The sequence below is a fragment of the Helianthus annuus genome, chromosome 7 (assembly GCF_002127325.2).
Source record: "Helianthus annuus cultivar XRQ/B chromosome 7, HanXRQr2.0-SUNRISE, whole genome shotgun sequence".
Classification (NCBI taxonomy): Eukaryota; Viridiplantae; Streptophyta; class Magnoliopsida; order Asterales; family Asteraceae; genus Helianthus; species Helianthus annuus.
The window spans coordinates 87,125,901-87,197,989 of record NC_035439.2 but is presented as its reverse complement, the minus strand read 5'-3'; the positions used below and the strand labels follow the sequence as shown (position 1 = coordinate 87,197,989).

Here is a 72,089-nt window from a genome sequence, read left to right as displayed (position 1 = left end):
AACCTGTTGTTTTTGTTTTTTCGCCCATGATACTACTTCATTTAAGATCAAAGGTATGTCCACTATATTGCAATTAGCAACGAAAGCAGACCGTTCATGGGAGATGATACTATTAAGAACCCCTTTCAATCGATTTGCCAAGATCTTTGAGATAATTTTGTTAATGACACCGATAAGCGATATGGGCCTATAATCTGATAATGTAACTGGATTACTTACTTTCGGAATCAATGAAATGAAGGAAGCACTACAAGATTTCTGAATAGATCCGTGTCGTGAAACTGCTCCATCATGTCCATCACGTTCCCTTCAAGCTCATTCCAGAATCTTTTGACAAAGGCAAAAGTGAAACCATCTGGACCCGGCGCCTTGTCTGAACCACACTCCCAGACTTCTGCTTTTACTTCTTCCCATGTGAACTTCTCAATTAACTGGTTTGCTTCGATCTCCGATATCTTCGAAAATCCATCTGGTGGCATCCGGGGTCTTGATTCCACAGGTTCCGTAAACTTCTTTCTCATGTTATCTTGAATATGTTTCATAATGGTTGGCGGATCCACAACCCATGAACCATCAATCCAAAGCCCATTAAGTTTATTCCTCGCCATATTGCAATTCATAACTGTATGGAAGTACCTGGAGTTCTCATCCCCCTCCGATATCCATTTTGCTCTTGCTTTTTGTTGGTAGTCTTTTGCTTTTCTTCGAAACCACTCTCTGACCTTTCTTTTACATTGTCTCCATGTTTCAACTTCATTTTCCTCCAACCCTCTTACTTCAGCGTCGGCGTCTAGATTTTTTAACCGATCGATGGCTTCCATGTAGTCTTTCTCTTCCGCCTCTTTATTTTCACTTCTCCATCTTTTAACTTCTTTCTTGACTCTTTTTAGTTTAGACCCCAACATCAGGTCTTTGAAGTTTTCTTCCACTTGATAATCAAGTCCTTTTTTCACCACCTCTATCAGGCCGGAGTATCCAGCCAGCTGTTAAAGAATCTGAACGGGATTGGGCCACAATCCGTCCTTCCGGTAGCTAATATCAGTGGGCTGTGGTCAGAGATTGTTCTGTCCAGTGCTCTAAGTGATGCATTCGGCCACTTTGACATAAAATCACTGCTTACTAGAGCTCTGTCTATCTTACTCAATTTTTTACCATCGCCCGACATAAACGTGTATCTCCTTCCCGACATTGGATATTCTAATAATCCAGTTGAACCAATGAAATTGTTGAAGTGTAATGCGTTGTTACTATCAAAGTTTGAGTTCCATCTATCCTCTGGTACGCGGACCTCATTGAAGTCGCCAATTAATAACCACAACCCTTGTACTGAGTTTCGAATAGCCAGCAAATTATTCCAGACCCGTCTTCTCTCCGTACCAATGTTTGGAGCGTATACATTCACCACTATTAGCTCTAGTCCCTCACCGATCAGTTCACTTTTCACTATTATGAAATTTTGATCCACCATTTCCATGTTTTTTCTTAATAGACCTGGGTTCCAAATCGATAATATTCCCCCTGATCTTCCCGCTGCATCCACCTAGACGAATTCCATAGTCGTTCCATTCCGTTCCAGAATTTTCGTATTCTAGCTTCCGACATATTACACAGCTGCGTTTCTTGTAATGCTAAAAACCCCACGTTGTTATCTTTCATAAGGCTCCTAACCAGAGGCACCTTTCCCGGACCTCCTGCTCCTTTCACATTCAGCGATGCCCAATTCATTTGGCCATGGCACCCACCTGTTCGTCATTGATAACCTTTTCGATTTAATCTTTTCTTCTGGCCAAATCAATACCTAGTACAACCCCAATTCTTCTGTACCCCTTAATTCATCTACTGCTGCATCCGCAGTGCCTGACTCCACATTATTCTCAGGGTTTGTATATGGTACGAGCGTCGAATCTGACTCTGCATCGTCTTCCCAGTCTGACTCATAATCATCCTCCAACGAGTCTCCTATGTCCTCCCATCGGTCCTCCATCTCTCGAATTTGTTTTCCACGCAACCTATTTTTTCTCATCTTGAATTTCATTCTAGTTGATTTCTTTCTAGGGTTCAATCTTGTTTCATCCGACAATTCCACATTTAGGTCAATGACTTTGTGTTTCCTGACCTGTGTATTGGGCTTGAGAGCATTACTCCTTACTTCAGCATTCAGGCTCCTCTTTCTTTTTTTTTTTTTTTGGGATTTTTCTCCTTGTACCTTCCAACCTTCCTGGGCCGGCCCACCAAACTCACTAGATTGCTTGTCGGATTCCATCACGTGCACATCAAAGTTCCTTCCTACATTTATACAATCTTCATAGGGATTCCCGCCATTATTAACTACCTTGGTCGACGTGGCTTCGGGAGTTGTAACTTCTTTTTCTAATCCATCTGTCTCCATTTTCTTTGATTTTTCCTCATCCCCGGGAGGCTCTTGGGCTGACTCCACACCCTCCGATCTTTCGTTTTCCCCTGGAGACTGTTGGGCTGACTCTCCTTCCTTCACCGGAGAGTTCACCGGAGTTGCTGGTGTGTCTGGGCCTTTTTGCTTTTCCGGCTCTTTTGAAGCTTGGTCCGCCGACGTTTCCCGGCACTTGGCTAACGTTTATTTTTGTAATGAAACTCGGTGTCCATGTTTCATCAATTTCGAAGATCCATACGTTGAATCTACATCCTTTCCATGTGATCCCAATTTTGTCTTCAATTTTTTCCCTTGGTTCACCAAGATACCAACGCCACTGATAAGTTTAGATCCCATGCATCCGCTGTGGACCTACTGATCACTCTCCCATACTTCCCTGCAATCTCGTTCATAACTGCGTTACTCCATAGTTGCATAGGCACACCTTTGATTGACAACCAAGCCAGTCGTTGATATGGTAACACTTGACCATCCCAAACTTGCAGGTTTTCCAGTTCTTTTTCCCACACCTTTCTCGCTCCTTCCAGAAATTCAAGCATTGTCTTTTCCTCATCAAACGTGGCAATGAAACTCAAACCACCTGTGAATCTTAAGAAACCTCCTTGACTTCTAACATGTGTCTTTAGGGTGTGAGCTTTCTTCATCCCTTCAAAGTTTTTGAAGCTGCCCACGAAAGATCTTCGTATCCACAGATTACACGTATCCGCGTCACGATTGAAATGTATCACCATGCTATCTTCCGGTGGCACATTATTCTTCTTAATGCCCAACAAAATGTCCTTCCAATGGCTTTGTCCACCCCCGTACCCCGATGTGTTCTGTGTCTGTCTTGCCTCTCCGTGTTGTCTTTGGTTGTCTTGACCCAGGCTATTTTCCACTGTTCCTGTGCCTTTGTTTCGCCAAACCCTTCCTTTACCGTTCTTCACTTTCCTGTTGTCATTATTGTATTTTGCTATGTTTTCCTTTAGTCTAACGTTGTTTATGTCCACCATGTTGATTGCTTTCACTAGCTTGTCAGCATCCCAGACAAAAGCATACCGTAGGAAACCAAACCTCCTTCCTAACGTGTCCTTCTTTTTGGCAATATAAGCATCAACCAGCCAACCTAAATTCCTGCACTCTGGCCACAAATCAGCATCCGACATCCACATTGGTATGTTAGTGACATAAAATGTAGTAGCATCCTCTCTCCTTGGTTTACCGTCTGCTACCCCACCTATGTTAGGGTTTTGTTCCATCGGTGGTAACTCCCCTTCTTCTATCTCCTCAGAATCTTTCTCCCTCGTCATCATATGTCCAGGACACAATCGGTCACAGACCCAGGGGAAAACAAAATCTCAGACGGCGAATGGAAGCGTCAGGATCTCAAGATAGAATGGAACAAGAGCTAGATCCACAAACAGTATGTGAATCAAAAGCAATCCTCACACGCTATCCCAAGAACCTCCACTTCGTCGAGCCACCTGCGATTTGTTTCCCGGTGATAACTGTTACCCTAAAGGACCAAATCCCAAACGACGAATGGAAGAATTGAAAGATCGAGTTAGAATGAAAGGTATAGCCGGATATCGGAGCAACCTCGCACGCTAACCCAAGATTCTCTTCGTCGTCGAGCCTCCGGCGATCGGTCGTCTATTAAAATACCAATGGATAATAACTTAAACTATTAGGTTACAACGTCGTATCCGGTGATATCCACACAAATATCTATATACTAAAAGTGGTATTTGTCTTTATATTTTTTAATACTTTATAATTTGGATTTAGTTCAATCAACTAAAACTTTTTAACTATAATATAAAATTCAAGAATTTTAGTATCTTTAGTCTAAGTATTTTTTTTATAAAACATTTTTTTACATGTTAATCACAATTACTCATAAACGTGGGTCTAGGGTATACAATTATAACGGTACCTCTAAACTAATTGTAAGGATGAACCCAATTTTATAATGATATGTCTTAATCAATTATAACAACACGTCTCAAACTACATGTAATTATCCCCTAAAATTCTTTGATGTGCACACGTAAATCTTTTGTGCCCTTCACACGACAAAAACTTTTTTATAAGAACCAACCCACAAATATACATACACCGGTATCTATGGATGTCTAACATCGAACCCTCTGGAAAGTTGAACCATCGCTAGTCCAAAAGTTACCAGTTTTAGCATCACCAAGTTACACCAAGAATGGAACCTGCAAAGGCCCACCAAGACACGATGAAACTAGAGCAAACAAGGGCGTAGGATAGTAGGGGCGGGAGGGGGCAGCCGACCCCCCGAAATTTTTGCTCATTAGTGAAGAATATGTAGATTTCGTATAGAAATTTTTGGGTATATACGTTTTCGACCCCCCGTTTTATAGAAATTTTTGGGTGTGTAAGTTTTCGACCCCCCGGTCGAAAATCTCAAGCTTCGCCACTGGGAGAAAAGAAGAATGACCATGCTTGATTAAGAAAGGTTTAACTAAGTAGGTCAGAGCCCAAGCGAACCCATACGTTGTTGCATGTATCTAAACCAATAGCTACACCAAACCACACCTCAAAAATCACATCCAGTGGTAACGAGCCACACAACATATACCTTATCAACAGGCGTAGATCTCAACATATGTGGGTTCGTACGAAGCTGTATATGTGTGGGTTCGTACGAATGCGGGTACTGTAGGTTCGAACGAGAGTATTACAATATGTGGGTTCGTACGAAGCCCCTTGTGACAACCCTCGTATTTGCATGTATCCGTACGATTATTTAATGATAATTAAAGTGCTTAGTGACTGTGTTGAATTACTTAACTGTTTCTTGTTACTGTGTCATACTTACATGTGCGTGTTAGCATACTAGTAGTATGCAGAAAACTTGGCTAAATAGTCCTGAATATTTTCCTAAGTGTTAGGAATTAATTATGTTACAAAAATATACCTATAAGACATCTTACGGAACAATTAAACAAATTAACGAAACAGTATCTGACCGAACAACCGGACATTACCTGGGACACCGAAATTTTGTCAGAAATATTATTTTATTATTCTTAAATAATTACGGTCACAAAAATCCCCATACACTATAGAAACATGGCATACACCCACTATTCTTGATAATACCCTTAACCTTCTAACTAAATACCTATTAGTTACCAAAATTTTTCATTTTACCCCCCCCCCCCAACAGAAAATCTGCCCATGATTACATATATATTTTGTTTAGATTATAGTTAATGAAATCTTGATTCTATTGGCCAAGTATCTAAGCAATGATCACAATAGGTCCTAGGGTGCACTTGGTTCCAAGAAACTCATCATAACTACAAAACCTACACTCAACCTCACCTCCCCTCCCCTTATTTTCGGCTCCCCCCTCCCCCATAACCGAAATCACCACCACCATCTCTCATAACTTCATCTTCTTCACTACAAGTCTCCTTTCCAAGCTTGAAGATCATTCAAAGTAGTTACAAGTTGAAGGGCTCTCAAAGAAGCTTTGTTCAAGTCTCTAGCACTATCATTTCTTCATCAACCTTACACTAAGATTGTTACCCTAGCCTTGTGCTAGTAGTAAGTCCCTTCACACCATTGTTACATCTTGTTCTTTGTTATGATATTTAGTAGGATGATGATAATCAAGTAACACAAGAAAATGAACACTAAAAAAAGATGAACATGAAATTCTGCATAAAAACCCTATATAAAAAGTTTGTATGAAGTTGAAATCTGGTTGGTTTAGGGTTGGTTAAAGCATGATTGAGGTTTGAACATTAAATCATCAATAAACCATGGTTAGGACCTTTGTTGATGCGTTTTTAGTAACTTCTACAATGTAAACAGCAAGCTGAGTTGTATTTCAAGCCAACTTCAACAGGCTGTAACTGGACCGTTTTAAATCGAAAAACTGATTTTCTAAAACCTAAAATGTGTATTTTTGAATAACCAAACAAATGGCACTAGAATCGTAATTTTTCGAGATCGTTTACTATTTTTAAGGGACTGTTTTTGGACAGCAGCTCAAGCTGCATTTTTACTGCAGAAAAAGTGTGTCGTATTCAAGGTCATAACATGAAACCTGAGTAAAATCGACTCATGGAATTTGTACAGTAGTTGGTCACCGTTGTCACGATGACCCTCCAACTGGAATTTCGTCAATCGGACTTACAAATAATTTTTAGTGAATTATTCCGTAAACTGCAATCAGAAAGTGACGAATCTGATTGCAGTGGGTAAAATGATTTTCTGTAAAACATTGGTAACGAACTGGACCCTGATATTTTTACATAATAAATTTTGGAACACATAGGACCTTCTGTAAAAATTTGACAATTTTTGAAACAAGTTAACTATTTTATTAAAATCCCCGAAAACAGCCCAGTTTTGAATATAAAAGCTGAAACGACATAAGTAGTGATTTTGCGTGTCTAAATGTCGGGTAGGCTATCTAAGAATAATCTAACATGTTATATGTCAATAAAAATGTTATGTGCAATGTCTTATGCTTGCTTATGAAAGGGAATAGATGGGAGGTTACATGGGCATAAACCGTTAAAGTAATGCATGTTATGTGTTAGATACGTGTAGGAACTTTGTGCTCTATTTGAAAACCACCAAATGACTAACTGGTGATCATATTAGGACGTGATTGACCGACCTTGACTGTTAGCTATATTTGAGAATCTAACCGAGCAAACCGAGGTGAGTTCACACACTTTCTAAGGCATGGGATTCCCGGTGGTTTGGGAATGGGTTAAAGAATTTAAAACTGAATCTACATATCCTCCTTGGGTAGGATATGTACGGCCATCCTCCTTGGGTAGGATGCCAATATTACTCCTGCGTATTCTCCTTGGGTAGAACTATGTACGTTCGTCCTCCTTGTGTAGGACAACAACCATAAAACTTACTAGACAAAACTCTATCATAAGTCCCTCATTTTTATATCGACTTAATCGCCGAGGCCAATGGCGAGCGGGTCATTAGTTAATAGCGCTATTAGGTTTAACAAACCTCACACCGTGCCAGTCGGACGGGCGTGTACTAATGGACTATGGCAAACCGTCAGTGATGATAGACACTGATGTAGGGCACAACTTATTTGCGTTAGTGGTCGATATGGTATAGTCTAGTGGTTCACATGGGGAAGCCCCCACTCATCATGGATATGGTTTGGGTAATAAAGAATGAACTGGTTAATCTTGCTTTTAACTACGGGGTAACCCCCACGGCAACTACGCCAACGAAAGTCAAACCACGTTTTCGGAAACAACTTAAAACTAAAACAACCAAACATGAACTCACTCAACTTTGTTGTTGACTCGTTGTTACATGCCTTACAGGTTGCTAGATGCTTATGGAGCTTGCACGAGGAGGAGGTTGTTGTGGGATACGGACTGTCATGTTCTGTAATAAACACTTAATCCTTATGAACTTATTAAATCTAAGTTTTGGATTTTTAAACTTATGGACTATGAACTTATATTTTGGTATCGCATATTATGCTTCCGCTGTTTATTTTGCACTTGATTAACTAGTTTTGGTCACCAATTGTATTGTGGTTGATTTTATTTACTTATTACCTTGTTCAATGTGATTGGTGGCTCGATCCTGGTCACGTCACGCCTCCAAGCGGTGGTACTCCGCATGGTGGATTTTGGGGGTGTGACACCCCTACTTGGTTCGTACGAAGCTGGTCTGTTTGGGTACTTAGACTATAGACTAGGTCAATTCTACACCAATCGACCTAATTCCCTATAGTTATGGCTTTGATACCAATCTGCCATACCCCAACCGATGGCGGAAACATCGGGGCGTGGCACTAGGCGAACCAGATTGCTCAAGAGTATCCATAACAACTATTAAATGACAATATTTAAAAGGTTCATTGTCCCATACCAATAAACAAATATATAAAAAACAGTCATCACAGAGTTTACATCTCTTAAACAAAACTAATCCAACAACCTAGATTTTTATTGACGAGTTTCTAGACTTCTTAATTCCATTGCAACAAACAGACCATCAACCGGTCACATACGTTAAAATAAAAGTCAATACATAAAGTAAAGGTAAGTACACAAGTTTTGCATAGATATAGCTTAAAAAGCGTTTACGCATAACCAGCATGTAACACGTAACGGGCGAAGCATGTAACTACCAACAATGATACCACCTAACCACGCGACTACGAAGTAGAGTATGCGCGACACATGTTCACCGAAGCGAACACATGAAGTAAAGTAATGTCATCCTTAGCAACCCCAGTTCACAACAGGTGTTGAGTCCAAACTATAGTACTATCGTTGCTAAAGGCGGTCTAGTGTAACACTGTGTAAGCATAGTAACAAGCATTCAACAAATCACGTATAGCATGCGGGAGCGGTTAGCGTTTAATAAGTGTTTGCGTTGTGTGTTGTGTTTTGATAGAGAACGTATGTAACACCCAAAAGTGCGTTAAACGAAAATGGGTTCGAGTATACTCACAGAACGTGTACTAATCAAGAAACACGATCCTCAATGGATTGAAGGGAGCGCCGGGTCAGCCTGCATACGGGAACAGAAGCATAAGTCCTCCAAAGTGCTGAAACGGTCGGAAATTGAAGTGTCGGTGGGGAAACAGAAGCTTCGTACGAAGCTGGTGCCTTCGTACGAAGGTGGGTCTTCGTACACGTGCTGCTTCCGTTGTCAAAAATCGAGTGTCTTCGCGTTGTCTTCGGAAAATCGAGTGTTCATCCCTTCAACCTTCAGCTACTAGTTAAACTTAAAGCCAGAGAGGTCTTTGATTGTGTCACGAATGGAAATTAGGTTGTGTTGTGTAAAACCAGGGCCTTCATACGAAGACAGTGCCTTCGTACGAAGCTGGCTTCGCACAGAACAGTCCAGTTCAAAAACGTGGCCAATGGCGAGCGGGTCATTAGTTAATAGCGCTATTAGGTTTAACAAACCTCACACCGTGCCAGTCGGACGGGCGTGTACTAATGGACTATGGCAAACCGTCAGTGATGATAGACACTGATGTAGGGCACAGCTTATTTGCGTTAGTGGTCGATATGGTACAGTCTAGTGGTTCACATGGGGAAGCCCCCACTCATCATGGATATGGTTAGGTAATAAAGAATGAACTGGTTAATCTTACTTTCAACTACGGGGTAACCCCCACGGCAACTACGCCAACGAAAGTCAAACCACGTTTTCGGAACAACTTAAAACTAAAACAACCAAACGTGAACTCACTCAACTTTGTTGTTGACTCGTTGTTACATGCCTTACAGGTCGCTAGATGCTTATGGAGCTTGCACGAGGAGGAGGTTGTTGTGGGATACGGATTGTCATGTTCCGTAATAAACACTTAATCCTTATGAACTTATTAAATCTACGTTTTGGATTTTTAAACTTATGAACTATGAACTTATATTTTGGTATCGCGTATTATGCTTCCGCTATTTATTTTGCACTTGGTTAACTAGTTTTGGTCACCAATTGTATTGTGGTTGATTTTATTTACTTATTACGTTGTTCAATATGATTGGTGGCTCGATCCTGGTCACGTCACGCCTCCAAGCGGTCGTACTCCGCATGGTGATTTTGGGGGTGTGACAGATTGGTATCAGAGCCATTGGTTATAGTGAACTTGGTTTTAAAAAGAGAAAAGCTTTTTGATAAAACCAGACTATAACCTGTACAGTGCTCAATGATCCACAACGACGCTTCGCTCCACGTGCAAGACTCGACATAATAGGTGGTATGGTTTATGTTATATTGTCGGTTAGATAGTTCACATTGTGCATTAGTTAACGTAATAACTGCCATTTGAACTTTGTGTGCTTGCTCTCTTCTGTCATCTCACTCTTACGCACTTTTACGACACTTCCCTCACTTATGTTGCTTCGTTTTGAAGATCATGAACGGACGCGGAGGACGTATCAACCTAACTCAGGCCCAGTTGACGGCTTTGGTCAACGAACGAGTTGCTGAGGCACTCGCAGCTGTTCCTGCAGGAGGTATAACCTGCTATTTCGACCTATCCTAGGATGTTTAGATCCTACTCTCGCGAACCAACTCTTGTGCTTAACCTTGTCTTTCATTCTCGCGCAATAGGTCAACATGCTCAGCCTCCTGTGTGTACGTTCAAAACATTCATGGACTGCCAACCTACTACTTTCAGCGGCACAGAAAGAGCTGTAGGTCTACTTCACTAGTTCGAGAAACTTGAGTCTGTATTTGAGATGTGTGAATGCCGTGAAGATCGTAGAGTGAAATATGCTATTGGAACACTCGAAGGAGCTGCATTAACCTGGTGGAAAGCACAGGTTCAATTGCTTGGGTTGGCGGTTGCTAATGCCACCCCATGGAACGGTTTCAAGGAACTGATTAGAGAAGAGTACTGCAGTCGTGACGACATCCATAAGTTGGAGGTAGAACTTTTCAATCTGAAGATGACGTGATCTGAAATTGAGGCATACACGAAGAGGTCAAACGAGCTGGCCATCCTGTGTCCCACTATGGTAGACCCTCCCATCAAGCGCATTGAGTTATACCTCAAGGGTCTTGTACCAGAGATTCAGAGTCACGTAACCTCAGCAAATCTTGGCTCCATTCAACAAATCGTCAAGTTGGCTCATCGTCTCACTGATCAGGCAGTTGAGCAGAACAGGCTGCCCAAGCGTATTAGCGCTACTACTTCGGATGCTCCCAATGATAATAAGCGCAAGTGGGATGGAAATTTGGGCAAGGGTTCTGCTTCAGCTCAATCCCAGCAAAGAAAGACAGACGAGTACAGGAGCCCCAGTCAGCAGTCATCTGGAATTCAAGGTCAGGGTAGGTACAAGGGAAATCACCCTAAGTGCAATCGATGTAATCTGCACCACAACGGCCAGTGCAACAAAGGTCGTTGTCAGAGATGTCACAAGCTAGGTCATGAAGCCAAAGATTGCAGGAGCCCCCATCCTGCGACTCAGAATCGTCAACAACAACAAGCCCCACAGAACTACCAGCAACAGCATCAGCAGGGCAATAAAGGATGCTTTCAGTGTGGCGCTGAAGGCCACTTTAAGAGGAACTGCCCCCAGCTGAACCAGAATCAGAACAACATCCAAAGGAACGGGAACCACAATGGAAACAACAACGGAGGCAACAACGGAGGGAACAATAATGGCAATGGTGCCCAGGGTCGGGTGTTCGTGATTGGTCAGGGAGAAGCAAGGAACGATCCCAACGTTGTGATGGGTAAGTTTCTTCTGGATGATTTCTTTGTTACTGTTTTATTTGATTCGGGTGCCGATACTAGCTACGTGTCCTTAAAAATTAGTCAGATGCTTAAGCGTACACCAACACTTTTGAACACCAAACACACGGTAGAAATAGCAAACGGTAAACGTCTTGAAACCACACACATAGTTAAGGGTTGTAACCTCGTCCTAGCTGGTCAGACCTTCTCCATCGATCTTATTCCTATCGTTCTGGGTAGTTTTGACGTCGTTATTGGAATGGATTGGTTATCTCAACACCAAGCGGAGATTATTTGCAAGGAGAAAATTGTCCGTATCCCTCGTTCTGGTAAAGAACCCCTCGTGATTCGTGGCGATAAGAGTGGTGTTGTTGTAGGCATCATCTCCTTCCTTAAGGCCCAGAAGTGTTTGCGAAAGGGGCACACCGCTATTCTAGCCCTCGTTTCTGATTCATCCGCGGAAGAAAGAAAGATAGAAGACATACCTATTGTACATGACTATCCCGAGGTATTTCCTGAGGAATTACCTGGTCTCCCGCCTCATCGCCAAGTTGAATTTCAAATTAAGCTAGCTCCTGGAGCAGCGCCCATAGCTCGAGCACCGTATCGTCTAGCTCCATCAGAACTTGAAGAACTGTCCACGCAACTAAAAGAACTATTGGAAAAGGGTTTTATACGTCCTAGCTCTTCACCCTGGGGAGCTCCTGTCACACCCCTAATTTCCACGTGTCACCGGTGGGCCCGGTGGGGGTATAGTGACGTAGTTGGCATCATCATAGACAAACAACACAATATAAATAAATGCACAGCGGAAGCAAAGATAGATTCATTTCAACATTTATAGTGTTTAATATTAAATATCACTAATAGTTTAAACGGATCCACATGCGGATCAAAATAAAATAAGATATTGTTCAACAGATTTATTGTCATCCAAGCTTGCGAGACTTATTGTGGATGCTCTAGAAGACAGCCAGCCTATTTCGTGTAGTACCTGCACTTAACCTTTTTTTGGGAAAAATACGTCAGTTTACACTGGTAAATACAATTTAACTGACTCATTTTGAAAAGGTTGAAAATTGATTTAAATGCACATGGCATAAAATATTTTTATAACTTGGGATAATTATTTATAATAATCTTGTAAGGGATTTACATGTTACTTATGCGTTCAGTAGCCCGATCCGTAGACCGGGTTAAAGATTAATAGACACACCACATTATAGAGTTATACACTGACGGGTGTACGCCTACACCCCGTGCTCAGGTCGTGGCTATCTCGTAAGATAATGCCAAGGATATCCGGGACATGGTCATTAACCCCCCAACGGCTTTAAGCAATAAAACACATTCAAAACAAGGCATCTCAATAAATTTAACCTCTAATCGATTAAAGAATTCGATGCCGGACCAAGCGGTATATTATATACCGTACCCCAAGCCCGTATAGGGAAAATAAGTTAAAAGTATTTACCTCGGTAAGTATACTTCACAACTAGCAAGTGAAGGTAGCTTTTACTGGTTCTTCTATTCTGGAACAAAGGTGTATATAACCTATTAGATTCCTAACGGATCTTTATTTAAGTCTAAACTTAGATCGGTTAGTTTTAAGGACGATACGGTTCAAACGCACGATTAAGCGAAGACCGGATAGAACGTGATTTAGACCCGACAAGTTTGAATACTTGTATAATATCGGTAGGCTAAATACATTCTGGATTTTGAGACAAAAATGATAATGTTTGACCCGTTTCGGTTAATTTATGCAAACTAGTTACATAAACCGAACCGAACGCTAAAAGAGCGTTACGGGTAACCATAAGAGTCATATGCAAGTTCCCTGAGATAATATGCTCTATATATGTCATAATATCAGTAAGTTATGTTCTATTATGCCCCGAATGAGTTTAAACTCAACTTATGCCTTATAAGGGCATTTTGGTCATTTAAAAGATTATAAATGAGTTAAATTTGTAATCTGAGTTGTAGGTCTGATTTATACAGTAAAAATACTTAATTTAACATATTATAACAGTAGGGTATATCCCATATATGAAACTTATCATTTAAAATCAAACGATGCACCTTAGGGGTATTTTGGTAATTTCACAAGGGCTAAAAATGTCAAAACTGGAAACCTGAGTTCAAAAACTTATACTTACTGTTATTTTATAAAAATATACTAAGAATATCAGTAGGTGTCAAACTTATATGTATAATATGGTTATAGTGCATACTAGGCGTTAAAAACGCTTAAAAAGGCGATTTAGAGCCGTTTCCGGGTTTTTAAAAGAAAGCTGAGATTTTTATAATTCCAGAAGGCTCAAAATATTTTATTCAACAAATAAAATCAGTAGAAAAAGGTTTCGGGTCAAAAGGGTTTGTAGAATTCGTTTTATGGCCAAAAAGGGCGAAATTGGTATTAACCGAATTAAACTTAGAGACCTATGTTATGCTCAGCCAAAAATTAAATAAAAATCTCCAAAAATCCCAAAATATTATATAATATCAGTTGGTAAAAAGTTTGGTATAAAAAAGTGGGTCTAAATAGGTTATATACTAATTACGCCGTTTAAGTAACATAAGGCTTTCAAATTACGATATTAAGCATAACTCTAAACCTGGACCTTAAACTGATAACAAATTTTCGGTGCAAGTTTATAAATCAGTAACAACCATTTCTACTCTTTCACTTTTTCAAAAATCGCGTTTTATAGCAAAAAGGGCAAAATAGTCATATTTAAGCATAAACCGGTAACATGCATATGAATCGGACAAGTGTTGAACTAAGTTGTGAAATCTCAGAGAGTTGCACATATATAAAAATGGTCCAAAATAAGCTCTAAGGCAGATCTCAAACATGCATGCACGGATCCGAATCGAGAGTCAAAGAAAAAGTCATTTTATAAGACTTTCGGTTCCGATCCGGGTTTATACTGAAAATTGTCGAGTTGGTCATGATAAAACATGTTCTTACATTCATTACAGAGTTATTTTGATGATCAAACAGATTGCATGTGACCTACATTACTATTTATGATAAATTTTGCAAAAACACATTCTGTTGACTTTTTAAAAAAAGCTTTGACTCGACAATCATCATGCTTAGAGTGAGAATCTGAAAATACCCTTTTGAGGGTTTGTTACCTACATAAATACCAACTTGTAGGTACTTTCAATTCGAGAAATGACTGAGCCATTTTCGTTTAATCGAAAAGTCAAACTAAATTTACGACGGATTGACTTTCGGCTAATAATCTAAGCTAGAACGAATTAGAGAAAGGTATGCACACTTACAAGAGTCCTAACAAAGCTTAGAGATCACTAGGAAGGTGCCTTGTCGTCCAGAAAGCTCCAGGAGTTGATCTTGTGAATTTTGAAAATGCAAGAGTTCTTGGTTACAACTTCAAGTCCTCTTTTTATGAAGGTTTTGATCTGATTTATGGTGATGCAGGTGTTGTAAGAAGGTTACAAGTGTCCTCAATTGCATGTAAGCCCATTGGTGAGCTTGGGAGGTGATAACAGCTGTAAACAACTCGCAAAATAGACCTGAAACTGGCATTTGTGGGTTTTCTATCGCTGGGCAGGTCACGCGCCCCGCCTAAAGGTCCCCAGGCGGGCCGCCTGGGTCTTCTGATCCACCAAAACTTTTTCAAAGTTTGCGTTTTGGTCCCTGGTCCTTGCTTACGAGGTTTTGGCCATCTATCTTGCTCATTAGACCTTCAAACTTGATTTTTAAGGACCTTGGGACATTTACAAACATGGTAAAGTCTTCGGTTAACTTTGCGCTCACCCGAAAAGTCATGAAATTCGACGTTGACGCATTTAGCCCTTCGTGTACGGTTTTGATCATAACTTTCTCATACGATAACGAAACTTCATGAAATTTTTACCACATATCCTAGTGAGTATATTCTATCATTACAAAGCTTCGGGTCTGCCAAAAGATCACTCAGAGGTATAAATTCAACATGTTGACACGTTTAGCCCCTGTAGTTTGTAATTCCTCACTTTCTTATATTTTCCGCTTCGTATGATCCATGATTTATCCATTTAGGATTATAAACACCATGTAGGGTTATTGTAGAACTTATTTTTCCATTGTTGACACTTTGGACCCTTATATTTTCATAGTTTCACTGTTTGTCAACTTTAGTCCCTCTAAAGTATGTTTTCACATATCCAAAGCCTATGCCACGTGTCAATGCATTATTGGACGTAAATTTCCGAGGTGTTACATCCTCACCCCCTTAAAAGAAATCTCGACCTCGAGATTTACTGGAACAAATGAGGGTATTTTTCCTTCATCGTGGATTCTACCTCCCATGTGTATTCGGGACCTCTACGGGCATCCCACTTGACCTTAACAATAGGTATGTACTTTCTTCGGAGCTTCTTCACTTGTCGATCCTCAATCGACAATGGTTTTTCCACAAACTTCAAGCTTTCATCAATGTGTATATCTGTATGCGGTATGACCAGTGATTCGTCAGCGAAACACTTCTTCAGATTACAGATGTGGAACACATTATGTATACTATTAAGTTCTTCAGGTAAGTTTAGCTTATAGGCAACTGATCCGACGCGTTCGATAACCTCAAAAGGTCCTATGTATCTCGGGCTCAGCTTACCTTTCTTACCAAATCGCATCACTCCTTTCCAGGGTGATACCTTAAGCAATACTTTGTCACCTACTTCGAAGTGAAAAGGCTTACGTTTTGGATCCGCATAACTTTTCTGCCTATCCCTGGCAGCTTTCAAACGATCGCGAATTTGGACAATCTTGTCCGTCGTCTCTAAAATAATCTCTGGTCCTGTTAGTTGGACATCTCCAACTTCCGCCCAACAAATAGGCGATCTACACTTTCTACCGTATAAGGCCTCAAAAGGCGCAGCTTTTATGCTGGTGTGGTAGCTATTGTTGTAGGAGAATTCGATCAGTGGTAGGTTCTTATCCCAACTACCACCCAAGTCGATCGCACATGCACGTAGCATGTCTTCCAAAGTTTGAATAGTACGCTCGCTTTGACCATCAGTCTGTGGATGATAAGCCGTACTAAAATTTAAACGAGTTCCCAAAGATTGTTGGAAACTCTTCCAAAAATGTGACGTATATCTAGTATCTCTATCAGAGATAATAGATACAGGTATACCATGCAGCGCTACAATCTTATCAACATACAATTGAGCTAACATGTCAGAGCTGTAAGTTTCCTTAATGGGAAGAAAATGTGCTGACTTGGTTAGCCTATCCACTATAACCCATATAGTATCGTTTCCCTTCCTTGTCTTGGGCAATTTGGTGATAAAATCCATTGTCACCATCTCCCACTTCCATGTGGGAATTTCAGGTTGTTGAAGCAAACCTGACGGCTTCTGGTGCTCAGCTTTGACTTGTGCACAAGTCAGACATTTAGCTACATACTCAGCTACAGACTTCTTCAAACCAATCCACCAGTAGTTTGCCTTTAGATCCTGGTACATCTTATCTGCACCAGGATGAACGGAATATTTGGAGCTGTGGGCTTCCTGGAGGATAACATCTCGGAGTCCTCCATAAACTGGAACCCATATTCGCCCATTCAGTCTTAGCATCCCATCCTTGTCATAGGATAACTGCTCCTCAGTTACTCCTAGCTTTTCTTCAGGATAGTTAACTTCCAACACAGCTTCCTTCTGTGCAGCTAACACCCTTTCGTTCAAATTATTCCTTATTTCTATGCGCTTGGCATTTATTCTTATCGGCTTCACTCTTTCTTTTCTGCTTAAGGCGTCAGCAACTACATTTGCCTTGCCTGGATGGTATCTTATCTCACAGTCGTAATCATTTAAAGTTTCCATCCATCGTCTTTGTCGCATGTTCAAGTCCTTCTGATTGAACAAATGTTGAAGGCTCTTGTGATCCGAATAGATTACACACTTGGTTCCATACAAGTAGTGTCTCCAAAGTTTCAATGCAAATACAACGGCATCCAGTTCCAAATCGTGGGTGGTGTAGTTTTTCTCATGCACCTTTAGTTGTCGTGAAGCGTAGGCAATGACCTTGCCTCTCTGCATGAGTACACAGCCCATGCCAGTGTGTGACGCATCGCAATACACCACGAATTCTTCCATACCATCGGGCAATGTTAACACTGGTGCATTGCTCAACTTCTTCTTCAGAACGTCAAAGGATTCATGCTGCTTAGGGCCCCAATCAAACTTAATCTTCTTACGCGTCAACGAAGTTAGGGGCGCAACAATCCTTGAAAAATTTTCGATGAATCGCCTATAGTATCCTGCTAATCCTAGAAAGCTGCGAATCTCGGTAGGTGTCTTTGGCTCTTGCCAATTCATAACTGCTTCTACCTTAGCGGGATCTACTTGGATACCACGCTCACTTACCACATGTCCAAGGAATTGGACTTCTCGAAGCCAAAATTCGCACTTTGAAAATTTGGCATAGAGCTTCTCATGATGTAGAAGTTTGAGAATACAACGAAGGTGTTTCTCGTGGTCAGCCTGGTTCTTTGAGTAGATAAGGATGTCGTCAATAAAGACGATGACGAATTTATCCAAATACGGCTTGCAGACGATATTCATGAGATCCATGAATGCAGCTGGTGCGTTAGTGAGCCCAAAAGGCATCACTAGGAACTCGTAATGTCCATAACGAGTTCTAAACGCTGTCTTGTGAACATCTTCATCCTTGACCTTCAACTGGTGATAGCCTGACCTCAAGTCAATCTTTGAAAAGTAGCTTGCCCCTTGTAATTGATCGAACAGGTCGTCGATCCTAGGCAAAGGATACCTATTCTTAATGGTGACTTTATTAAGCTCGCGGTAGTCGATGCACAGACGCATCGATCCATCCTTCTTTTTGACAAACAAAATCGGCGCTCCCCAAGGAGACGAGCTAGGTCTAATAAAACCCTTGGCTAACAGATATGGTGCTTCATCTCCGTTGGTGCCAACCTATATGGTGCTCTTGCTACTGGCGCCGCACTCGGAATGATGTCAATTCGAAACTCCACTTGCCTATCCGGCGGTAAGCCAGGTAGTTCTTCCGGAAACACTTCAGGGTATTCCGAAATGACAGGGATATCTTCAATCTTTGGCTTTGGCTCATCAACAGTAACTTGTGCCATGTAAATGACACAACCCTTCTGTAGAGATCTGGAGGCCTTGAGCATGGACACTTGCTCAGGCAATCCATGCTAAGTATCTCCTTGGATAGTGAGTGACTCACCAGACGGAGTTTTAACTACCACTTGCTTTCTGTTGCACACAATCTGGGCTTGGTTATGTGACAACCAATCCATACCTATCACTACGTCAAAACCGGCTAGCTTAAAGGGAAGTAAGGATAATGGAAAAGAGTGATTCCTAATGGATATAACACATCCATCTAAAATAGTTGAGGCGGTTTCTATGGTTCCATCAGCTAATTCCACCTCATACTTCACACTTAAGGTTTTTACAGGTAATTTCAACAATTCACAGAACTTATTATCTACAAAAGACTTATCTGCTCCAGAATCAAACAATACTCTAGCAAAAATATCGTTTACAAGAAAGGTACCTGTAATCACGTTGTCATCTTGAACAGCTTCCTTAGCATCCATCTTGAAGACTCTTGCATTGGTCTTCTTTCCATCATCGGCTTTCTTAGCGTTCTTTGGGCAATTAGACTTTATGTGCCCTTTCTCGTTGCAACCGTAACATGTTGCATCCTTCAGACCCTTACACTTCAAAGTCGTATGATCAGTAGATTTGCAGATTCCACAGGGTCTCGTGTGGGACTGCGATTTCGACTCTAAGCGACATTTCACAAAATGATTTTTCTTGCAGGTTTTGCATTTGGGCTTTTCCCCTGATGGTTGCCCATCTCTCTTAAATCCCGACCCTTTCCTGTGGTCGTTATTCCCTCGGTGTCTCTTCTCCGATCTCCGTGAGGTATCGTCCTCACGCTTTCTCTTATTCTCTTCCGAGTTCCTAAGTGCTCTCAACCTGACTACGTCCTGGGTGAGAGAGAGGGATAGATCAGCTACTGATCTGAAATTTGTAGGCCTCGATGCCTTAACACTTGCCTTAATCTCAGGGGCCAAACCCCCAATGAAACGGGCAATCCTTCTCGGCTCTGGGGTTACCAAGTATGGAACCAACCTAGATAGGGTATTGAAAGTGGTGAGGTATGCCTGGCAGTCTAGATTTTTCATCACCAAAGATACGAAGTCTGACTCGATCCTTTCTACTTCATGTTGTGGGCAAAAATTCTCTTTAATAAGGGCTACGAACTGATCCCATGACATACTGTAAAGTGTGGCCTTTCCGGCAGCTTGTAAGAGAGATTTCCACCATGCTAGTGCGTCCCCTTTGAACGATTGGGATACGTACTTCACTACATCCCGATCAGCACACCCGCTGATATCTACCACTGTATCCATTTCGTCCAACCAGGTCATGCAGTCAACCGCTCCCTTCTCCCCAGTAAAGTCCCGGGGTTTACATGAGACGAAATATTTGTATGTACATGACTTATCACGCGGTTCTGGCTTATGCTCGACCTTCCTCGACGGGATACTGTTTTGGTTGGAAGAATGTCGCTCATCATCCTTCTTGAGCTCATCTTTCTTAGATGCATCCTTCTTAGAGGGCGGTTTGGTATGAGCCTCTGAATGATCCTTGGTCTTGGGATGTGGCGCGGACCGGGCCCTACTTCGGGTCCTACTTGGTTCACTATATTGCCTCTCAATGGCTTTGGCAACAGCATTTTCTACTAATGCTTGTAGCTCCGCACCAGTTATATGTATTCTAGTGTTATCTGGGCCTTCCTCTGAATGACTGTTTACTTCTTCAGACTTAGCCATCTGGCTTTAGGTGCTACATAAAAGTAAGGACAAGGTCTATTTAGAAGCCTAAACAGTGTTATCGTTCTTGACGATTTATTAACCATGGTAAATAAAAGCCATATCGGTTAATTTGTTAATTAATTTCATTCAGGACTTTTATTAGCTATTTTACCTGAGAATGAAATATATATTGGCACAATAGGCCTAGTCACTTGGACAAATTTCTAAATTTGATTTTAGATTCTATAGGATTAAAATTTGAATAATTAAAACAATTAATCCTTTTCTTGGTAGGGGGTCTATAAACCACGGCTGCCTTTTTGTTTTATATGACATTAGTTATAACCCGTAGGCATTATGTCACAATCAAATATAAATATATATAATATAAATTTGGATAATTTATTAAAAGGGTGACATGTGTGATTTTACGGATCACACTAGCCAAGAATGCTAACATGTTTACAGATGTTAACAGAGATTGAATCTTTTAAACAGGTTTTACCGTTTTGGCCAGGTCTTTAATATGACATTCAAGCTAGGTTTTACCTTTTTAAGATTCTTATTATTAAGATGGTAAATTAAAATAATAATTGCTATTTTCCATTTATTCGTGTATATTATATTCATGCATATAATTTTAAAAATGAAAAACTTAAATTAACCATTTCAAATAGAATTAATTAACAAAAGTTTGTCCTAAACGGGACTTTTACTCAAATAACATACCCACGCAGGGGCTAAACTAACAAACAAACCCACGCAGGGGTCAAACAGAAACAACATACCCACGCTGGGGTAGAACAGAAAGGAAAAACATACCCACGCAGGGGCAGAGTACAGAAATAAATGTCCTCGCAGGATTTAGTAGTCCTTCTTGCCTTTTCCCTTGATCAAATCCACCATTTTCTTAAACATCCCGCGATTATGCCGACGCTCTTCCCGTAACTCATGCCGCATCTCACGTCGCACATCATTTATCCCTTGAAGGATTTCTTGAACTTGTGGCGGCGACATCATCGGTGCCGGTGGTGGTAGCGTATATTGCGGTGGTTGAGGAGGCCGCAGCTGCTGATATCCATATGATGGGTATCCATAGGTCGATTGTCCCGTAGCCCAGGGACCTCCAAAAGTACCTTCCGGATTGAGAGAGTTGTAGTTCGCAGCTACCCAGTAGGGATCCTCTGTATAGTTATAACCTGGGGGAAAAGTCGGCTCGAAGGGGTTATATGCGGCCGCGCTAGTATAAGCGGGGATTGGGTTCCCAAAATCCTGTGGTGGTGGTGGCGCGATTGGCGCAGATGTTACCTCTGAGACGGGGTGTGAAGATTCTCCCATCTCTGGTTCTTCGTGAAGTGGCGAGTATCGGCTGCTACCTGAATGTGGAGGGGTGCCGATGCGTATTCCCCCTCGTGTGGACATCCGTGCGTTCCTTCCTCTTCGCCTCGGAGGCGGAGTAGGCAAAACCGGAGGTGGTGGCGGCGGTGGAGTGACCACGTCACGCCGGTAATCCTCAGAAGGATTTTGCTGCTGTTGTGGCTGCTGTTGCTGGAGGTGCAAGGGAGAGCTGTGCTGTGGCTGGTGCAGGGGAGAGTTATGGTAACTAGGGGTAAATACCCAGTCATGCTGCCTGAATCTCTCCTCATAGCTGTCGGGACCATTGTATGGTGATCCCACGAAAGGTGACCCATCAGAAATCTCGATAGGGTGGTTCGGAGTTCCAGATGGTGGCATTGAGGGATCGGTATCTTCATCGACCTCCATCGCATTGTCGCCAGGGAAATGGTCTTCTGGTCCAAGTGGGTTAAAACCCATAGGCACGTCAAGGTAGTCAGCAGGGTTGAACACGCCTTGAAAAACAGGTGATGGGTGGTCAAAGGGTGATTGGTGTCCTTGGAGAGGTATATAGGACTGGTGAGAGTTGTGGGGCTCATTTTCTGATTGAGGCCCAAAGGAGTGTGGGATAGAAGGTGAGGTACTCAGTGAGTGCCTTGCGGGTTCAGCAAAAGATCTCCACAGATTTTGAGCATCTGTGTTATGGGAGCCTGAAGGTGTTCGCCTGTGCGAAGGTCCGGCTTCATGGTCGTTTGGGGCTACATATGCTCCTTGTCCCCTTCCTCTTCCTCTCATACGTGGCGGCATTTTGTGAACCTGTCAAAAATCAAACAAGTGACACAACAAAATATATATAAGACAAAGTTAAAAAAATAAAACAAATTTTGAATTTTTCCTAAGTTCTTTGTCTAGACTCGAGAATCGAGGAATGTGCAATTGTGTAACTGAGATTAAACACAAAAGGCTAGTGTTTAATTCACTCAGAGTTGGCTCTGATACCAACCTGTGACACCCCTAATTTCCACGTGTCACCGGTGGGCCCGGTGGGGGTATAGTGACGTAGTTGGCATCATCATAGACAAACAACACAATATAAATAAATGCACAGCGGAAGCAAAGATAGATTCATTTCAACATTTATAGTGTGTAATATTAAATATCACTAATGGTTGAAACGGATCCATAGGCGGATCAAAATAAAATAAGATATTGTTCAACAGATTTATTGTCATCCAAGCTTGCGAGACTTATTGTGGACGCTCTAGAAGACAGCCAGCCTATTTCGTGTAGTACCTGCACTTAACCTTTTTTTGGGAAAAATACGTCAGTTTACACTGGTAAATACAATTTAACTGACTCATTTTGAAAAGGTTGAAAATTGATTTAAATGCACATGGCATAAAATATTTTTATAACTTGGGATAATTATTTATAATAATCTTGTAAGGGATTTACATGTTACTTATGCGTTCAGTAGCCCGATCCGTAGACCGGGTTAAAGATTAATAGACACACCACATTATAGAGTTATACACTGACGGGTGTACGCCTACACCCCGTGCTCAGGTCGTGGCTATCTCGTAAGATAATGCCAAGGATATCCGGGACATGGTCATTAACCCCCCAAAGGCTTTAAGCAATAAAACACATTCAAAACAAGGCATCTCAATAAATTTAACCTCTAATCGATTAAAGAATTCGATGCCGGACCAAGCGGTATATTATATACCGTACCCCAAGCCCGTATAGGGAAAATAAGTTAAAAGTATTTACCTCGGTAAGTATAATTCACAACTAGCAAGTGAAGGTAGCTTTTACTGGTTCTTCTATTCTGGAACAAAGGTGTATATAACCTATTAGATTCCTAACGGATCTTTATTTAAGTCTAAACTTAGATCGGTTAGTTTTAAGGACGATACGGTTCAAACGTACGATTAAGCGAAGACCGGATAGAACGTGATTTAGACCCGACAAGTTTGAATACTTGTATAATATGGGTAGGCTAAATACATTCTGGATTTTGAGACAAAAATGATAATGTTTGACCCGTTTCGGTAAATTTATGCAAACTAGTTACATAAACCGAACCGAACGCTAAAAGAGCGTTACGGGTAACCATTAGAGTCATATGCAAGTTCCCTGAGATAATATGCTCTATATATGTCATAATATCATTAAGTTATGTTCTATTATGCCCCGAATGAGTTTAAACTCAACTTATGCCTTATAAGGGCATTTTGGTCATTTAAAAGATTATAAATGGGTTAAATTTGTAATCTGAGTTGTAGGTCTGATTTATACAGTAAAAATACTTAATTTAACATATTATAACAGTAGGGTATATCCCATATATGAAACTTATCATTTAAAATCAAACTATGCACCTTAGGGGTATTTTGGTAATTTCACAAGGGCTAAAAATGTCAAAACTGGAAACCTGAGTTCAAAAACTTATACTTACTGTTATTTTATAAAAATATACTAAGAATATCAGTAGGTGTCAAACTTATATGTATAATATGGTTATAGTGCATACTAGGCGTTAAAAACGCTTAAAAAGGCGATTTAGAGCCGTTTCCGGGTTTTTAAAAGAAAGCTGAGATTTTTATAATTCCAGAAGGCTCAAAATATTTTATTCAACAAATAAAATCAGTAGAAAAAGGTTTCGGGTCAAAAGGGTTTGTAGAATTCATTTTATGGCCAAAAAGGGCGAAATTGGTATTAACCGAATTAAACTTAGAGACCTATGTTATGCTCAGCCAAAAATTAAATAAAAATCTCCAAAAATCCCAAAATATTATATAATATCAGTTGGTAAAAAGTTTGGTATAAAAAAGTGGGTCTAAATAGGTTATATACTAATTACGCCGTTTAAGTAACATAAGGCTTTCAAATTACGATATTAAGCATAACTCTAAACCTGGACCTTAAACTGATATCAAATTTTCAGTGCAAGTTTATAAATCAGTAACAACCATTTCTACTCTTTCACTTTTTCAAAAATCGCGTTTTATAGCAAAAAGGGCAAAATAGTCATATTTAAGCATAAACCGGTAACATGCATATGAATCGGACAAGTGTTGAACTAAGTTGTGAAATCTCAAAGAGTTGCACATATATAAAAATGGTCCAAAATAAGCTCTAAGGCAGATCTCAAACATGCATGCACGGATCCGAATCAAGAGTCAAAGAAAAAGTCATTTTATAAGACTTTCGGTTCCGATCCGGGTTTATACTGAAAATTGTCGAGTTGGTCATGATAAAACATGTTCTTACATTCATTACAGAGTTATTTTGATGATCAAACAGATTGCATGTGACCTACATTACTATTTATGATAAATTTTGCAAAAACACATTCTGTTGACTTTTTAAGAAAAGCTTTGACTCGACAATCATCATGCTTAGAGTGAGAATCTGAAAATACCCTTTTGAGGGTTTGTTACCTACATAAATACCAACTTGTAGGTACTTTCAATTCGAGAAATGACTGAGCCATTTTCGTTTAATCGAAAAGTCAAACTAAATTTACGACGGATTGACTTTCGGCTAATAATCTAAGCTAGAACGAATTAGAGAAAGGTATGCACACTTACAAGAGTCCTAACAAAGCTTAGAGATCACTAGGAAGGTGCCTTGTCGTCCAGAAAGCTCCAGGAGTTGATCTTGTGAATTTTGAAAATGCAAGAGTTCTTGGTTACAACTTCAAGTCCCCTTTTAATGAAGGTTTTGATCTGATTTATGGTGATGCAGGTGTTGTAAGAAGGTTACAAGTGTCCTCAATTGCATGTAAGCCCATTGGTGAGCTTGGGAGGTGATAACAGCTGTAAACAACTCGCAAAACAGACCTGAAACTGGCATTTGTGGGTTTTCTGTCGCTGGACAGGTCACGCGCCCCGCCTAAAGGTCCCCAGGCGGGCCGCCTGGGTCTTCTGATCCACCAAAACTTTTTCAAAGTTTGCGTTTTGGTCCCTGGTCCTTGCTTACGAGGTTTTGGCCATCTATCTTGCTCATTAGACCTTCAAACTTGATTTTTAAGGACCTTGGGACATTTACAAACATGGTAAAGTCTTCGGTTAACTTTGCGCTCACCCGAAAAGTCATGAAATTCGACGTTGACGCATTTAGCCCTTCGTGTGCAGTTTTGATCATAACTTTCTCATACGATAACGAAACTTCATGAAATTTTTACCACATATCCTAGTGAGTATATTCTATCATTACAAAGCTTCGGGTCTGCCAAAAGATCACTCAGAGGTATAAATTCAACATGTTGACACGTTTAGCCCCTGTAGTTTGTAATTCCTCACTTTCTTATATTTTCCGCTTCGTATGATCCATGATTTATCCGTTTAGGATTATAAACACCATGTAGGGTTATTGTAGAACTTATTTTTCCATTGTTGACACTTTGGACCCTTATATTTCCATAGCTTCACTGTTTGTCAACTTTAGTCCCTCTAAAGTATGTTTTCACATATCCAAAGCCTATGCCACGTGTCAATGCATTATTGGACGTAAATTTCCGAGGTGTTACAGCTCCAGTCTTGTTTGTGAAGAAGAAAGACGGTACTTTCAGGATGTGTATTGACTACCGCGAGCTCAACAAGGTGATAGTGAAGAATCGTTATCCTCTTCCACGCATTGATGACTTGTTCGACCAGTTGCAAGGGTCGAGTTATTATTCTAAGATTGACCTAAGGTCAGGCTACCATCAGCTGAGAGTCCGAGAGGAGGACGTCTCTAAAACAGCATTCAGAACTCGATACGGCCATTATGAGTTTCGGGTTATGCCGTTCGGATTAACGAATGCACCTGTAGTCTTCATGGATCTCATGAACCGAGTGTGCAAACCTTACCTGGATAAATTTGTCATAGTGTTCATCGACGACATTCTGATCTATTCTAAGAGTCAGGAGGAACACGAGCAACACCTGAGGCTTATTCTGGAACTACTTCGTAAAGAGCAGTTGTATGCCAAGTTTTCGAAATGTGACTTCTGGCTTCGCGAAGTCCATTTTCTGGTCCATGTGGTAAACAAGGATGGGATTCATGTTGATCCATCCAAGGTTGACTCGATCAAGAACTGGCCTGCACCCCGTACACCAACAGAAATCCGCCAATTCTTGGGTTTGGCAGGATACTACAGAAGATTTATCAAAGATTTCTCAAAGATTGCGCAACCTCTCACTTCGCTGACGCAAAAAGGTGTCACTTATCGTTGGAGTGATGCACAGGAGTCCGCATTCCAGCACTTGAAGGATAGACTTTGTAGCGCGCCTATCCTCTCATTGCCCGAAGGCACAGATGATTTTGTAGTTTACTGCGACGCTTCCATCCAAGGACTTGGTTGTGTGTTGATGCAACGAGACAAGGTCATTGCCTACGCATCACGCCAACTTAAAGTTCACGAAAGGAACTACACTACGCACGACTTGGAATTGGGAGCAGTTGATTCGCGCTTAAGATATAGAGACATTACCTGTACGGTACCAAGTGCACCATTTACACCGATCACAGGAGTCTCGAGCATATCTTCAAGCAAAAGGAATTGAACATGCGACAACGCCGATGGGTCGAGCTATTGAACGATTATGAATGCGCTATCAAGTACCACCCAGGCAAGACCAATGTTGTGGCTGACGCCCTCAGCCGAAAGGATACTATACCTAAGCGTGTACGTGCGTTACAGCTTACCATCCAATCTAACCTACCCGCTCAGATTCGCGATGCTCAGGCTGAAGCATTGAAAGCAGAGAACATCAGGGCTGAGTCCCTACGAGGATCGAGGCAACGGCTAGAACAAAAAGAAAACGACACCTACTATGCGAACGGACGCATCTGGGTTCCACTGTATGGAGACCTACGCGAGCTTGTGATGGATGAAGCACATAAGTCTCGTTATTCAGTACATCCTGGTTTGGATAAGATGTACCATGACCTCAAGACTACATACTGGTGGCCTGGTATGAAAGCCAGCATAGCAACCTACGTCGGTAAATGCTTGACTTGTGCTAGGGTCAAGGTTGAATATCAGAAACCATCAGGCCCACTTTAACAACCAGAGATACCTAAATGGAAATTGGAGCAAATTTCCATGAATTTCGTTACCGGCCTGCCCAGATCTCAACGCGGAAATGATACCATTTGGGTGATCGTGGATCGACTGACCAAGTCTGCACATTTTCTACCTATCAAGGAAACGGATAAGTTTTCTACTCTAGCAGACATCTACCTAAAAGAAGTGGTATCAAGGCACGGAGTGCCAACCTCCATCATTTCTGATCGTGACGCGCGTTTTACCTCTGAACTGTGGCGAGCTATGCACAAGTCTTTTGGCTCACGTTTAGATATGAGCACCGCTTATCACCCACAGACGGATGGGCAATCTGAACGCACCATCCAAACCCTTGAAGACATGCTTAGGGCATGTGTAATCGACTTTGGTAACGGCTGGGAAAAGCATCTCCCGATTAGTGGAATTTTCGTATAACAACAGCTACCACACCAGCATCCAGGCCGCTCCGTTTGAGGCATTGTATGGACGTAAATGCCGATCACCTCTCTGTTGGGTAGAAGTTGGTGACAGTCAAATCACTGGCCCAGAACTCGTAGTAGATACAACAGAAAAGATTGCTCAGGTACGACAGCGAATGGCGGCAGCTCGTGACCGTCAGAAAAGCTATGCCGATAAGCGAAGGAAACCACTCGAGTTCCAGGTTGGGGATCGAGTGCTACTCAAAGTCTCACCTTGGAAAGGTGTAGTCCGTTTTGGCAAACGAGGCAAGCTCAATCCGCGTTATGTCGGACCATTCGAGATCATTGAGAAAATTGGCAAAGTCGCTTACAGGCTGAACCTACCTGAAGAACTCAGTGGAGTTCACAACGTATTCCCTGTGTCGAATCTGAAGAAGTGTCTGTCAGATGAGACCCTCATAGTTCCTCTCAAAGAGCTCACAATCGACGACAAGCTGCGACTCGTCGAGGAACCAGTAGAGATTACGGATCAAGACGTTAAGATTCTCAAGCACACCAGAATACCTCTCGTCCGAGTTCGTTGGAATTCCCGTCGTAGCCCAGAGTATACCTGGGAACGAGAAGACCAAATGAAACTCAAGTATCCCCAGTTGTTTAAGAAAAGTACAACCACAACTGAGACTGAAGCTACTGCAGAATTTCGGGACGAAATTCCAAATCAACGGGGGGATGATGTGACACCCCAGGAAAACCAGGAAACCAACGCAACTTAACTAGCTTCCTCAGTAACCACGTGCTAAATTTCGGGACGAAATTTTCTTAACAGGGGGAGAATGTGACAACCCTCGTATTTGCATGTATCCGTACGATTATTTAATGATAATTAAAGTGCTTAGTGACTGTGTTGAATTACTTAACTGTTTCCTGTTATTGTGTCATACTTACATGTGCGTGTTAGCATACTAGTAGTATGCAGAAAACTTGACTAAATAGTCCTGAATATTTTCCTAAGTGTTAGGAATTAATTATGTTACAAAAATATACCTATAAGACATCTTACGGAACAATTAAACAAATTAATGAAACAGTATCCGACCGAACAACCGGACATTACCCGGGACACCGAAATTTTGTCAGAAATATTATTTTATTATTCTTAAATAATTACGGTCACAAAAATCCCCATACACTATAGAAACATGGCATACACCCACTATTCTTGATAATACCCTTAACCTTCTAATTAAATACATATTAGTTACCAAAATTTTTCATTTTACCCCCCCCCAACCGAAAATCTGCCCATGATTACATATATAGTTTGTTTAGATTATAGTTAATGAAATCTTGATTCTGTTGGCCAAGTATCTAAGCAATGATCACAATAGGTCCTAGGGTGCACTTGGTTCCAAAAAACTCATCATAACTGCAAAACCTACACTCAACCTCACCTCCCCTCCCCTTATTTTCGGCTCCCCCCTCCCCCATAACCGAAATCACCACCACCATCTCTCATAACTTCATCTTCTTCACTACAAGTCTCCTTTCCAAGCTTGAAGATCATTCAAAGTAGTTACAAGTTGAAGGGCTCTCAAAGAAGCTTTGTTCAAGTCTCTAGCACTATCTTTTCTTCATCAACCTTACACTAAGATTGTTACCCTAGCCTTGTGCTAGTAGTAAGTCCTTTCACACCATTGTTACATCTTGTTCTTTGTTATGATATTTAGTAGGATGATGATAATCAAGTAACACAAGAAAATGAACACTAAAAAAAGATGAACATGAAATTCTGCATAAAAACCCTATATAAAAAGTTTGTATGAAGTTGAAATCTGGTTGGTTTAGGGTTGGTTAAAGCATGATTGAGGTTTGAACATTAAATCATCAATAAACCATGGTTAGGACCTTTGTTGATGCGTTTTAGTAACTTCTACAATGTAAACAGCAAGCTGAGTTGTATTTCCAGCCAACTTCAACAGGCTGTAAGTGGACCGTTTTAAATCGAAAAACTGATTTTCTGAAGCCTAAAATGTGTATTTTTGAATAACAAACAAATGGCACTGGAATCGTAATTTTTCGAGATTGTTTACTATTTTTAAGGGACTATTTTTGGACAGCAGCTCAAGCTGCATTTTTACTGCAGAAAAAGTGTGTCGTATTCAAGGTCATAACTTGAAACCTGAGTAAAATCGACTCATGGAAATTTTACAGTAGTTGGTCACCGTTGTCACGATGACCCTCCAACTGGAATTTCGTCAATCGGACTTACAAATATTTTTTAGTGAATTATTCCGTAAACTGCAATCAGAAAGTGACAAATCTGATTGCAGTCGGTAAAATGATTTTCTGTAAAACATTGATAACGAACTGGACCCCGACATTTTTACATAACAAATTTTGGAACACATAGGACCTTCTGTAAAAATTTGAGAATTTTTGAAACAAGTTAACTATTTTATTAAAATCCCCGAAAACAGCCCAGTTTTGAATATAAAAGCTGAAACGACATAAGTAGTGATTTTGCGTGTCTAAATGTCGGGTAGGCTATCTAAGAATAATCTAACATGTTATATGTCAATAAAAGTGTTATGTGCAATGTCTTATGCTTGCTTATGAACGGGAATAGATGGGAGGTTACATGGGCATAAACCGTTAAAGTAATGCATGTTATGTGTTAGATACGTGTAGGAACTTTGTGCTCTATTTGAAATCCACCAAATGACTAACTGGTGATCATATTAGGACGTGATTGACCGACCTTGACTGTTAGCTATATTTGAGAATCTAACCGAGCAAACCGAGGTGAGTTCACACACTTTCTAAGGCATGGGATTCCCGGTGGTTTGGGAATGGGTTAAAGAATTTAAATCTGAATCTACATATCCTCCTTGGGTAGGATATGTACGGCCATCCTCCTTGGGTAGGATGCCAATATTACTCCTGCGTATTCTCCTTGCGTAGAACTACGTACGTTCGTCCTCCTTGGGTAGGACAACAACCATAAAACTTACTAGACAAAACTCTATCATAAGTCCCTCATTTTTATATCGACTTAATCGCCGAGGCCAATGGCGAGCGGGTCATTAGTTAATAGCGCTATTAGGTTTAACAAACCTCATACCGTGCCAGTCAGACGGGCGTGTACTAATGGACTATGGCAAACCGTCAGTGATGATAGACACTGATGTAGGGCACAACTTATTTGCGTTAGTGGTCGATATGGTACAGTCTAGTGGTTCACATGGGGAAGCCCCCACTCATCATGGATATGGTTTGGGTAATAAAGAATGAACTGGTTAATCTTACTTTCAACTACGGGGTAACCCCCACGGCAACTACGCCAACGAAAGTCAAACCACGTTTTCGGAAACAACTTAAAACTAAAACAACCAAACGTGAACTCACTCAACTTTGTTGTTGACTCGTTGTTACATGCCTTACAGGTTGCTAGATGCTTATGGAGCTTGCACGAGGAGGAGGTTGTTATGGGATACGGACTGTCATGTTCTGTAATAAACACTTAATCCTTATGAACTTATTAAATCTAAGTTTTGGATTTTCAAACTTATGGACTATGAACTTATATTTTGGTATCGCGTATTATGCTTCCGCTGTTTATTTTGCACTTGATTAACTAGTTTTGGTCACCAATTGTATTGTGGTTGATTTTATTTACTTATTACGTTGTTCAATGTGATTGGTGGCTCGATCCTGGTCACGTCATGCCTCCAAGCGGTGGTACTCCGCATGGTGGATTTTGGGGGTGTGACACCCCTACTTGGTTCGTACGAAGCTGGTCTGTTTGGGTACTTAGACTATAGACTAGGTCAATTCTACACCACTCGACCTAATTCCCTATAGTTATGGCTTTGATACCAATCTGCCACACTAGGCGAACCAGATTGCTCAAGAGTATCCATAACAACTATTAAATGACAATATTTAAAAGGTTCATAGTCCCATACCAATAAACAAATATATAAAAAACAGTCATCACAGAGTTTACATCTCTTATACAAAACTAATCCAACAACCTAGATTTTTATTGACGAGTTTCTAGACTTCTTAATTCCATTGCAGCAAACAGACCATCAACCTGTCACATACGTTAAAATAAAAGTCAATACATAAAGTAAAGGTGAGTACACAAGTTTTGCACAGATATAGCATAAAAAGCGTTTACGCATAACCAGCATGTAACACGTAACGGGCGAAGCATGTAACTACCAACAATGATACCACCTAACCACGCGACTACGATGTAGAGTATGCGCGACACATGTTCACTGAAGCGAACACATGAAGTAAAGTAATGTCATCCTTAGCAACCCCAGTTCACAACAGGTGTTGAGTCCAAACTATAGTACTATCGTTGCTAAAGGCGGTCTAGTGTAACACTGTGTAAGCATAGTAACAAGCATTCAACAAATCACGTATAGCATGCGGGAGCGGTTAGCGTTTAATAAGTGTTTGCGTTGTGTGTTATGTTTTGATAGAGAACGTATGTAACACCCAAAAGTGCGTTAAACGAAAATAGGTTCGAGTATACTCACAGAACATGTACTAATCAAGAAACACGATCCTCAATGGATTGAAGGGAGCGCCGGGTCAGCCTGCATACGGGAACAGAAGCATAAGTCCTCCAAAGTGCTGAAACGGTCGGAAATTGAAGTGTCGGTGGGGAAACAGAAGCTTCATACGAAGCTGGTGCCTTCGTACGAAGGTGGGTCTTCGTACACGTGCTGCTTCCGTTGTCAAAAATCGAGTGTCTTCGCGTTGTCTTCGGAAAATCGAGTGTTCATCCCTTCAACCTTCAGCTACTAGTTAAACTTAAAGCCAGAGAGGTCTTGGATTGTGTCACGAATGGAAATTGGGTTGTGTTGTGTAAAACCAGGGCTTTCGTACGAAGACGGTGCCTTCGTACGAAGCTGGCTTCGCACAGAACAGTCCAGTTCACAAACATGGCTGTTTTTGGCATTCGATGATGTGTTTTCGCCTGAATCGGATGTATTTCCGAGTCCAATTTGAGACGGTTTTGACACTACCTCGTTCCACTATTCAGTGAACAAAATACTTGTCGTTTTTGGTCCGGTTTGGTGTAAAAATCAAGTTTAAAAGAGTTTTGAAGGGTTTTCACCTAGACTTAACACTTGTTGAGTGGGAAATCAACAGATTTCTAGTTTGGGAAACCGAGGTTAGTCCCAATCCACTCGGTCGAGTGTAAATCAGTGATGAAAGAAGAAGTTTTGATGAAAAAAGATGAAGGGTTTGTGTGAAAAGCAGGAATTTATGAAGAAAAGAAGAAGTTAAGTGAAAATTTGATTGTTTTTATGTGAAAACAGAAGAATTTAGATGAAAACGTAGTGATTCTTGTGAAAATCGAAGTGGAAAACGTTGTATAATTGAAGAAAAGAGTTAAATCTTACTTGAAAATGGTCGGACAGCAATTTGGCAGAGTTTCGGCTCAAAATCAGCAAGTGAGAGTGAATGAGGATGGGCTTGGGTATTTATAGGGAGAGTGGGTTCGCACAGGGAGCCTTGGTTTGAACAGGCTGCCTTCGTACGAAGCTGCCTAGCTTCGAACAAAGGTGTTGTTTTGTGCAACCTTTTCCTCGTTTCGCGTGTAAGATGCTCGTTTAATGCGTTTTGTTGCGTTAGTTAGTATTGGTACATTAAGTATTTTAGCGTAGCACTGAGTTTCGAGTTGCGTTGCGTTTTTGAGTGATAAACCGAGTTGTGCGAGTAGCGTTGGGTTTGCGTTGCGATAGCGTTTGCGAGTAATCAATACACGTAATAAGCACACGCAAGTAAGACACATAAGAACATACGTTATCACATTACTACTACTAATAACTGCGTTTGCGATTTAGCGTGTTAGTCGAGATAAGCGAATGCGGAGGCGTATGATAACCAAACAAACACACTCGGTAATCTAAATAGTATAATTCTCTGTAAATCGTGTTGCGTAAGCGTTACGAGTATATACCGTTTAAACGTATAGCGGTGCGATGTGATGAAAAAGTATTTTGTTTAACATAACCCCTTTATTTATATCGAATCTCAGAATACAAGATGATTACAATCGAAGTGAAGCAAATAGGTAACGATCCGAATAGTTGGGTTGTTACATTACAAAAAATCAACTGTAATAAAACCCATGTGATACATTACAAACAGTTGTCATAACTAGGCAATCACAATCGTTCTTAATGGTACATTAAACCCCTGTTTCAATCATCAAATTTCAAAACCCCTGTTTCATTTCCTACACAGTGATTCCCATATTTCAATAACCCTTGTTCGATTATTCCTGACACGTAGGCCAACATTTCTTTGATGGTCGAGGAGATCGGCATTTTGTATGAGCTGTAGTGTGATTGAACAAGTTGTCGCCGCCGGTGGGAAGTTCGCCTGAGCTGAGATCGTCGGTGGAAGGTTTTGGGAATGGGGGAATACTTGGGGGTAAGGTGTTTACTTAAGTTATTATATAGGGTGTTTTCTTGAGTAAGCTATCAAAAACAAGTGTACCCTTTGACCGTTAATAAGTTAGCTTGACTTTAAACAATTTTTAACACCGGGGGTAATCTTGCAGATTATCTTATTAGTTGGGGGATCAGGCAGCAAAATTTTCCTGGTAGGGGGTCAGAGTGTCAATAGGCTCTAACCCCATAGGGTAAAATTACAGTTTACTCTTTAATACATGTATAATATAATTGTGAATGCAGGCAAGAGTGAGGGGTCTTAAACATTAAATGCCAAATTTACTACAAAAAGCTGGGTAGGGCCGGTTTTTTTCTTTTATCTTGCCTGGGACACAAATTTCTTTTAACATTTTTCGGAGAAGGGCCTGGATGTTGGGTTTGTTGAAATTTTTGTGTGGTGGAATCAGTGGTTTACGTGTAGGATGGGACAATATCCAAAAGAACGGGCATTTGATTGAGTTTACGTTTAAGTGGGGAGTGTGTGTAAGGTGAGGGGCATTTGATTGAGTTTACATGTAGGATGGGACAATATCCAAAAGAAGGGTGTGTTTTCTTAATTTAGATTTGGAGTTTTAGCTTTACATCACTATAATTGTCACGTAGACAATCGTGTTTCACAATAATATAAATTATTATGAGAGTAAATTGTAATTTTGGTCCTTATGGTTTATTAAAAAATGCCAGTTCAGTCCTTTTATTTTCCGACATTTTTGTCCTTAACGTTTAAAATTGCATTTTAGAAGAGGGGTAGATTGGTCATTTCATGTATATTCAATTAATTTAAAAAAAAAGTCATTTAATCCCCACCCCACCCACGATGAAACAAACATATATTCAATTATTTTTATTAATTCTTTTCACCTCATTTAAACAAAACCCATTTAATCCTCCTAAATCAACAAGATGATGGTCAAGATTTATGGTCTTGTATGAACCAAGGGGCGGACCTAGTAAGGGGCTTGGGTGGACGGGCGTACCCATTGAAAAAAAATTAGTGTATTTTATAGGGAAAAATCTCATCTACAACCCTTAAAAATTTATTAAAACCCTTAATCTGCACCCCTTGAAAATATTTCTTAGATCCACTACTAGCTAGTGTCAGCTCTCTGCTAAATCAAACCACCCACGATTAAATAAACATATTAAGTTTGTAGCCAAATCCATTCAATAACTGATTTCAACCTTGAACATCAAACTGGGGTCAAGGATTTTGGTCTTCTGATATAAAAAGGGAAGAGAATTTGTTGTGTTTTGTAGGGGGGGGGGGGGAGTCTACCCCTCTTTTAACAAACAATTTTAAATGACTTAAAAAAATGGATGAATTCGACATGTTTTAGAAACGTTATGTGTGAAAATTACAGAAAATAAAAAAAAATGGATTGAACTGGCATTGAAAATTACAATTTACTCTTATTACTACTTCCATTGGTGACCAAATCTTAGGTTAGGTTGTGAAAAATAATTAAAATAAATGAAAAATATGGTTTTTTTCCCTCAACCCGGTCGTTGGAGCAACCCAAGGTTGCAATGGGTTGCTTATGTCATTTTTCCACTTGTCAAAACTTAATTGGTGTAATCTTTTAATTTTGCTTTTTCATTTTATTCATTTCCCCCATTAATTTAACTAATCAAATAACTTGTAATTCTTAAACTAAATAAAACAACTAAATACATTGTATTTCTCAGAAAAAAATTGTGAACGTTACAATATAAATTTTATTAAAAACAGAGTTCGTTCAGAAATTTATATTTTTCTAGTATATTATATATATTGATGGTTTAACTTTTTAATTTTTTATATTTAACATAAATAACGTTTGTTTATTTTAATATAGAATAATTATTTTAAATATAATTATTTTTATACAATAAAAAATAACAATCTATTATATTTATTTAATAAAAACTTAGATTGCGTTGGGTTGTGAATGTGCATCAAAAATTGAGTTGGGTTGGGTTGTGTAGGTGGAAGTGAGGCAAATTAGTTTTATATTAAAGTTTGGGTTGAGTTAGGTTGTGAATTTTTAACAAACAATTTCAAATGACTTAAAAAAAATGCATGAATTCGACATGTTTTAGAAACGTTATGTGTGAAAATGACAGAAAATAAAAAAAATGGATTGAACTGGCATTGAAAATTACAATTTACTCTTATGGGAAAGGGGTTCTCTAGGGTAAGTAGCCTAGCCCCAACCAACCATCATTCGCCACATCAAAAGGTGCATCAAGTATCCGTTAACTAGTAAGACCATGTGTAGTGGTTTTATCAATAAAGTCTACCCCTCTTTTAACAAACAATTTTAAATGACTTAAAAAAATGGATGAATTCGACATGTTTAGAAACGTTATGTGTGAAAATGACAGAAAATAAAAAAAAATGTATTGAACTGGCATTGAAAATTACAGTTTACTCTTAGGGAAAGGGGCTCTCTAGGGTAAGTACCCTAGCCCCAACCAACCATCATTAGCCAAATCAAAAGTTGCATTAAGTATCCGTTAACTAGTAAGACCATGTGTAGTGGTTTTATCAATAATGCCGCCACCCTTAGGCGTTTTCTGCCACGTGGCAGTCCAGTCAGCAAGAGAGAATTATTGAGCGTTTTTACAAAAGAGGCGTAGTGGGATAATGCCCAATAATGCCCTAACCAATCATTACACAATTATTGTTTTTTTTTAAATTAAAAACTAATAATATTTCATTAAATAAAAAAATTACAATATTTATAATAAAAAAAATAAAAATGGGGTAAAGTAAAAGTAATTACTAAAAATAATTAAAAAACTAGAAAAAAATACATTAATTTTAAAAAGGGAGGGGGAGTCTACCCCTCTTTTAACAAACAATTTTAAATGACTTAAAAAATGGATGAATTCGACATGTTTTAGAAACGTTATGTGTGAAAATGACATAAAATAAAAAATAAATGGATTGAACTGCCATTGAAAATTACAATTTACTCTTAGACTACTTCTATTGGTGACCAAATCTTAGGTTAGGTTGTAAAAAATATGGTTTTTTTCCTCAACCTGGTCGTTGGAGCAACCCAAGGTTGCAATGGGTTGCTTATGTCATTTTGCCACTTGTCAAAACTTGATTGGTGTCATCTTTTAATTTTCCTTTTTCATTTTATTCATTTCCCCCATTAATTTAACGAATCAAATAACTTGTAATTCTTAAACTAAATAAAACAACTAAATACATTGTATTTCTCAGAAAAAATTGTGAACGTTACGATATAAATTTTATTAAAAACAAAGTTCGTTCAGAAGTTTATATTTTTCTAGTATATTATATATATTGATGGTTTAACTTTTTAATTTTTTATATTTAACATAAATAACGTTTGTTTATTTTAATATAGAATAATTATTTTAAATATAATTATTTTTATACAATAAAAATAACAATCTATTATATTTATTTAATAAAAACTTACATTGGGTTGGGTTGGGTTGGGTTGGGTTGGGTTGGGTTGTGAATGTGTATCAAAAATTGAGTTGGGTTTGGTTGTGTAGGTGGAAGTGAGGGAAATTAGTTTTATATTAAAGGTTGGGTTGAGTTAGGTTGTGAATAAGAATGGTCTTAGGGAAAGGGGCTCTCTAGGGTAAGTACCCTAGCCCCAACCAACCATCATTCGCCACATCAAAAGGTGCATCAAGTATCCGTTAACTAGTAAGACCATGTGTAGTGGTTTTATCAATAAAGTCTACCCTTATTTTAACAAACAATTTTAAATGACTTAAAAAATGGATGAATTCGACATGTTTTAGAAACGTTATGTGTGAAAATGACAGAAAATTAAAAAAATGGATTGAACTGGCATTGAAAATTACAGTTTACTCTTAGGGAAAGGGGCTCTCTAGGGTAAGTACCCTAGCCCCAACCAACCATCATTCGCCACATCAAAAGGTGCATTAAGTATCCGTTAACTAGTAAGACCATGTGTAGTGGTTTTATCAATAATGTCGCCACCCTTAGGCGTTTTCTGCCACGTGGCAGTCCAGTCAGCAAGAGAGAATTGTTGAGCGTTTTTACAAAAGGGGCGTGGTGGGATAATGCCCAATAATGCCCCAACCAATCATTACACAATTGTTGTTTTTTTTAAATTAAAAACTAATAAGATTTCATTAAATAAAAAAATTACAATATTTAAAATAAAAAAAATGGGGTAAAGTTAAAAAAATTACTAAAAATAATAAAAAAAACCATAAAAAAATAAAATACATTAATTTTCGTCTTCGCTTTAGTCATTCTCGTCATCTTCGTCTTCCTCGTCCTCCATCTCTTCTTCACCTTCAGATGGGATACACCGAACCGACCATGCGTGTTGTACCAAATCAACCGTTAAGGCGGAATGGTAGGGTTCGTAACGCAATTCTCGTGCATTATTCATTCTTTCTTCCGTTGACGCTTGCGGATGCTCCTCCTGAACGGCTTCCGGTGCATAATTCTGGCATATCGCCTTTCCTTCGTCTTCCAAAATCATGTTGTGCATGATTGCATCTCTCATTTTTTCCTTGGTCCATGCACGATAAGGATTTCTCAAATATTGCCATCGTTGTTTAAGAACCACAAATTATCTCTCAATGTCATTTCGTGAAGACTCTTGAACCTTTTTAAAGTGTGCTCTTTTTTCATCGATAGGATCACTAAACGTATTCACGACAATCGAATAGGACTCGTAGCGCCGACGTACACTTTTGAATACCGGTGAATCCAAGTGTCCCTTTCGCATCCGCTTTTTGTTTAAAATAATCGAAGTTGTTTTCAAAGTCGTCAACGATGCGTAGAAATAAACGCTTACTCATTCGGAAACGACGCCTAAAAACTTCTGGGTTCGGATATGTTGGCGCTTCATCGAAATAATATTTCATCAACCGATCGTTTGCCGCACCTCGGTCTTGTTCAATATAATCTCTTGTTTTAATTTCACGTTCGGGCCGGCTACAATGCTTCATATGTCACGGCCCTAGCCCCGGTTTGACCCGGTCAAGAGCCGCGGGACAGGAACCCCGTGATATTTAATTTAAGCGACAACGGTAGTCTTTAATACATGATCTTTTAATAAAAATGCCCGATTACTTTATTATATAATTTAGGGATAAAACCGTGTAACTTACAATAAAGTGAGTTCACTAGGAAATCTTTATTTTCCAAAACATGTTTATTTATTTATTTATATTGAGCCACTCCTTTAAGCTTGTAGTGCTTTACGGCACTTTTCCTGATTTACAACAGGTCACCTGAAACATGTTTGAAAAAGGTTTTGTCAGCGGAAAATACTGAGTGAATCATTCATTTTAATAAAATAACACATTGTTATAATTTACAGTATTAAGAACGATTACAATGTTTCTGTTTATCAACCAACTACCCACAGTATTTGTCACTCGACCAACCATCGGTAGCCTGTGCCCAATGGTGTCTGTGACTGTGGTCATATCACCCCTTGGCTAGCCCGTTTGTCCAATGGTGACGGTTATCAAGTAATGTATACAAAACCCCACATACCGGCTGTAATTTGGTGATTACAAAGACTTAATCTCTGTAATTATAACTTTGAAAATAACTTGGAATTTTGTAAAACATAATTGATAAAAAGAGAATGACTCACATTGCAGATTTATGTAAGCAGAGCGTAGCCTATTGATTAGCCTATTAACCTAATTTAAATAACAATGCACACGAACCGGGTTAGTAACTAATACAACATTTACGACAATTCACGAGATTAAAACCCTCACAACAAATGACAAAGTGCGATACTTAAACATCCATCGAATTAACGACGAATGACAAAGTATAAACTCAATTTGAGCAGCACTTAAACATTCGTTGGATAGTTTCAATCGATCAGACGTTGAATCGTAATAGCGATCGAGTTATTACCCTGTTTATCGCGGCAGCGTTTCGTGATTCGTGTGTGTTTGTAGTAATCTACATATATCTCAGTGTAGAATTAGAAATTGGACGTCAAACTAACACAGAATTTCAAGTGCCAACCCCCTCTATATATACTGAGATTTTGGTTCCCCCGCGTGTCGCGACAGGGGACACTGGTCCTGTCGCGTGTCATGTTTTAGGGTAGGGTAGGTTCGTGTCCAACATAGCCTTAGTGAGTCACAATTCGACGAAATTCACATCCTACAGCAAACTGTGAGGATAATCGTCAATTAGGGTTTACCCCCCTGAGTTTTAGGGCCCTGATCCTGATTCTGATTGTTCTGAAAATTTTAGGGTTAATGCAGAATTACTTGGGTTTCTCCATTAGGGTTTCCTTATTAGATAATTAACAAAATAAGTATTAATTTTAGTGAGAGTTGTTACATCATATATTGCACCGCTAGTTGACAAGCACTCGTAACCGCCTCTTGCTCGACCTCCTCATCGATGAATTCACCATCATCAGCTAAAAACTCTCTATAGTAATAATTTGCGATGGACGAGGAACTAGGGGAACCCATTTTTTTAAAATAAATATTTGAGAATGTAGAGGTTTTTGTTTGTAAAAATGGTGAAGTGGAAGTGTGTGTATAATACTATATATATATATATATGTGTGTGTGTGTGAGAGAGAAAGAGAAATGAAAAAAGAAAAAAATAAATATAGCCGTTGCTTTTTGACCGTTGCAAACGGTTGATTGGCCAAAAATTTGCCCCAACATCGTGATTTAAAACACGCCAAAACAAAAAAAAAATAGGTCAAACACGCCCAGGGGGCGGTTGGTCGGTGTTTTCGGGCGTGATTATGGGCTTTTTTTTGAAAAAAAAAACACGCCCACTACGGACGGTCTAAGTGGGTTGGTGATGGATAGCGACATACGACAACGCCAATGCGGCGCCTACCCTAGACACAATTTTTTTTAAATTTAAATAACACTTAAGACTTAAACATAGGTCAAAATAATGCGCCACGCCGCTATATGGTTAAAGTCCTCGTCATAGTGGTGTTTGTAGTAGATAAGTGTCACTTGAATAATTTCCTCCTCCAAGAGCTCATTGTGGGGATTTGGCATATTCAAGAACCTACTCTGGAATCTTGAAATCTTGTAACGGATAAATGTGAAACGTGAATCTATTTGATCCATGGTTCGGTTGGTCGCACCAACGTGGACACAAAATTGGCGGTGAACCCAGTTTCAAAAAGTGGTCCTTCGACTAGGAGATGTGGGTTGGTGACGGATAGCGACATATAACAACGCCAATGCGACGTCTTCCTCTTCGGTCCACGGGATTTACATATTTGAAGATGAGGGTTTTATGAATGAGAAAAATAGAAGAGGATTGGGTATACGAAAATATAAAAATAGAGAGTTTTGTTGTTTTGGTAGATAGTATGGTTGGTTAAATAGAGAGGAGAAATAAAATACTTGAATGTTGATAAAAACCAAAGAAGCAATAGAGATAAAACTGAATTCACATATTCATTCTATTCAACATTACAATATATAGATAAATAAAACCATAAACCCTAAAGCCCATAAGTAATGGGTTGGGCCTAAAATGTCTGGTTTATAACACTCCCCCTCAGACATTTAGAATTATACACAGTTTAACGACATACTTCAGGATGATGTTAAATAGGTACTTCTGGACCTGAATAAATAAACTGATACTACTGGATCAGCTATGCTGCCTCATTAAAAACCTTACTAAGAAAACCCAGTGGGACAAAACTTAGTTAAGGGAAAAAGAGTACAGCGTGTATAATTCTCCCCCTGAATTCAACAAACATCTTTCAATCTACGAAGACCGATCTTGTGTGATAGCTGCTCGAAACTGCTTCTAGGTAAAGATTTTGTGAACAGGTCAGCTAGATTTTCACTTGACTTAATCTGGCGAACATCAATTTCCCCTTCCTTTTGCAAGTCATATGTTGAGAAGAACTTTGGTGAGATGTGCTTCGTTCGATCACCCTTGATGTAACCTTCTCTGATTTGAGCTATGCAAGCAGCGTTGTCTTCATAAATAATTGTCGGCTCCTTCTTGATCTATTCTAATCCGCATGCTTCTTGTATGTGATTAATCATTGATCTCAACCACACGCATTCTCGACCAGCATCATATAGTGCTATCAATTCGGCATGATTTGAGGATGTTGCTGTAAGTGTTTGCTTAGTTGACTTCCAAGAAATTGTTGTGCCGCCGTATGTGAATACATAACCTGTCTGAGATTTTGCTTTGTGAGGATCTGATAGATATCCGGCATCAGCATACCCAACAAGCTGGGACTTTTGATCTTTCTGATAGAAAAGACCTAAGTCTTGTGTCCCACAAATATACCGGAGTATATGTTTTACACCATTCCAGTGTCTACGTGTTGGATTCGAACTGTATCTCGCTAGTACATGTACTGCAAATGCAATGTCAGGTCTTGTGTTATTTGCGAGATACATAAGGGCACCGATCGCGCTTAAGTATGGTACTTCTGGACCAAGTACTTCTTCGCCTTCTTCTTGAGGGCGATAAGGATCCTTGTGTGGATCTAGCGGTCGGACAACCATAGGTACGCTAAACGGATGTGCTTTATCCATATTGAAACGTGTTAACATCTTCTGGATGTAGTTTGATTGATGGACAAATGTACCATTGCACAGATACTCAAATTGTAGTCCGATACATAATTTCGTCATACCAAGATCTTTCATTTCAAATTCCTTCTTTAACAACTGAGCAGCTCTCTCTATCTCTTCAGAAGATCCGATGATGTTGATGTCATCAACATAGACTGCTATTATAGTGAAATTTGAGAGTGATCTTTTTATAAAAACACATGGACTGATTACATCAGACTTGTATCCTTCTTTTTCGAGATATTCACTAAGTCGATTATACCACATACGACCAGATTGTTTGAGACCATATAAAGATCTATGGAGCTTTATAGAACACATATCTCGAGGTGTTGATTTTAATGCTTCTGGCAATTTTAATCCTTTAGGGATTTTCATGTAGATGTCATTTTCAAGTGTCCCGTATAAGTATGCGGTGACGACATCCATTAGTCTCATATGAAGTCCTTCAGAGATTGTGAGGCCGATTAGGAACCTAAGGGTTATCGCATCCACTACAGGGGAATACGTTTCCTCATAATCAACTCCTGGGATTTGGGAAAACCCTTGTGCTACAAGTCGAGCCTTATATCGTACAATCTCATTCTTTTCATTTCTTTTTATCGCAAACACCCATTTATAACCTACTGGTTTGACGTCTATGGGCGTTCGGACTACAGGTCCGAAAACATGTCGCTTTTCGAGCGAATTCAATTCGGCGTTTATGGCTTCTTGCCATCTTGGCCAATCATTTCTGTGCATGCACTCTTCTAAAGTTTTTGGTACGTAATCATTTTCATTGATTACATCCGTTGCTATAGCATATGCAAATATATCATCAACACGTGTTTTATTCCGATTCCACATTGTACTATCTTGTACATAATTAATAGAGATCTCATTTTCATTCGGTACCGGTGTTTCTTCTGAAACTTCATTTTCCTCTGGATTCATAGTTGTCTCTTCTGGGACATTTACCTCTACCGGGGTTTCATTTATAATCTTTTGTGAGTTTTCACCAACTGCGTTACTTTGCTCTTTTCGTTTCCGTGGGTTTTTGTCTTTGGAACCGATTGGTCTCCCACGCTTTCGTTGTATAGTAATCGCTTCTGGGATTACTTCAATTCGAGCAGGTGCATTTGATGCTGGTACATGTGACTTTGTCACTCTATTCGTGTCTGTGAATGCATCTGGTAATTCATTCGCTATCCTTTGCAAATGTATAATCTTTTGGACTTCTTACTCGCATTGACCACTTCGGGGGTCGAGATTTGATAGCGATGATGCATTCCATGTTATTTCTTGTGTTACCAGTCTTTCTTTGTCCTTATCTCCCCCTAAGACTGGGAACATTGTTTCATCAAAATGACAGTCAGCATACCGTGCTGTAAACATGTCTCCCGTCATTGGTTCTAAATATTTAATTATGGACGGGGAGTTAAAACCAATATAGATACCCAATCTTCTTTGGGGTCCCATTGTAGTACGTTGTGGTGGCGGTATTGGTACATATACCGCACAACCAAAAATTCTAAGGTGGGACAAACTTGGTTCTCGTCCGGAGACCAGTTGCAATGGGCAGTATTCGTGATCAGCAGTTGGTCTCAATCTAATCAGTGCAGCGGCATGCAAAATAGCATGACCCCATGCAGAAGATGGTAATTTACATCTCATTAAGAGTGGTCTAGCGATTATTTGTAATCGTTTAATCAGAGATTCAGCTAAACCGTTTTGTGTGTGAACATGAGATACTGAATGTTCAACATTGATCCCGATTGACATACAATAGTCATTAAACGCTTGAGATGTGAACTCTCCCGCATTATCCATCCGGATGTTTCTAATTTGATTATCGGGGAAATTGGCTCTCAATTGTATAATTTGAGCTAAAAGTCGGGCAAATGCTACATTTCGGGTAGCTAAAAGGCTCACATGTGACCACCTTGAGGATGCGTCTATTAAGACCAAGAAATAGCGGAATGGTCCACACGGAGGATGAATAGGCCCACAAATATCCCCTTGGATTCTTTCTAAAAATGATGGGGTTTCATGTATCAATTTAGTTTGTGAGGGCCGAGTTATAAGTTTGCCCAGAGAGCATGCTGCACATGATAAGTCTTGTGGTAGCAAAACTTTTAGGTTTTTAAGAGGGTGCCCGGTTGCACTTTTGATTATTCGTCTCATCATTATGCTACCAGGGTGACCTAGACGGTCATGCCATATATTGAATGTGTCTTTATCTAACAGCTTTCGGTTACTCACCATGTATGATTCGATAGGATTGATATTAGTACAATATAATCCAGAGGATAAGGCTTCTAATTGTTCAACAATTGTTTCTTGGCCATTTTTGTTTGAAGTAATTTGAAGATATTCAATATTATTTTCAGATATTGTTTTTAGGTGGTAACCGTTCTTTCGAATATCTTTAAAGCTAAGTAAATTTCTTCTGGATTTACTTGAATATAATGCATTATCAATAGTTAGTTGGGTACCCGAAGATAATATTATGTGTGCTCTGCCGGAGCCTTCGATAAGGTTACTGACACCAGATATAGTACTAATCGGTGTCTCTGCCGGAGACAACTTAGAGAAAAATTTCATATCTTTGAGAATAGTGTTAGTACTACCGCTATCTACCAGACATTCATCACCAATAATAGCTCTACTGGAGCTAGCATGCATATTTCTTCAGGAAAATAAAAAAAATAAAAAATAAATAAGAGTTAGTACAAAGAAGTAAAAATAAAACATTGCAAAAGTTTCAAACCAAACCAAATACCAAGATCACAGTGTGAAAAGTAAAACATAAAAGGTACGTTAAATATGTTTAAACATCACGAACATTTTCAATGAAATCACATGCATCCATATGAACGTCTGATATCGTGGCTGAATGTGCATTCTCAATTAGATTAGTTTCAGCATTCTTTCCTTTTTCTTTCATCATGCGTTGATATGCCTCAACGAGGTGTTTAGGGGTGTGACATGTGCGGGACCAATGATTTGACATCCCACATTTATAACAAATGTTATTTCGAGTCCCGCTATTTTTCCCTTTTGAATGTCGTCCCGTATTATGTCGACTCGATTCACCACCGCTATTTTTAGTGTTCTGGGACTCTCGATGCCATGTATATCCCCGTCCTCGACCACGACCACGACCACGACCTCTGCTGGGGTCGCGGCCTCTACCTCTACCTCGTCCGCTTTGATAATTGGCCATATTCGCTTCAGGGAATGGGCTTGCACCAGCAGGTCGCGATTGATGATTTTGTAGTAGGAGCTTGTTGTTTTGCTCCGCGACCAGAAGACATGATATCAATTCAGAATACTTAGTAAATTGACGTTCCCTGTATTGCTGCGACAGGAGCATATTTGAGGCATGGAACGTTGAGAAAGTTTTTTCAAGCATGTTTTCATCGGTAATTTTCTCACCACATAATTTAAGTTCAGAGGTAATGCGGAACAGGGCAGAATTATACTCACTAACAGTCTTAAAATCCTGTAGTCGTAAATGAAGCCATTCATAGCGGGCTTTGGGGAGTAAGACCAACTTCTGGTGGTCAAAACGTTCTTTGATATTTGTCCATAGTTCAAGAGGATCCTCAACAGTTAGATATTCCCGCTTTAGATCTTCGTGAAGATGATGGCGGAGGAATATCATAGCTTTCGCTTTATTTTGAGGTGAGGTTTGATTATCAACATTAATTGTCTCCCCCAAATTATTTGCCGTCAAATGGATTTTAGCATCAAGAGTCCACGGGAGGTAGTTATTACCCGAGATGTCAAGTGCGGTGAATTCAAGCTTTGATAAGTTCGACATATTATCTACAAAGGAAAGAGACATGCTTTTAATAACAGACATGTGTGTATAATGGATATTGTAAAGAATTTCGGGTTCTTTATAATTAGAACTTCGGATTCTATATAAGAAGACAATTTTCATATGTAGTGATGAGTTTGTATTAAAATGACACCAAATCTGTTGATATAATATTATTAATATATTGATATAATTGTGGTGGTATAATACTGTTGTAACGAAACAACTTCTTTATATGATGATATAATACAAGTTTTATTTCCATTCAACTTTGGTTTAAGCTATTAAATTATTTCAGGTTCACAACATGTGACAAAGTCGTTTGTATATAACCTTATTTGATTGTTTACCTCTTTTTTTTTCACATTAGACGTTAGATATATTATAATAGTAAACTGTTTTTATTTGTATAAAAAAAAATGAATATTATGTAATGAGGAGATTTGGACTTGTGAGTGAAATATATTAAAATATAGAGTGAATTGCTCGGATGGTCCCTGTGGTTTCAAGTTTTTTCATGTTTAGTCCCTATCTTTTGAAAATAGCAGGTATGCTCCCTATAGTTTGTCATTTTGTTACTCGGATAGTCCCTGAGTAGATGTCAGTAAGTTTGGAAATAACATGTATGCTCCCTATGGTTTGTCATTTTGTTACTCGGATAGTCCCCAGAGTAAATGTTGGGGGACTATCCGAGTAACAAAATAACAAACCATAAGGAGCATACATGCTATTTTCAAAAGGTGGGGACTAAATGTGAAAAAACGAGAAACCACAGGGACCATCCGAGCAATTAACTCTAAAATATATAAATGTTGTTGGTGGAATACGGCTGGCAAGCAAAAATCTTTTTACCATGTATATTTTAAAATCACTCTAGCACTATGTTCCCGAGTTTCATTTAACAAGAGAAGAGAAAGGAATTAAAAGGAAGAGATTAAAAAATGTGTTCCAGAGTTTTTTTTAGGAAGGGAAGTGATGAGAAAAGAAAGGAAACAAGGGGATGATTGATGCAAATATTCATCCTCCCAATTTGGAGTGATTTGGTGAGAAAAGATTATTATAAATCTTAGACATTTTTAAATTTCCTAAACTACCCTCTAATTCATTATAAATAAAATAGCGTACACCATTCTTTAACCTAATACATTGTTTTTTTCTCTGGCGCCAAAATCATCAGTTTGCTCCTCTTCTGCCGCCAATTTTCTCATCCATCTCGATAACCAGGTATGAGTTTTAATATGCAATTATGGATTTATAATTCTGTTTGCATAGGCTACTCTAGTGTTAAAGAATGTTATTGGCCATTTTGACGGCTACTCTAGTATTAATAATGTTATGGGCCATTACAATGAGAATGGCTACTCTATTGTTAAAGAATGTTATTGGCCATTTTGACGGCTACTCTGTGATCAATTATTATTATTGTTTTAGAGTTTCTATTATGAATTTTATAATAGTTTTGATGATAAGAGTTTATTAATTGAGTAAATTATTGTTTAAACTTTGAAGAACAGTGTATTGTGTTATTTTGAGATTATAACTAAACGAAGTGTAATATTTTTTTACATAAAGTAGCATACTGATATGAATTAACATGTTCATTTAATCTATTATCTTTTATGAATTAACATTATCTTTTATAAACCCACTATGTCTTTTTTATTTGTGTTAATATCATTATGTGGATCTGGTTTGTCTTTTCCATTGTGCTAAAGAGATGTTTTTTTTCTTTCTTTTTAAGCGAATTTTGGCCCTTTGCTATGGATAATCAGATACTCAATACAATTCATGTTGTGCGAGCTAAACAATTGCAAGCAATTAAAATATTTTGCTTATTGGTGGTTTTTATTATACGACATAGAATGTTTACCAAAAAACATGTTAATTTACCTACTAGAGATGAAATTTTACAAAGACGATGTGTACGAGAAGAGATGTTACATGATCTTTCAAAAAGTGGTAAATGTCGTGAACTTATCCGTATGAGTGAGAAAGCTTTTATGACATTGTGCAATATCCTAAAGCGTGATGGTGGTCTTCGACCTACTCAACGTATGTCCGTTGAAGAGCAAGTTGCAAGATTTTTGCATATTGTAGGTAATGACTTGAGAAACCGGCTTGCCTCTTGGATGTACCGTCGTCTTGGATCAACAACCAGTCGATGCCTCCATAGAGTTTTGCAAGCGATTATATCGTTAGAAAGTCGTTATATTCAACAACCGAAAGGTGATATTGTCCCGAAAGAAATTCAAGAAAAAAAACGATTTTATCCGTTTTTCAAGGACTGCATAGGGGCAATTGATGGAACACATGTTCGTGTCAAGGTACCTAACAAAGATGCCCCTAGATATCGTGGTCGCAAAGGATACCCGACAATAAATGTATTGGCTGCTTGTACATTTGATTTAAAGTTTACATATATTTTAACTGGTTGGGAGGGTACCGCGTCGGATTCAAGAATAATAAAGAATGCACTTACTAGAGATGATAAACTAGTCATTCCGACCGGTAATACCTTAATCCGAATTTACTTAGTTGTGTAATTTTTTATAATAGTACTAATTCCAACTTATTTATAGGTAGATTTTGTTTAGTAGATGCGGGCTTACCTCATACGATTACACTAATGACACCATATAGAGGTGTTAGGTATCATTTGAAAGAGTACTCCGCTCATGCCCCTAAGAATTCAAAGGAATTGTTTAACCTTCGTCATGCTTCATTGCGTAACGCAATAGAAAGAGCATTTGGTGTCCTAAAAAAGAGGTTTCCTATCATTAGAAGTACGACAGAACCATTTTACTCTTGTGAAACACAATCACGCATCTTTTTGGCATGTTGTATTTTACACAACTTTTTACTAGAGGAAGATCGTGACAAAGATCTCGAAGATGAGGTCTTACATGAGGTGTTAAATGGATCAGAAGAAGAAGAACGTCATAGTACAGGAGACATACGTGAGGGTAATACCAGAGCAGACCAACTAAGGAATTCAATTGCTAATGAAATGTGGACTAACTATTTGGCTTATCCGAATGATGAAATAGATATGTCAAAGTAGTTCTAGAATAGTACATTTTAATTTTTCTATTTGACATTGTATTGATGATTGGTATTTGAAATTATTATCATTATTACATTTACCATTTGTAAATTTTCAATTATTTTAACTTTGTATTATTTATTTATGTTACCATGAAGAAAATCATCATGATCAAACTTGAAGTCAGTGGAAATACCAGTAAGAAGGAACAATTGAAGTGGACAGAGATTATGGACAATGCCTTCATTCAAGCAATGATAACGCAACAAGATAAAGGTAATAGGATCAATGGGACATTTACTACACAGGCATACGCTAATATGATTGAAGAGTTGACTACAAAACTTCCAAGAGATATTATTAAAATGGAGATTACTAAAAACCATTTGAGGAATCGTTTAAAAACACTAAAAATACGTTTTTCTCAATGGTACGATATGTTTCGAGGAACTTCATTGAGTGGGTTCTCATGGAATCCTGATACTCAACTAATTGAAGCAGAGGATGAAGTATGGAATAAGTTGATAGAGGTAAGTGTTTTAGTTTTAAAATTCCTTAAAATATTTATGTTATCATTTATAATACTAATTATCTTTTTTTTGCTTAACAGTCAAAACCCGAGGCTGCATCATTGAAGACAAAAAAAGTGTCAAACTACAACGAACTATTAGCGCTATTTGCAAGGGATAGGGCGTCGGGTATACATGCTGAAACTGCTAAGGAAATGAATGCTCGATTGAACAATAACGACACCATTAATATAGAAACGATTACAGATGTGGATGACTTACTAGCGACCAATGAAATAACTTTGGAGAACGAGTACAATATTGAAGATGATATTCAAGTATTAGGTACTACGCCTCCTCCCCCTGAACAATCTTCTAATGCAAAAAAGTATAAAACTAAAAAAAGAAAACTAGAGCAAGAAGATGAAACATTTAACTCAAAGCTTATAAATTGCTTTGAGAATGTTGCTAATGCTATTGTAGATGGCAATAAAATATTAGATAGAGTTCATCATCGTGAGTATACAGGTGAGGAAATTTATAAGGAATTGGCGCCGATGGGTTTGGAGTCCCATGAAATACCGAAGGCTTTAAATTATTTAGCGACCAATCAGGCAAAAGCAAGGACATTATTTAGTTGTCCTCCTGAAATACGAATGGATGTACTTAAAGATATGATGGGTGCGGATAAATAAACGAGTCCAAAAGATGATTAAAGGATTACTCGTTTTTTTGTTTAGTGATTTCGGACAATTAAGACATTTTAATTTCTTTTATTGGGTACTTTATTTTTTGGTTATGTATGTCGAAGACAATTTCTAGTTGAAGGATTCATGTTATTCATTGGTTGAAGGTTTATGTGTATGTATATGTTTTAAATTACATCTTTCATCCTACCATGCCGTTGAGGACAACAGCAGGTATCTACATATAGGAGATCTGCCTCTACAATTTTATTGGCAAAAGCATTATTTAAAATGATATTTCATACCACTTTCAAAGCACTAAGCTGAACCAATATTTTTATAATGTTCATAAATAATACATAAATACATTATATACATAAATAATGATTTGTTTTAATATTTGATGTGTTTTCTTTATATTTGAATGAATGATCAAGTTTTTATTAAGTTTTACCTTTTTGATTTACTGAAATAATGTTATGACTGGTACTTATAATTCAAAGTGTGTTTACATGAGATTAAGATGTTTTATGTTAAAAGGGTATAATAGTAAAATTGTAACTTTCTTTTCTTTTCCTCCCAACTCGGGAACACATAAAATGTTTAATTTCCTTTCATTTCCTTTTCATTTCATTAAACTCGGGAACACGAATATAATCACATCTTTTCCTTTCCATTCCCTTAAAATTCCCTTTCCTTTCTCTTCTATCGTTAAATGAAACTCGGGAACACAGCGTAGATGTTTCTACCCACAGGAAAACACTCTTGTTCTCATCTTTTCACCTTCAAAATCCCCTAAAATATTTCAATCATATCTTCTAGGGTTAACATTCTGTCTTCTCCTCCATCTTTCCCATCTACGATCACAGTCACCGTAAAAAAAAACTCTCAAAGCCTTCAACCGCTGATGCACAATTAATTTCTGGCCGTCGTTCGCGGCGGCAGTTGACGTTCTAGTCTTCAAAATCGGTGAGTTTCAGGCCATCGGAGATGGCATAGGCCGGTCGGCGAAGGTAAAGCAGCCGGAGGTCGGAGGAACCGCGTCATCACAGCCGGTGAAAATGCCGGACAGGTCACGGTTGGCGATTGAGGACAATCGCCGGGAAAAATTTTTCTTTCGTTGTTTATTCTTCTGTTTTATATACAGGAAGTTCATGTATTTGAGCGGCAGTGACCGCCGGAATGATTGAAACCAAAAAAAAAAAAAAATCAACAATTTCGGAATTTGTTTATGTAAGTGCGAATCCAAGAAACACATATATTCAAATTGAACCTGATGAACCCTTATATTGCATCTATATGACCAATTGATCCATACATCATGACAGCATATTATGGAAGTTTATGATATTTTATATGAAAATATAATATTGTACTTTAATTTAATCAGTTTCTTTTGATTTAGTTTCAAAACGGAATAACAGGAGAAACAATTTATTTATCGGAATTGTTAGCGTAATCATCGAGAAAAAAAAAATATATATATTCAATACAGTAAGAGATATTGATAGTGTACCCGGATTTGATGAACGGCAATTATCTGAATTCAATCTGGTAAATTCCCTGATGAATAGAGTGTTCGTGCTGATAACGTGATAAAAACCAAAGAAGCAATAGAGATAAAACTGAATTCACATATTCATTCTATTCAACATTACAATATATAAATAAATAAAACCATAAACCTTAAAGCCCATAAGTAATGAGTTGGGTCTAAAATGTCTGGTTTATAACAAATGTGATTTTTTTTAAATACCAAACAGCCAAAAATATTTGACGACGATCAAATATTTCTCGATCCACGCAAATGTCACGCGGCTTTCTCTACTAGCCAAGCCAATCCGCATGGGTGGTAGCAGTGTGCTGGCATGAGTTAGAACCCAATTTCGTCTACCAGGTGGTTTCCCGTCCCCCTTATTATAGTGGTATTTAGCTTAGTTATTAGGTAATGTGATACTATATGATTAGCCTAGTTAGTGGATAACGTGTACTACACATACAGTGGCGAAGCTTGAAGTTTTCGTCGGGGGGGTCGAAAACGTATATACCCAAAAATGTCTATAGAACCGGGGGGTCGAAAACGTATATACCCAAAAATTTCTATACGAAAACTACATGTACAACACTACTGAGCGAAAAGTTCGGGGGGTCGGGCGCCCCTCCCGGCCCCTTAAATGCTACGCCCCTGTACACATATAAAGAGAGTCTTGAAATTTATCACATAACCCAAATCTTATAATTTATATGGATGGATTAAAATGAGAATCATCTTGAGTTGTGAGAACCTAGGGGTGTTTATTGGGTTTTTTCTTCGGGTTTCGGGTTTTTCGGGTCGGGTTGTTCGGGTTTTTCTCTGAGAAAAATTGACCCGATAACCAACCCATTTAAAGTTCGGGTTAGTCGGGTTTGGGTTATTCGGGTTAGTTCGGGTAGGGTTATTCGGTTTTCGGGTTTAGATGTAAAATGAAAATAAATGTTTTCTTTTTACAAAATATCATCAAAATTCATATTGTTTACATTATAAATATCATCAAAATTCAAAGATTAATTGACAATATGCTATTATAATATTTAAAAAACCCAAAACTTAGTGTTCCATCTGTTATAATATTCGGTTTTTGGGTTTAGATGTAAAATGAAAATAAAGGTTTTTTTTCAGGTTTCGTGTTTCGGGTCGGGTTGTTCGGGTTTTTGGCCTGGAAAAAGTGACCCCATAACCGAACCATTTAAATTTCAGGTTGGTCGGGTTCGGGTTTCTCAGGTTTGGGTTTTTCGGGTATTCGCTAATTCGGGTTCGGGTGGCTTTGAATTCGGGTCGGGTTTCGGGTTTTGGATAAAAATGAACAGCCCTAGTGAGAACTAGGTCATCCAAAAGGTTTTTTCGAAATTTTCTTTTCTCAAAAGTCATAAAACATCACTTGTTTCAGCAAAAAAAAAAAAAAAAAAAAATTAAATGTCGCATACCCACATTTACATGAGACGTAAAAAAATATATATATTCGTACAAAATTTACACCCGGGCGTAAAAAAACTTGCATCAATCAAAACTACCGACTCGACAATTTTTTTTTTACTTTTTTAACACATATGTTTATAATATTTTCATCTACGTTTGTGAAAAAAAAATTGACCCAACTCGTACGAAAAGAAAAAATTCTTACGGTTCTCACAACTTGTGGTGGTTCTCATTTGAACCGAGCCCATAATCTATAATATCTTAAAATATAAAAAATATAAATAATTAATCATGATTTGGTGTATTTTTTTTGGTTAAGCATTTAAAGATAAAATATGCTAATGTATATTTTCTTGATTAAAACTTAATGAATTGTGTTGAAAGTTCAAGATTGTGACAAACGAAAGTTGCGTGTAACTTATTTATAGATTGTTAAAATCAATGAATTGTCTTCTTCAAGAAGCCGTATACATTTTCTTTTTCCAAACTTTGAAAATCTTACGTGAAAAATCGGGAAACAAAGAGACTAAATCCCTTAAGTTTTTTTTTAAGGGAAACTCACTTTATATATAAATATAAAGAGCTAGCAAAAAACTGAAAACAAAACAAGAAAAATTACATCAAATCAACGATTTCGAACAAGATCCAGTTTTCCCAGCTAAGGCTCGTGAACTTGGAACGGTTATAAATCCCTAAGTTTTAACATAATTATGGATAATTTGTTAAACTTTTTTCCCTTCACAACAAACTTATAATTCTTTTACGTATTCTTGTCATATCTTATAAACTATAATGTTTTTAAAAATCCAAAAGTACAGTGACGACCTACTCATTTTTGTCGACATTTCGATAGTTGTCTTGGTTAGTATTGACTTGTGGATTAAAAGGTACAAGTAGATGATACCATAGTGTACAAGTGATTAAAGCCCAACGTACTTAGTCAATAGTCATTATCCCAGATGTTTAATAGCTACAAACTGTCAAGCATCTTTAACAAAATTATAGATAATTAATTTGTAGTTACACTTTATCCCTGGGTATAGTATTGCTATAGTTTTTTAAATTAAAAAAATTGACATGTTACGATTAACAATGTCTAAGGGTGAGTAATAACTGAATCATTAACCGGAATCGAACCGAAATCAACCAAAAATTGAGTTAACTGAAAACTGATTAACCGAAACCCGAATTAACCAAAAGTGGTTATCGATTTTCTTGTACCCTCATTAACCAAAATTAACTGAACCAAACCATACATATTTTCATATATTTCTAGTTTTTATACCTTTAGTTCATGCATTTCATATTTACACCCTCATTTATGTATTTATACATCCATTTCAAGTATTTATACCTAAATTTCATGTATTTCTAATCAAAAGTTTTAGCGCAAGTTTGGTTTTGGCTATTAACCGAAATTAAATAAATCAAACCAAAAAGCATCAATCTAACTGAATAAACCAAACCGGTTAACTGAAAACGGATTGGTTAATAAAATAGGATAATCGATGAGCTCAATTTCGATTGACAATAATAGTCTAACCAACCGAACAATATAGACCGTGAAAATGTTTGTGTCTCCCGCTGCATTGCTGGTGCACCTATCGGTTATTAGCCAAAATTGGTTATCGGTGAGCAATAACTAAAAACCATTACTCTAACCGAATAAACCGAAGTGGTTAACTGAAAACCGATTGGTTAATAAAATAGACTAACTGATAACTTTCGTTTTGGCTTCGGTTAAGAATAATAACTGAACCGACCGAACCATGCATAGCAAAATTAAATGGATTACCTGACTACTTCACTTTTGATATATATCTATAGGTAGAGGATCCTGTAAAAAGTGATCAAAGTGTAAGAAGTGTGAGAAGTGTTATATAATACTATATAACACCATATAAACACCGTATAACAATATATAACACCATATAATACCATATAACACCATGTAACACTATATATCATTATATAACAAATATAACACTATAGGTTGTCTGATAGCATGTCTATGATAGATGTATAGTGTTATATTTGTTATATAATGATATATAGTGTTACATAGTGTTATATGGTATTATATGGTTTTACATATTGTTATACGGTGTTTATATGGTGTTATATAGTATTATATATAGTGTTATAATACACTTCTCACACTTCTTACACTTTAGGCCCTTTTTACACTATCCTTACCCTATATCTATAACAATAATGCTATAATAAATATTATATGAATAAGAAAACTAAAAAAAACAAGTATCGCAATGTGATTTGTCGTTCTTGCCGCATCCCACGAACATCATGCTAGTATACATAAATATCCAAAACATCAAATACATATATACATGATAAAATCCCACATACTTGATATATTCACCATTGATTAAGAGTTCCTAATAAAATAAATGTATTATCTTCTTTAACTGGCTAAACCGTAAACATTTTCTTTTTCCTAAATTTGAATGGAACACAAGGTTACTAATAAAAATAATTGTACTAAAGAATCTTTTACACATCTACCTAAATTAAACATGTTCACAACTCATCTAACATACATATAAAATTTGAATTTCAATGAATGAATCTAAAACCTTAGAACAAGATTTAACTACTTAAAACAATTTCCATACCTCCAAGGCAATTGTATTAAATTTGAATGAATGAATCTAATTAAAGACCTTAGAAGAAGATTGAAGATATAACTACTTAAAACAATTTCCATACCTCCAAGGCAATTGTAGAATTGTAGTATCTCTTTAATACTATAATTTTTGGTAAAATATTAAACATAGATGCACATCTTGAGGGGTCACTGATCAAAGATTAAGACATGAAACTGTATATAAAAATGAATACAATTCGATGTTAATGTGTGCACACTAAAATACATATGTGAAGACTACATACTCATTCAATATTGAGTGTTACTTTTAAGAAAAACATTTTGTTGAATGGGTTAATTATTATAAGATTACGAATGCATTTATCAACCCAAACGGGAACTAGACAAAGCTGGCAATCATGTTGTCTACATTAGTCCCTCCTATAGTTGCTGGCTTAATATTCCTTAAACCTTCGAATTTATATATAAATCTTATTTACATTATTATTTAGTTATTCTTAGATTAAGGATGATTATCTCTAAAAAAATAACTTACAATATACCTCTTGAATCACCACCATAAATACAACCAAACCCCCACCCCTTCAACCCCCTTCACATCCATGAAAATGACCAATCATTTTCTTCTAGTTATCACCATCACAACCACCGTATTATTCACCGAAACCGCCGTTGCCGCCGTGGTCATCACTTGTACAAATTCTATCACTCACAACATCCAATCAAGTTCCGCCATGTCATCAACCATTATTCTATCACTCACAACCTTTTTTAGTGGAAACTAGTTTAAGAACCCGCGAGGTTCGCGGTTTGCTAAAAGAAAATTTCTTCATTAATACCGCTGACATTAAATATTAATATTTTATACACGTAAAAAGACAACGGAATATATTAGATTACGACGACAAATTGAAATACATGAATATGCAACGATCACAATTCGTTGAAAATCTCTTTATATACCACATTAGTTGTTTTATCTGTAGGTTCCCAACACCGTAGCGAACATCGGTACATACACCTTTATTCATTTTTATGGTTTCTGATATCGGTAATTTTTTATTTATACAATTTCGTCTGCGACAATAAATGAATATCGATACCAGTATAGTGACCATCTGAATCGATCGATACCGTTCGAAATGCTTATAACACAATATACTTAATTTAGCAAATAATAGGATCCTTCAAATAAAACTTACAAACTAATGTCTTGATGTATAAAGACAATAAGCACACCAGAACAATTGCGTATAATATACGTACATAATATGATCACTCAATCTTCTTCCTCAGTGTTATCATTTTTGTCATTCAGCCACTCCACCTTGATAAAGTGATTCAAGTGCACTACTTTTTCTATTATTTGCTTCTTTATTTCTATTTTGCGTCTAATCAGCCATATACAAAATTCATCTTCAAAACAAATAACCATTGATCAACATACAGCAAACATTTTGTAGTAAACCCCAAAACCTTTCCAAAAAAATGTCAAATTACTTTATCAAAGTGTCTCCTCTGAACTCATTTGTGTACCAACATGAAAGTATCAATTTTGGTTTATGCAATAAATCAATGTATCTACAGTCATCTACTATGATTATAGGTGTAGATCCAAGGTTAAAGAAAATATAATGATATTAAAAAAACTAATAGTAGCAACTAATTTTGGCAAACCCAGTAATATCCATAATCTACTATTTTCAGGCATAAATCCCCAAATTTGAGGCACCAGGTTCATTAGCAGGAAGTTAGTCCTAAAGTTGGTCTTACCTAAGCTTAGATTTGTCGTTATTTTTTTCATTTGTTCGATCTTTAGCATCAAAATATCTTGTCAAAGCATACAAATCTACACACAAATTTTAAAGATTATTAAAGAGTTATCTCGCGACAATTTAATCATGTTATAGCAAGTTCATGCTCACACCTGTGGCTAAAGCTTCCAATCGAGGATTAAGCTTCCAATTAAACACATAAAATTATTGTGGCCAAAATGGACATGCATGCGAGTTGAGTAATGGGTCAAAATGGTTAACTCTACTGTACGGGTGCAAAATGAGCCAAAACGGTTAACTCTACTGTAAGGGTGCGAAATGTGTCAGAACACTTAAATTAACTGTACGGGTGTGAAATGGGTCAAAACCCAACTCTACACATTGGGGAACTCTCCAGCTATTTGGCCTCTTTCTTATTAGGTTGAGTTTTTTGCCACCTTCTAGAAAATATGTGAAACAATTAAGGAGGCCAAGTATAACGTACTCTATTACCTTGAAGCATCAACCTGAAGACCGGAAATAATTACATCACCAGCCAACAACTTATTATTAAGTCAGGTGACGAAATATAACCAATGCAAGATTCCAAGAGAAGGGTATGAAAGTTAACAATTCTCATCAAAATGAGCGCATTTTCCTTCAATGTGTACGGAGTTGCAATACCTAAAATGAAAACAAACATTCAATATGAGCTTAGTAATATGGTGCTGAAAGAAGAATTATTTTGGTATCAGCGATGTATTCCTTTAGCTAGTAAACAAACAAAATAATCACCAATAAAGTTGTTAAACCAATCATTAATCCCCCAATAACATTCTAATATACAGGCTGCAAAATGATCAGGCTTGGTTATGCGTTGTAACGGGATTTATGACGACGGGTCAGGTGACTCAGAAGCATTTTTGTCCATTTTTTTTATTGAATCTTATACATTAAAGCATTAAATACTATTATGTGCAATATTTTAAAAAAAGTCAATACAACCTAACCTCTGAACACACTTTTGTCTACTTCAGAACCATTCCATTTATAACTAAGTTTTTAAAGGCTGGATATTTGACCCGTTAAAGAAAAAATATACCACAAATCAACCCATTTTAAGATAATAGGTCGAATTTTCCACCTCTATACGATTTAATATACAATTGTAAGCTTATTAGGGGTGTTATCAATGATGATAAAATAAGCCTTCAACGGCATTCCCAACTCACCAATGTTTTCAGTAGCACTATCGCACTCTCTAAACTACTTGTGCTCTCATTCATGCTCCTTGCAAGGCTCAAATTTCTGTCAAAACTTCGACCAGTTGGAGGTGAAGAAACAGGAGAAATCAAAGCAAAAATAGACTGAATCCCATTCATTGATTTGTGTCCTGCCAAAGATTGATCTCCACTACAGAATAATGACTCCATATGCTTTTTTTCTCAACCAAATACATTTCAGCCATATCTCCATCATCATCCATGAGTTGCTCTATCTCATCTCTTACCTATATTTAAGTATTCAAGATTATCATAAATAAAAAAAAAATATTAGAGTGACAAAATCAACCATTTTACATGTATCTCTAACATGTTCAAGGACAAAAAGTTGGATAACTACGGGTCAATAATGGACCAAAGTGTAAATTTAAAACAAAAAATATAGAGTTATTTGTTTAAAAATTATAATGTTACTAAAATAACTTAATTTTGTAACCAAATTTGACAGAAAATATTTTTTTTTTTACAAAACCTACAACATTTGAGCGGAAAGTGTTACGGGTCAACTCGACCCATTTAACCCGTCCATTTTATTTTATTTTTTAAATTTGACTGAAAAAACATTTTGCTATCTCAATACAGTAACATACCACATGAATTTTACCTCATATCCATGATATGCAACTATAGCTTAATAATCTCAATACAGCAAATTCAGTTTCCTGCAATTTCAGTGAACAGATCCAATCTAACAAATTTGATTCCAATTCTAACAACTTTTCCGATGATGAAATTCGAATTTTTCAGGTGTAATTCAAAGAATCTAGATTATCCCAGGTGAAATGCAGGTCAAAGAGATGCACATGTAGCACCCCATGGCCCACAATGGGGTGCCGCTATTGTTTATCAAACTTGTGTAATGGTAATGGTTAGTAAGAGTAATAGTAGACGCATCAGCTTGTTGCGGCGGGCTTTTATGGTATAAACTAAAGTAGCGTCCGATTAAAACTCCAAAATCCAACTTCAGTGAATTTAGTGCAAAATATGAACAAAAAGAACAATTTCAATTTACCTCCTAAATTTTATATCTATTACCATGGAAGTTCATAATGTAATTATACTTACCAAATGTAATAGGTGGTTCGACTAATGGTTCAAAACCGTAACATCAGCTGGGAGTGGGCCCGATCACGTAGTGGACTTGAAACACTTCATTGTCCAACTATTTATAAAAAAATATATGTTAAATTTGATAAAGAAGAAGTATTATTACAATAATAATCTTTTTAAGCAATAAATCAGATTAACCAATCTAGCATCAATCCAGATCTAGCCACTACTACAAAGCAAAAACACCTAAATTCTCCTATAAAAAAAACCAAACACAAAAAAGGAGTAGCAACAACATTCAATGATCAAACACGTAACAGTTATTATACTAATCATAAAGTAACTCTAGAAATAGGGATTGTGACATACAGGTTAGCATATGTTTGATTTCTAGTACAAATTCTATGATCATATTGAACATCATTGAAGATAATCTACCTTTTAAAATTAAGAATGGGATAGAAAGTGTTGTTAGTGGAAGCTCTGTTCCTTTCAATTTCCTATAATAAAAGGGTTATAAATTATTGAAAAAAATTAACACAAAATCAGAAATGATTATGCAAATGGACGGATTTTGAGCAAAAATTTCTTACCATTCATTTTTTGGGAGTATTGCAGAATGATAAATTGCTCCAATTTCTTTGATTCTTGTTCTCCAGCCCCGATTCACAGACCCACAAATCCTAAAACTGAGACTTGGTTGCGAATAAACGGCGATAAACATTAGGGTTTGTGAATGTGAAGCCGATGATAAATAGATCGGGTAAAGAAACTGGTTATATCTAAAATACTAACTGTGTCCAATTTTAGATTGCCAGTAACAAACCTAACAATTCGAATGCAAAATAACTCGATTAACACAAAATTCGCTTCAGATCTGCAACAATCATCGATTTTACAACATATAATAGAAAGAAATCAGATTGAATTAATTACCAGTATCTCCAATGATGATAATGTACTTGAAGAGGTAAGCATAAGACATGGCTACACAGATCTTCTGAATATTCTGAAAACAGATGGAAACTATGAATTAAAAACAAATATACTTTAAGATTGATTTGGTTTAAGAGATCAACGATCAATAAACTTGAATCAGAGTAATAGATGCGATGCAATGCAATGGAAGATTTTAGGGTTTTCTCAATGGAATCGTTGAAGGGAAGCATCATCTGATTTTTAGGGTTTGAATCTTACGGCCGAAGGAAGGGGAAATAAGATGCATTGTGTGAGAGAGAAGAAAAAGAGCGGAGAATAAAGGAAAAGGGGCTTTGGCGCTCATCAACAATTCTCTTGCTAAAGAGGATGTCCACATAATCAAAATGGTTGACTAAGAATATGCCATGTGGCTAAAGATGTATTCTTTTAGTATAATAGATAGATGCTCATCACTCACAACACCCAACAATAAACCCTCACATCTCCTCACATGCTTCCATTCTTCACGCGTCATATATTCCACGCGTTATCAAATTTGATCCGTGAAAAAATCAAGTGGCGGTGGTATTTGGCAATGTTCCACGCGTGATATATGTTTATCACGGACCAAAACTCTGCCACCCCGGGTGGCCTTAGGGGATTTGTTTTAATATTGTAAACCCTATATATGGAACCTTTATAATTACACTTAAACAAACAGAATAATGTTGATATCGTAACAACTGTTATGGTATCAGAGCCACAAACCCTAGCCGCCATATTTACAATTTTCATTCAATCAGTTTTGTTTTCTCTTCGATTAGTTTCTTGTTTCTCCGATTTAAGACATGGTTGAGAACGACAACACCAATAAATTCAATCACAATACAGTTACGAAACTCAACAACCCACCCTCCATCCGACTTATTCAGTCGCAAACTTCAATGACAAGATATGAACTGTAGATGGAACCAAAGTTTCTTATTCATCCTGGACAAAGCTGTTCAAACTCCATGCTATCGCTTACAAAGTTTTACACCATATAGATGGTACCAAAGAAACACCAGTAGAAACAGAAGACGACTACGATCAATGGAAGGAACTTGATTCGTTGGTACTACAATGGATCTTTAGCACCGTTTCTGATATCTATTAGTCTGTGTTCTCGAACAGACACTACGTCTAGAGCATCATAGGCGAAACTTGAAATTGTGTTTCTCAGCAACAAAGGTTTGAAGCGTGCTGCTCTCGAGCAGCAGTTCTGTACCCTCACTCTTGGTATTTGTTTTTCTCTTGATGAATATGCTCAGAAATTGTGAGACATCGCAAATCAATTAGGAGATTTGGGTCCTGCAGTTGATGAATCTTGTCTAGTTATGCAACTTATTCGCGGCCTCCCACGAGAATACGATGTTATAGGGGCCATCATTAATCATCAAAGCCCCTCGTGGGATGCAGCTTGAAGTATGCTATATGATGAATAACAACGACAAGATGCGAGACAACCTTCAGTTGTCAAGGCAGCCTGTCACACCCCTTTCTAAGACGGAAGCACGAGGTGTGATCCTGAAAGGTTTTCATTGCATACGACTAGTAAACATTCTACATGTTTATAAAATAACTCCATATTGCCATTCATAGTTTAACATCCAAAACAAAATTTAAGTTTAAAATTTACAACACAACATAAGATAATTGTTTGAAAAGTCTACAACTTCATTTCAAAAGCAAAAATCAAGGCTTTGTTCATTATATATCCGCAAAGAGGCGGGATATAACAAACAAATCCTACAAAAGTGGCAACGGAGCATCGACACATAATAACTTGAACATAAACGACCATCTTGAGCAAGGAGACCGCGCATACATCCACTTAGTTCCCTGAAATACATGTAAGTTTTGGAAAATCATCAACAAAATTTGGTGTGAATTCATGCAGTTTTGTGTAAAACATTTAAGTATTGTTGTAAGAATCATGGTATGTAAGTTGTAAAATGTACTTGAAAATGTATTCTGTAAATGTAAGGAAATGCAGATCGTTAATGTATCGCGAGGACATTAACATTTGCCACGACATATGAAGCATCCAAGCCATAGGCATTTTTCTGTTGATTTACGACTTGAGACACAAAAACACTCTAGGTAGAATGTGGCCCAAAGTGTGGCTGCCTGAAACCCATTAGATCTAACCTTTTGTTCCGCGGTCTAGGTATATAGTTAATTAATGGTGCTTAAGTCTCACCCTATTCGTCACATGATCTATACGTCATTCCTTAGTTTTGTTTCTACATACCACAGTACATGTATTTTCCCCAAGTTTAGAACACAAGAAAATGTTTAAAAGTGGGGACATGAACTCACAGATTTGCGTATCATGCGTCGTAAACTTCACCGGGCTTGTCTTGTAGGCGTCGTAACCTATATGTATTCTATGCACATTAATCACTAGACTTGTAACTCACTATGTACAAGTCACCATCTTAAGTCTTAAGTTATGTATTTGTTTTGTGTATGTTCATCATTTATGAGGGTCGTGCCCTTGTTTGTCGGGTCTCGTCCATTCGTCGCGTTCTTGTATTTTGAATTTGTATTGTTCTCTTGTAAATATATATTTTACTTCCAAAAATATATATTTGTATATGTAATATGTGAAGATCAATAAGTGTTAAAAATAAACTATATTTTTAACTTATCCAAAATATGAGACTTATATTATTTTCTAAAAATAAATATAAGTAATTTGTTAAATAATATTTTCAGTATTATTTTTGTGCAAGTATACTTAGGGAAGTATACTTGTATTTTTATGTAAATACTTGTGTATTTTACATTATTTGCCAAAAATCAATATTTTGATTTTTAATACTTTCCGGAATTATGTTTCTTAAAAATAATATATTTTTAAGATTAACTTGAAATATATATATTTTGTTGTGCTTGTAAAATATATATATTTATTTTTGTCATTCACCCGATTTCTTGTATAATTCTCATTACTTGGTAATAATTATATATATTTTTCCAAATGTATATTTATGTCTGAAGACGTCCAAATATTTGTCCAAGTCCAAAATTGTTAAGGAATATATCTATATAAATATATTTTCTTGTATTTGTCCATATACTCTTTCATGGGTTATTTTGTATGAATATCCTTATGTATTTCTTGTGTATTTGTATGTGTATTTTGATTGTGATACTCCTTTTGGAGTGTTTAGTGTATTTTCAAGTTTCTAATACACTACTATATATAATACACATAATATATACTTAGCACAAAATTTGGTGATCACTAAATATATATATTTTCCCTAAAAATCTACACACTTAATATTGATTTTAACTTGAAGAAAACCTTATTTCTTAACTTGTAATTTTGTATAAAAATTAGGAAACCTTAGTAAATATTTTTAGGTGAATTTTTGGCGAATAAGTTTCACGAAAACTTATATTTTCTAAGTGTCATAGTTTCTCCTAAAAATGGAGGTTTCCCATGTTTTCAAAACATGTGTTTATTTTCTTTTAATCATCAAAATCAATTTTTAATCAACATAACAAGTTACATACACTAATTTCATCATGTAAAACCTTATGATGAACTTGATTTTTGTTAAAAAAATGTGTAGTCCTTTTGATGTACACTTTACATACATCATTCTTCCAAAAACAAGTGTTCTTGTTAAGTTTTAACAAACTTTTTATGAAGCTTAGTTTTATAAATGGTTCATCCATAAATTTTATCACTTCAAGATCATAAGAAACATACTTTAAAACCATTTTTCATGTTCACATGCAGACTTTTCAAGTTCACCTTCAAGTTTAACCATGGATCTTTCAAGATCCATGCTTAAACTTGTTAGATCTAAGCTTCTAACAAGCTTTAACATGATGGATCTGAACATAAACACAAGATTCAACATTCACAACTTCATCACATACATCAAACAACTTCAAAACAACTTGATCTCATTTAGATTATGTTAGATCTTCATGTTACCATCTTTTAAAGTTTAGTTTCTTTGATGGTGTGACTTGTACATACTAAACACATGAAGTAAAATAGTGTTTAGAAGGCTTACTACTAGCTCTAGTGTCTAGGGAAGTGGCACAAACAAGATGAAGATGAAGATAGAAGAAAATGAGAGGTTAAAAGCTCCACAAGAAGGTCCTTCAACTTCTACCACTTGTAGCTTCCTTAGATCACCTTCTTACACCTTGAAACAAGCTTGGAATGGTTGTTTGATGAATGAAAATGAGGATATGTGGGAGTGGAGGTGTGGCCGTAGGTGGGAGAGGAGAAGGAGAGGAAGAAGATGAATTTTGTAAGTGTTTGAAATGATGAATGATCATGTTTCCTTACTTTAGGTTCTTTATATTATCTTTCCAACATAACATTGTCCAAGAGTTATAATGTCTAATATCTTGCTAACAATTGAAATATTATAATCAAACGTGATGTGGGGCCACTTGGGGCTGGTTAGAGATAGGGGGTAAAGTGTAAAATTTGGAAGTGAAGGGACTAGAAGGTACGTTAGAAGGTTTATGTTTAAATTAAGTGTGTTTATGTGTTTTTATGATTTTTAATTTATCACCATAACTAGCTTTATATCATAAAAACAATGCTTCTAGTCTATTTTTGATGTTTTGGGTAGTGTCCGGTTATTTGTTCGGTTATCGGTTCGTTAAAGTGCTAAATTGCGCAGTTTTACACGGTATGAAGTACCTTTTGTGACACTTTCCATTCCACGACACTTTACAAGTTATTCTGGACACTAAAACATAAATTCTGCATGTTATTTTATGGTTTAAATGCAGTTTTTCTGTAGAAATTTGCATTTAAAGTGCTTTCGGGTACTTTTTAGTGTCTGTTTTAGCTTCCAGAAAATGTTTATGTTAACCCTTGTTCCTACACTTGGGTTTTAATGTATTTTTGATGTTGGACCTACTCCTAGGCCTTAAACCTATTGTCTGATTGTATTCTGCAGTCATGCTGACGCAACTTATCTTACCGGTGAGTTTACTAGTCGCTCCGACGCAACGCTTGATGTTATGCACAATGCGATAATTGAAGTATAAAACATGCATGAGTTCATATGTAAAAAAAGTAAGCACATAAGTTAACATCTAAGCACCTAATTGCAGGAAATAAATAATTATTAAATTAGTACGGAAATTACCGGTTTTGTGCCAGTTATCACAGTCTCCCCCCGTTAAAAGAATTTCATCTCGAAATTCAAGCTGAGTCATCTCTCACATGAGCTTCCTCGAATAGGTGGGGGTACTTAGCTTTGAACTGATTCTCGCATTCCCAAGTATACTCGGGCCCGTGTTTAGAGTTCCAACGTACTTTAAACAGTTTACTGCAACTTCTCCTTGTTTTCTGGACCTTCCAGTCCATTACCTCCACAGGCTCTTCTGTAAATCGGAGTTTGTCGTCGATATGTACCTCATCCGCAGGGATGATAACTGTTTCCTGGGTTGGACTCTTTTTGAGGTTTGACACATGGAACGTATCATGAACACCATTCAGTTCCTCCTGTAACTCTAGTTTGTACGCTACAGTACCAATCTTCTCTAATATCTTGAACGGTCCAATGTATCGTGGATTCAACTTTCCACATTTCCCGAACGTGCTACACCTTTCCAAGGTGAGACCTTCAATAAAACTTTGTCTCCCACCTCGAAAGCTAAAGGTTTTCGTCTTCGATCGGCGTAGCTCTTTTGTCGATCACGAGCCTCCTTGATACGGTCTCAGATCTGAATGATTTTCTTAGTCGTTTCTTGAACAAGTTTGGACCAATCATTTGTCTATCTCCGACTTCTGCCCAACACAATGGTGAGCGATACTTGCGGCCATATAGGGCTTCAAATGGTGCAGCTTTTATGCTTGTATGATAGCTGTTATTATAGGAGAACTCGGCCAAGGGTAGGTGAGTATCCCAGCTGTCGCCTAGATCCATTACACATGCGCGAAGCATGTCTTCAAGAGTTTGTATGGTCCGTTTGCTCTGGCCATCCGTTTGCGGATGGAAGGCCGTGCTTAGATCCAATTGAGATCCAAACGCCTCTTGGAAGGATTGCCAGATCCTTGATACAAAACGTCCATCTCTGTCTGAAATTATCGAAATAGGCACTCCATGACGTGCCATAATTTCCTTAAGATACAGCTCAACAAGCTTTCCAGTGCTATCTTTCTCCCTAATCGGTAGGAAGTGTGCAGACTTGGTTAATCGATCAACTATTACCCATATCATATCATGCCCTCTAGGGGTCCTGGGCAACTTCGTTATGAAATCCATCGATATTTGCTCCCACTTCCACATGGGGATTTCAGGTTGTTGCAGTAGACCTGATGGTTTCTGGTACTCAGCCTTAACCTTAGCACAGGTTAGGCATTTTCCAACATATGCAGCAACATCGTTCTTCAGATTCGGCCACCAATAGTATTCCTTCAAGTCCTGATACATTTTGTCTGATCCTGGGTGGATCGAGTATCTTGACTAGTGAGCTTCATCAAAGATAGTCTCTCGAACATCGCCAGAGAGCAGAACCCAAACGTGTCCCATAAAGTAAAAGGTTCCCTCTTCATTTGGTACCAACTGTTTCTCCATACCTCGGAGAAGTTCTGCTTTAAGATTATCCTCCTTAAGTGCTTCTTGTTGTGCATCATGAATGCGTGATGTGAGATTCGTCTGGATCGTCATATCTAAGGCTCGAGCCCTTAAGGTTTTAATCCTTTCCTTTTGACTCAAGGCGTCTGCTACCACGTTCGCCTTTCCAGGGTGATACTTGATCTCACAGTCGTAATCGTTCAGCAACTCAACCCATCGTCGCTGACGCATATTTAATTCCTTCTGATTAAATATGTGCTACAAGCTCTTGTGGTCTGTGAAGATAGTACACCGAGTACCATACAGATAGTGCCACCAAATCTTCAAAGAGAATACCACCGCGCCTAGTTCTAGGTCGTAAGTGGTATAATTCTTCTCATGAACCTTGAATTGCCGTGATGCATATGCGATGACCTTTTGGCGTTGCATGAGCACGCAACCCAAACCTTGACGCGAAGTGTCACAGTATACCACGAAGTCTTCAGCTCCTTCGGGTAGGGATAGGATAGGTGCATCGCATAGCTTATCTTTGAGTAGCTGGAAGGCTTCTTCCTGTTTGTCTCCCCAGTCAAACTTCTTGTCTTTTTGTGTAAGGGATGTGAGTGGTTAAGCAATTTTAGAAAAATTCTCAATAAATCGTCGGTAATAGCCCGCTAATCCCAGAAACTGTCGTACTTCAGTCGGAGTTTTGTGGGCTTCCCAATTCTTGATTGCTTCAATCTTCGACGGATCTACATGGATACCATTCTCGTTCACGACATGACCAAGGAACGATCGCGAAACGACACGTACGACGTGCGAAATCCGTGCATGTGTGTGGACTGTAATAAACTGATGATTCGATTGATAATATGACAGAATACAAAACCTTGAATCACCTTGATCACTTTCTCTCTCTAAATCTTCTCTCAAACTCTAAAGCTCCAAAAGTTCTAAATGACTAACATAAGTCCACTATATATAGGCAATGGCATAAGGAAGATCTCCTTATTTACAAGTTTGCCACTCCTCACTTAAACTAGACTTTCCCTTATATTTTACAATATAAAACCTCGTCTTTAACAGTTTTCTGCTACGATTCGGAATGACGGAGGCGATAGACATTAGTGCACTCACAGACTCCCCCTTGGATATTGCCGCAGTCAATCTCGTAGCATCTTATCTTTTCTCTCTTTGAGTCTTTATGAAGCTTTGACATCTTCAGCAACAACAGACCCCCTCTTCAATCTCATCTAGATTCTGCGTTCTGAATCAGCTCCCCTTTTCGGTTGACTCTTTCTTCAGGCTCCCCCTTTCGTAAAGCTTCCGTGCTTTTAGGATCGACACCTGGTTCTTCAGAATACAAGCTCCCCCTTGCGTCGAGCTCATCTTCAGACTCCCCCTTAGACTCAGCTATCGGGATCGTAATCTAGCACTATCATCTGCAAATCTCAAACATTTATAAGAAATTTGACAATTTAAGATTGAAACTTGTGAACCTGGCTCTAATTCACAAATATAACAGTATGTAATTTCCAGGAATAACTTGGCTCTCTCCCCCTATCAAATGACTTTATAAATTTGACAGTTTAAGAATCCAAAATTTTCACAAATAATCTTCCAAGTCCAAGTTAATGACCTTGGAGATTTCACAAACTATTTTTGATTTTTCATTTTAAACCTTCAAGTTTCAAATTAATGAACTTTTTTATTTTCAGAAACATGTTCAGCATACTCAGATTTTGAAACTCAGCTTTTAGACATCGGTTGTTGAAAATAAAGTAGAAACAAAATCTTTTTGTATTTTACTGAAACATAAAATAGTAAAGAAATATTTACAGACAATATTTTTGTTTGAGTTCGTGTTAGAGGATCATATCAGTTTATGACAAATCACTAGCACCGTTGAGCTATAAACACTTTAAGTTCTAGACGAATCACTTAGATTGTCAGTATATTGATCCACTTATTTTTTCACACAAATTTCAACTGATTCGAGATACGGATTAGTGTTTTAAGCACTTAACTTATTCGCGTGTCCCACCTCAGAATATACTCCCGTACCAAGATTCCCTAGATTCAGTCTTACAGGTGAATATACTATTTTGATATCTGTTCTCTGGGTTAGTGCGAGACCTTGAGAGCGCAGGTATGAACTACCGTTCAGTCAAAGAGATGAAGGCTTGACTTTAGGTGTGTCCCACTTAGGGATCTTCTTTACAACTGCACTTGATTCGTATCTTTTGATATTTTATCAATTTTTACGCAGAGGGTAAGCTTTAAGCACGTAAAGTATTATATGAAGTCTAGGCCATTGCTTCCGCAATATCAGAAGACCAGGTATAATACCCCAGATATCAAACAGTATAAAGACCTAGTATCTCAGAATCTGGCAATCTCTTAAACAAGATTTCGGGGGTTACCCATATATCCGAGAGATGTTACCCACGAGATAAGTAAGTTATTGATATTTAGGTTTATATCTCGAATACAATCTACTAAGCGTGTAAAAACCTACTGGCACATCCTCAGTGAGACCGTTTATCACATTTTAACTTTCCATTTCTTTAGCGTACTATGATTGTCTACTGATGTACTATCATTTCCTCTTTTTACACAAAAGCTCATTTTGAATTTTCTATTAAAAAATTTGACAACCAATATAGATAGCTTCATTTCGCCACCCATTTTCTGCTTCACATGCCCTGTTTCGCATAAAGTAACCCCATGATTTACAACACATTGATATTTGAAAGTTTGAAAACCGTTTTTTAATCTTGTGAAATTAATCATGTTTGTTCAGCCGTGAGGGTTTCGACATATTCAATCAACATATTTTTGAAAATTTTTGATTTTTGACAAAATTTAAAAACAAACATATTTTTTCATTTTTCAAATTTTTGACAAAATAAAAACATATTTTTGGTTTTTAAAATTTTCAATTTTAGGGTTTTTGAAATATGGTTTATTTATGTACAGAAACAAACAAACTCCCTGTATTCAGACGCAGGGACCAGTAGCCTTCTCTCGTGCGAGGCTGCTCCTTTCCTCGATCTGATATTCAACCATCTTTGAGAGCACCTGCACATACAAATAATTCAATTATTTGAACAATGCAACCTAAGCCTGTTTAGACTCAGGTAGTTGAACATGAATCTTTCCAGGTAAAACTGGATAGTTTCGTTCATTCTTCTCAAACACATCTTCAATTTGATTATCACTCACAGAAGTTTGTTTCTTTGTCACGCAAGTTTGTCCTTTTGGAACATTCCTTTTATAAAATCCTGATTCATTTTGAATGTTTTGATTTTGAACAACAACTTTTGGTTTCCAAAACTGGTTTGGTTTTGTTGCATCAACCGTTGTTTTCCAACTTTGTGTTGTTCTAAATCTGGGTGTCACTGGTTTCCCAGTTTGTTGTGATTAAATATTTGAACTTTTCGGCTTCCAAGTTTGTTTTGATTCAAACTTGGTTGAATTCTGGTTCACATCAACAAACTTTCTTTTCTCAACATCAACAGGTTTAAGATTTGGACACTTTCG

At 37.8% G+C, this 72,089-nt stretch overlaps 3 protein-coding genes and 1 long non-coding RNA gene across 11 annotated transcripts; 2 read left to right on the top strand and 2 right to left on the bottom strand.

Annotated features, from left to right (window-relative positions):
- Positions 1-46,135: 46,135 nt before the first annotated feature.
- LOC110883456 lies at positions 46,136-47,173 on the bottom strand. Its single transcript, XM_022131200.1, has one exon. The coding sequence runs from the start codon at positions 47,171-47,173 to the stop codon at positions 46,136-46,138; it is 1,038 nt and encodes a 345-aa protein (XP_021986892.1).
- Positions 47,174-48,020: 847 nt separating this feature from the next.
- LOC110883648 (uncharacterized protein At2g29880-like) lies at positions 48,021-51,535 on the top strand. Of its 2 annotated transcripts, XM_035975649.1 has the most exons (5): positions 48,021-48,174; positions 48,309-48,355; positions 50,333-50,704; positions 50,785-51,028; positions 51,212-51,535. In XM_035975649.1, the coding sequence occupies exons 3-5, from the start codon at positions 50,342-50,344 to the stop codon at positions 51,376-51,378; spliced, it is 774 nt and encodes a 257-aa protein (XP_035831542.1). In that variant the 5' UTR covers positions 48,021-48,174; positions 48,309-48,355; positions 50,333-50,341; the 3' UTR covers positions 51,379-51,535. The 2 variants fall into 2 exon arrangements, with proteins under 2 accessions (XP_035831542.1, XP_035831541.1); XM_035975648.1 differs by having other exon boundaries at positions 50,785-51,535.
- On the top strand, positions 48,173-50,325 carry LOC110883455. Its single transcript, XM_022131199.2, has 2 exons — positions 48,173-49,639; positions 49,711-50,325. The coding sequence occupies exons 1-2, from the start codon at positions 48,811-48,813 to the stop codon at positions 50,190-50,192; spliced, it is 1,311 nt and encodes a 436-aa protein (XP_021986891.2). The 5' UTR covers positions 48,173-48,810; the 3' UTR covers positions 50,193-50,325.
- Positions 51,536-58,094: 6,559 nt separating the features above from the next.
- On the bottom strand, positions 58,095-62,323 carry LOC110886753. 7 transcript variants are annotated; one of them, XR_002562982.2, is made up of 7 exons: positions 61,975-62,321; positions 61,632-61,864; positions 61,477-61,538; positions 61,054-61,150; positions 59,938-60,215; positions 59,219-59,389; positions 58,095-58,367 (listed from the first exon to the last, which is right to left on the bottom strand). It is a non-coding gene; the product is annotated as an uncharacterized LOC110886753 (long non-coding RNA). The 7 variants fall into 7 exon arrangements; XR_002562981.2 differs by adding an exon at positions 60,579-60,650 and having other exon boundaries at positions 58,118-59,389; positions 61,975-62,323; XR_002562980.2 differs by adding an exon at positions 60,593-60,650 and having other exon boundaries at positions 58,118-59,389; positions 61,975-62,323.
- Between the last annotated feature and the right edge of the window lie 9,766 nt (positions 62,324-72,089).

Bases quoted from the DNA above. Each gene is read 5' to 3' on its own strand.
- LOC110883648 (XM_035975648.1), top strand. From the start codon at position 50,342: ATGATCAAACTTGAAGTCAGTGGAAATACCAGTAAGAAGGAACAATTG. The intron at 50,705-50,784 runs GTAAGTGTTTTA...TTTGCTTAACAG, and splicing joins TATGGAATAAGTTGATAGAG to TCAAAACCCGAGGCTGCATC.
- LOC110883456 (XM_022131200.1), bottom strand. From the start codon at position 47,173: ATGTCTGTTATTAAAAGCATGTCTCTTTCCTTTGTAGATAATATGTCG.
- LOC110883455 (XM_022131199.2), top strand. From the start codon at position 48,811: ATGTGGATCTGGTTTGTCTTTTCCATTGTGCTAAAGAGATGTTTTTTT. The intron at 49,640-49,710 runs GTAATACCTTAA...ACTTATTTATAG, and splicing joins TAAACTAGTCATTCCGACCG to GTAGATTTTGTTTAGTAGAT.